We start from the raw sequence: 72,089 nt of genomic DNA, 5'->3' as shown, positions 1-72,089 counted from the left end.
GACCATAGAATCACTGAGTAGGGGAGACAGAGGACTTGCTGACTGCTTGTAGATGAGGATAGGGAGTAAAGAAGGCCGCCGTACTAAAGTTGTGTGATTGGTTACCCTGCCCTTAATCGCAGGAGCAAAAGGAAGCTGCTTTCACATTCACTCTGAAACTTCTTCTATTAGCCCAATCCCTGAATAATGAGACTAGGAGGAAAAGGCCCGGGTTAAACTCACATTCTTGCTTAACCTGTTCTTTCCTGGTTCCACCCAGGAACTCTCAACTTTTCCCAGAGGAAAGTGATAAAACCAGTTCAATGTGGACCAAGGATTACTTGCATTACAGTCTCAAAGGGGTGGAGTCTGGATATCTGCATTTTCACAAGCATCCAAAATCACTTTTATGTCCAGTAAATTTTGGTAATCACTATGGCAAGACTTAACATCTGAGCTCGCCCAGGGTAATTTAAGAGAGGAACACAAAACAAAATAATTCAATTTGATCTGTGTTTATTCAGTATGTTTAATGCATTGCTAAATTCTGTTTGCTCTTCTAGATTATATCCACACACAGGAGAACAGAAGGGAGGGAAGGAAGGGAGGAAGGAGAGAATAAAAGATGGTCTTCAGAGTACATTGCTGTAATTTTCAGTTGAATACCTGAGATCCTGTACAAGGACACAGGTACACGGGAGCTACCTTAACAAGTATTAATTGTCATTGCCACTTTAGTAAAAGCTTTCTGTGCTAGTGTAGAGCCAGCCTGTCCCTATAGTTTGGAAATATTTTCAGGTTGTAATGATGTAAAGAAAGAATATGTTTTATTTCTTCCATCAATTCAATGCCAGAGAGAGCCCTTTGCACAAGATAGGATCAATAAAAAAAAAAATTAAAAAAAACCAAAACTTCCAAAGTAAAAAACTAAGTCCTCAATTCTACACCCTTTCCATGTTAAACACTCTATTTTTTTATTTTTATGAATACCACAAAATTCCTTAATCTAACACGCAATAGCCACAGAGCATTGCCATGGGAACCCCTATGTCCCTTTCTCTCTCCATCTTGATTTCTCATTCCAACAGATTCTCAGGTTGCTTTTCTCTCCCTCTTGACAATCACTGTTATGGTGATGTCACCTCACCCAGCCAAGTTCTCCTTGAGTCAGTCCAGCCCACATCCCTATTCAGGGAGCAGCACTGATAGCTTCAATGTTCTATTTCTTATTGTGTTGGAAGGAACGGGGGTGGGAGGGAGGGCCTGTAGGACAGTGTTTATAAAGGATAGAGTAGTGTACAGTCATGTCCTGGGCCTTCACGTTCACTCACCACTCACTCACTGACTCACCCAGAGCAACTTCCAGTCCTGCAAGCTCCATTCATGGTAAGTGCTCTGCACAGGTGGACCACTTCTTTGTTTTATACTTTTTTTTTACTGCACCTTTCTATATTTAGATATGCTTAGGTACACAAATACTAAGCATTGTGTCACAATTGTGTACAGTAACATGCTGTACAGGTTTGTAGCCTAGGAATAATAGGCTGTATCACACAGCCTAGATGTGTAGTGGGCTATACCATCTAAGTTTGTGTAAATACATTCTGTGATGTTCACACAACAAAATCGCCTAATGAGCATTTCTCAGAACATATCCCAGTAGTTAAGTGACACATGACTATTGTTAGAGCCACAGACTGAGCCGCAATCAGTCCTCCCATAAGCTTTTGCCTTTTTATTTGCAGTTGTAAATAGCTTTTTAATGTTCTAGATATTCTAAACAGAATTGATTTTAACAAGAAATTGGCAATAAAGTTCTTTTCAGAGTCTCTTAGCTTTAAATGGAAATTCATAAACAGAGAACTAAGGAATATGAAAAATTGATTACATTTTATAAACCAATATATGATCTAAAATACAATTCCACATCACAAAACAATTATCTCCCGCGATTTAAAAGGCTAAAGTTAGATGTCTGATTATTTCATTCTTAGCTAGATAGGAAAAAGTTGACCACACAGCACTGTCAGTGTTTAAAACAAAACGTATTCATCTTTTTAAACTCAGTTGGAAGGAGATCTCCTTGAAAGTACTTTTTATGCCTTTTAGATTGCTTCACATTATCGAGGGACTCCATTTCCACTATGTATAACTACCTATTTAAAGTGCTGAACTGTTTTACAGGGGGATAGGGCTGTAGTTGAAAATATAAGAATTTCAATAAATGTGAAAACCTGACTTAGTTTTCATTGCTATTGTAACAGAGTAATGCTAGATCATTTTAGGTTAACAGAGCAAAATATGTTTTAGAAATTACTGGACCTTAAATAGATCCCAAAGCAGTAGAAATAAGATTTGAGAACTTTAAAAAAAAATGGAGAAAGACTTCCATTTATAGCTAGTCATAATGCGAAAGCCTTAGGAGAAATTTTGACTTATTTTGAGTTTTTAAGTAATGAACCCTTTATTGAGTCTAAGATGAGCTTGACAAAAAATAAATAAATAAACTCATTTCAAGAGTAATAGTCGACTTTCTGTAACATTAATATGTGCATTCATGTCTAACTCCCTCCCGCCCAACTGGCTAGTAAAATGGAAATAGAATATAAAAAATGGGGAAAGTTATATCAGGTAGAAATTAGGAGAATGAGATATTCATGCCCAACAACTTTGAGACATTTCTGCAAGGTAAGTGCATACAGGTATGTATCTAAGGAAGGGAAGGGGAATTTGTGAATCCCCACCTGTGAAGCCATAGCTTTTAAGGGAAGCAAGTACAAGAGACTTCAATATTTTCCCACCCCCACCTCCACCCACTGCCACCCAATTACCTCTAATTCATAGGGGCAAATACTAGAAATAGGAGAAATAGAGATTTGCACAGATATAAAAGTTGTAGGTAGGAAGCAAAGATTTCCTATAAGAAGTAAAAAATACAACCTCTGAGAGAGACAAAGAGAGAAAAAAGAGCTGGAGGAAAAGATCATTAATAAAAATCTGAAGGGTGAAGGGAGTAAAAGATTGTAGCCCAAGAGTTCTATACTGTCAGGTTGCTATTTATGAGTAAGGGTAACTAAAATTTACCCATATGTTCATATGCAGAAGGACCTAGAAAATCCCACATGTCTCCTTCCAAAACAACAACAAAAACAAACAAACAAACCTCATATAATTAACCTGCAAATAATTAATTCTTTTCTGTAACTATACCAACATCCTGTCTCCCTTCTTTCACATAACCCATCTATGTGAAAGATAAACCCTCAAATAATTAGTTCTTTAGACTAAGATTTGAATCAAAGTGGAAAACATAGGAACAGGGTAACAAGGATATTAAGAAAATTGTTAGGGAACAATAAAATCAGTAAAACAAAAATAATTGTGATAATTGTGAATCACTACCAACTTAGTTGCTTAAACAATACAAATTTATTATCTTACAATTCTATAGGTCAGAATTCAGGCATATATCTCACTGAGCTAATATCAAGGTGTCAGCAGGGCTGTGTTCCTTTCAGGAGGCTCAAAGGAAGAATCCATTTCTTTGCCTTTTTCAGCTTCTAAAGGCTATCAGCATTGTTCAGTACATGGCCTCCTTCCTCCATTTTAAAGGCCAGCAGGGTTGCATTTCTTTGACCATTCTTCTATAGTCGCATCTCCCTCTGACTCTTCTGCCTCTCTCTTTTTAAGGACTCTTATGATTAGATTGGGCCCACCAGGATAATCCAGGAAAATCTAGTCATTTCAAGTTCCTTGACCTAATTACATCTACAAAGTCCCTTTTACTATGTAAGGTTACATATTCATAGGTTCCAGGAACTAGAACATGGACATTTTGGAGGAGGAGAATTTTCTGTCTATCACATATAGTAATAAAACAATGTAAACATCAAACCTATTCTTAAATAATTATAAAAATTAATATTTTAACTCTTGTTCTAAGATTTTGTGATTATCTGTTTTCCTTATATATTTGTTTTGACTTTGATCTTTTGTGTTCTTGCTATTGATCTTGCAAATTGACTATTCTAAGTTCCTATCTTTGGCTTTGAAATCTGACACTAATTTCAGTATCTTCTTCTGAGTTGGGGTGAGAATAAAACAGCTTTATAAGAGGGCATTGTACTCCTATGTAAAATCTAGAGTTAGAGATGAACGTAAACTGCCTATCACTGTTAGAGGGTTATGTGAAATAAGGGAGACAGGAAGTTGGTATATTTACAGAAAAGTGAAAGAAATTCAGGAGAGTCAAACTGTGGAATATGGAGAGGGTAAATACAAACTCATATATAGTATATAAACTAAATGTAAATTACAAGATTAGTCTTAAACTTTTCAATTGGTTTGATTTGGTCTACATTTAAAGCATTGACTCATTATTTTTAATGCATCTGCAATTTAGAGTGAAACAAAAAGTATCTATGCATATAAAATATAGACATCTACATACATATTAATACATGAGCATATAGACATATATTTATAATGTATATATGCATGTTATCAATGAAGAAATAAGGCTTAGCTCAGAGAAGCTGTTATTTGAAGCAATTTTTCACATGCTATTGCTCAAAGGGTAGAACTAAAAGAAATATAAGTTACACTTGAAAATCTGCTTTGGCTAAAACTCTGAAGTCTTTTTAACTGTTGAAAGAAAAATAGAATTCAAGTAGATGTTTTCAATCCAGTTTTTTTAAAAAGCATGTTAACTTCTGCCTATTAAAGGAGATCATTCTTTATAACCTAAATGTGTTGATGTTTCTGTTGGATATTGATTCATTAAAAGAAAATTCACAGGTAAACCATTCCTGTCATTTATGTCAAAAGCAAATTAAAATAAATTGGCAGGAGGAGGTTTAGGTGGGAATGAGAACTCTGCTTGTCTAATACCTTTCAATATGTGTGGGGGAAAATTTGTGACTTATTTCCAAACTAGAAATTTTGATCAGACTATACTCAGGCTTCTGCATTTTAAAGAAGTAGAGATATAAGTAAAGAATTGTCAAGATTTTTAAACTATTACATATATTTTAATGAAGTATGTAACTGAAACTATTAAATCCAAAGTCCCATTTTAACAGTAATATGTGAATGAACTCCCTGGTAGTTGTGATTGAAGTGGTAGAAACCATACCATAACACAAATGAGGAAACGAATGGGAAAATTTTGTTTGAAGAAAATAAATCTAAGAGGAATGTGGAGCAGACTTATTCTGTGTTACTCTCTGGTCTAGATGTTTCCTAATTGACACTTGACTCATTCTTTCTCTTTCTAGACCCTGGGGCCTACAATTCCTACAATTTCTATACTCTATAATTTCTAGACCAGGATAAGCAAACTTTTTTCTATATAGGTCCGGATAATACATATTTATCCTTTGTGAGCCATATCTCTGTCACAAATACCTCTGCCATTGTAGCACAAAATCAGTTATAGTCCAACTTTATATATATAAAAAAGATTATGGCTAGTTCTAGACGCTAGCCTACAATTCCCTAGAGGAAAGTAAGTCTAGGGGATTATAGACCACTAGTCTTGTGATTGAAGAGCTTAGAAAGTAGGAATCTTAGAATACCAGGAGAAAATATCATGGCAAATAGTACAGATTGAGCTCCCTTTTAAATTATAAGAAAATTATCAGATCTGTGAAGCGACTCAGTTGTCCAAAAAAACAGGGAATCATTCTGAACAATCATTTTTTAAGCCTCTAAGATACAAATGTGTTTGTGGAAAAAAAAAAAGTGAGAGAGAAAATATGATGTAGGGCAGGATCACTAGAAAAAACAGCTCCAATTCCAAGGCCAAGGGATACAAGGCCTGCCTAAGAATGACGTGGGAGCAGGACCACAGAGAAACTCCCTATCACTGCTATAATGTCAGAAAGTCCCAAATAACAAGCAGCAAATATCTGTCCCTGAGAAAGTGGTAAGACAGCTGAGACACCCACTATGAGGTGCAAACACAAAGAAAATACTGAAAGCTGAGCATGGGGCAAGAATATTGAGAAATAAAAAAACTCTCTGGCAACACAGCCCCAAGACTAACACAAGATAACCCTGAAGGAAACAATAGGAACAACAAAGCTCAAATTAGCTCCGACACTGAGTAGATGACTCCACCTCCTGTACTAGTGGTCTCACAGATGAGACATACCTATTTCCAGGCAGAAACAGTACTTGCCTCAGTCCCCACTTGTGCTATATACAATGACTGTCACTCAATAAAAATTGAAAAAAAAAATTAAGAAGAAAGATCCCACTATCAAGAGATAAATCAAGTAACAGAACGAAACTCAGAAATGATCCAAACATTGGAAGTATCAGACAGGGAATTTTAAACACTTACCATTAATAAATAATAAATTATAATTGCTAGTAAAAAACATAGTCAACAGACCTGAACACATATGGAATTTAGCAAAGAGACAAAAGCTACAAGAAAGAGTCAAATAGAAATATAGAAATAGCTTTTAAAAATGAGTCTTGGAGATTCAAGAATACATACATACATACATACATACATACATACATACATACAATAATTTAATATTAGCAGATGTGCACCACAGGACATTTAAAAAACAACAAAATAGGTCTTAATGCAAATGAATATGATACTAAACAGAAACTTGGATCACCACAAATATTAATATATGCAAGTGAAGAACTCTAGGGAAAGTTAAAATGAAGGTAAATATAAAAGACATTTTTTCCTTACTTTTAATTGCTTCAGAAAATAATTGAATGCCTAAAGGAAGATCAAATAGCAATGCATTAGGGGTTTATAACATATGTAAATGTAAATGGATGACATCAATAGACAGAGATGGGATAGAGGAATTGGCAGTGTGCTGATATATGTGTGTGTGTGTGTGCGTGTGTGTTTATACACATACACACACACACACACATATATATATATATATATATATATATATATAATATCATTTGGAGTGATAATAAGCAGCATAATAGTATTTGAAAATACACCATTATTAATGATATACATTGAGAATCCTAGGGCAACAACTACTTTTTTTAAGGAGATATATAATAAGCTAATAGTGGAGATTAAATAGAATCATGTGAATTACTCAATCAAAATTAAGCCAAAAAGAGAAAGCGAGAGAGATAAGAAAGAACAAAGAACAGATGGAACAAACGGAAAACAATTAGCAAGATGATAGATTTTAATTAAACTACATCAATATTTGCATTTTATAAAAATGATTTAAATACATTTATTAAAAGATAGAGATTATCACGTGGGATAATGTCTTAGTCTGTTCAGGCTGCTATAACAAAATATCATAGACTGGGAGGCTTATAAACAACAGAAATTTATTTCTCACAGTTCTGGAGGCTAGATTTTCAAGATCAAGGCACTGGCAGATTCAGTGTCTGATGAGAGACTGCTTCCTGGTTCACAGACAGCCATCTTCTCACTGTGTCTTCACATGACAGAATGGGCAAGTGAGCTGTCTGGGGCCTCTTTTATAAGGGCACTAATCCCATTCATGAGGGCTCTGCTCTCATGACCCAATCACCTCCCAGTGGCCCCACCTCCTAATACCATCACACTGAGGATTTAGGATTTCAAGGTATGAACTGTGGAAGCGGGGCAGGGAGGAGGAAGGGGCCACAAACATTCAGTCTGTAGCAGAGAAAAAAGTAAGACCCAATTTACTCTGCCTAGATGAAACCACTTAAGTATAAAGGAAAATGCAGATTAAAAGCAAAATAATGCAAAATGATATACTATACCATCAATTATGAAAAGAAACCTAGAGTGACAGACAAAATAGACTTCAGGCAAGGAATAGTACCAACAATAAAACGAGACATTACATAATGATAAAGGGTACAATTAAACAATAAGCCATAATGTATACACATTTAAAAACAAAACTTCAAATTCCATGAAGCAAAACAGAGTTAAAAGGAGAAATAGACAAATCCACAATTAATTTTGGAGACTTCGATGCTCCTTTTTCAAAAATCAATAGAACAAGTAGACAACAACAGAAACAAACAAACAAACAAAAAAACAGTAAGTCTACAGAACACTTGAAAAACACTATCAACTAACTTCATCTAATTAACATTTATAGAATGTTCTACCCAACAATAAATAGCAGAATACACATTTTTTTGAATACTCATGGAACATTCACCAGTATAGATCATATTCTGATGAATAAAGCAAATGTTAACAATTTTAAGAGAATTTAAATCATATAATGTGTTCTCCATAACAGAAGTAGACTAGAAACCAGTAATGTAAAGACATTTGCAAAATATCCTAATATCTGGAAATTGGATAACACGCATTTAAAAAATCCATGAGGCAAAGAAGAAGTCATAAGAAAAATCATAAAATATTTTGAATTGAATGAAAATCAAAACACATCATATCAAACTTTGTGGAATATTGATTAAGTCATGCTTAGAGAGAAATCTATACATCAAATGCTTATATTGGGAAAAAAGAAAGGCCTTAAATCTATTGTCTAGGTCTCCACCTTAAGAAATTACTAAAGGAAGATCAAATTAAGCCCAAAGGAAATGGGAGGAAATTTTTAATCAAAAACATAAAAGCAATAGAATCAAGACAAAAGCTTTTTTTTAGCAGATTAATTAAAATGGTAAAATTCTGACCAGGCTGATCAAGAAAAAAAGAAAGAAGACACAAGTGACCAACACCTAGAATGAAGAGGGAACATCACTGTAGAACCTACAGATATTAAAAGGACAGTAACAGACCATCAGTCTTAGCCCTTAAATTTGACAGCTTAGAAGGAATGAACAAATTCCTTGAAAGACACAAACCACCAAAGCACACTGAAGAAGAGCAGATAATCTGAATAGTTTGATATCTATTAAATAAATTAAATTTATAGTTAAGAAGCTTCCAACAAGAGTGTCTCAAGACCTAAGTGCCATCATTTGCAAATTCAAGCATACATTTAAGGAATAAGTTGCGACAGTTCTACAAAACTTGTCAAGCAGTTGAAACACACCTGTCTTGTTTTATGAGACCCTGATATCAAGACCAGATAGAGACAATACAAGAAAACTAGAGATTAGCCTTTATGAATATATTCATGAATATTCTTCAGATAGAATCTATTATTTATCTATCTATCTATTAATCATCTGTCTCAGGACCAAGCAAGATTTATCCCAGGAAGGCAAGGCTGGTTCAACATTTCAGAATGAATCAAAGTGTCAAAGCTATACTGACAGAACACTGACCAGTTGTTGCCTAGCGCTAGGCTGGGGCTTTGGGAAGGAGTTGACTACAAAGGAGCCTGAAAGAATTTTTGTAGTAATGAAACTGTTACATATCTTAATGGTTGTGGTAGTTAGATGACTATATATGCTCATGAAATCTCATAAATCAATATAGTAAAACAGGTGAATGTATCTGTATATAAATATACCTCAGTGAATCTGACCTCAAAAAAATTGTCACCCTATATTCAAGTGAAATAAGTAAAGAACACATTTATTTATTTTCTCAAATATTTACTGAATTTTTGCTATGGAAGTGATACTATTTGAGGGATACTATTTACATATACCTTTTTCTTTTCATTATAATGTGTGTTGTGTGTGACATACTGGTTTTTTCCAATAAACTTTTTCATTGACAAAATACTACCTTAAAATCCCAATTATAGTATCACGTTCTTTAAGAAAGATTTTTCTACTTTTTTATTCTGAATTCTCTTTTCATGACATTTGTAAGCAAGTAAATAAAATCATAAATAAATAATACAATTTTATTTGTTTTAAAAACTATTTCATAAATTCACAGGAAATGATGCTTTTGTTCTTGTTCTATTATTTGGTAAATAAAATTCTTACTCTCATTTTAAAACTAAGATACAGAAAACTTTTTCTGTGCAATGTTTTTGACAGTATATCATAATACGAAAGGACAATTAGAAGTAAAAGAGTATCCTAAGTAACACAGGCACTTTGAATTACTTTTTTTCATGCAGTGCAATGAAAAATCACTTATCTCACACAGTAACCCGCACTGAATATCCTATAAAACTCATTACCATGAATTAGAAAGAAGTCATAAATGTTTATCCTTTAAATCCTAATGCTGATATATTTAGCATAATTTTAACAAGTTGCCTTATGACTTATTCATCATCCAGCTTGAATTGAAAAACTCTCTCTCAGGTAATATTGCACATTGAAATATATCAAGAAGTAGTTTTGGAAATAAAGCAAAACTCTGTATAGAATTTCTTTTTAGACACATATTTGGAATAATAAGTCATTGTATAAATTTAGAGTTAAAAGCATTTCTAAGTGAATGTATGAGTTCTCCTGCCTGAGGCTCTCTCTCTATGCCATATGTTTGGGTTGATACAGGCTGGAATCTGCTCAAAGGCAGGTAAATACATTTAATATTGACTAGTGGTGCATTGGCCATCCCCCTGGATCTGACCATCATATCTGTTTATAGTATTCTTACTTTGCATGTAAGGGAAGGAAAAGTCTCTACAGAGACTTTCATTTATTTTTTATTTCTTATACAAATATTTTAGAAATTATAATTAAACAACAATTAAAAGGATTGCATTTCTTCACAATCCTGTCACATCAACTTTTGAAATTTCCATTACCCTTTTGAATCCTTGATAGTATGTGGATAAAATTTTTAACATAGTAATAAACATATTGACAACATCGTTTGTTTTTCAATTCATTCACCAAATATTAAGTGCCAACGTTGTTTTAGGAGCTTGGGATATATTAAACCAAAAAAATCTCTGCTTTCGTGAAAATTAAATTCTGGGGGATTGAAAACAGACAACAAAAAAGAAGTAAGTTATGTTACTATTAGAAGGTGATGAGTACTTTGGTTAAAAATTAGAGAAAGTATGGGGTGGAAGGTGTCAGGAGTGGTGGGGCTGGAAGAGGGGCATTGAAATTATAAATTGTGTAAACTGTGTAGCTTTCCTTGAGAAGGTGACACCGGAACAAAGACTTAAAGGAGGTGAAGCAGTTAGCCATGTGGATATCAGGAGAAAGAAAGTTTCAGGCAAGTGCCAGAGCTAGGCCTAGACCCCTAGGCACGATCATGGCTGTTGACCAAGTGTTGGAAGGCAGGGAGCAATGGGAATGGTAGGAGATGACGTGAAAGAAGTGAGTGGAGGAGGGGGTCAGGGTGGGGCTTTGTGAATTATTGTAAGGGCTTCAACTCTTAGTTCGCATCATTACCTTGTATTCTTGTTGCTATTGTTTTCCTCCACTTACCATTATATCAGAAGCATTTCCCATGTCATTTTATCCTCTTCTTCGTCAGGTACATGTCATGATAGAGAGAGAATAATTCCCCAGGTGTTGTTAGCCTGCCCAATGGAGCATCACCAACCTTCTGTGAAAAAAGAACACAGGGAAAAATACACACCAGGTAGATTCTATTTTTGGAATCTCTCTTCTTTCTCACAGTGTTATTTCCACTTATTCTTTCCCATCCCCATTACTACATATAGGTGTCCAAAGGTGAGGGGTGGGGAGGAAGAATTAGGGATTTATTTTTTCATTTACACGGTTTTTTTGTGTGTGTGTTTTTTGTTTTTTTGTTTTGGATGTGGAACAGGCAATGTTTAACACAAGGGGGAAATTGTAAAGAAAGAATTTCAGACATTGGAACCTTCTCCCATCGTGTGTTAGGAAGACCCATGTCTGAGAGGCTGCCAGAATATGAACACAATAATGGTTACTGCAACAGATGAGTTCTTAGACAACCACGTGTTTACTTTCCTAGGAAGGTATGTGGTTGGAACTGGAGTTTGGTGCAAAGGTGACTATTTAAAACCATGTCATTCTAGGCACATATTCCTTCCATTATAGCTTTAAGAAAGTCTGTCCTCTTTCCAGGAGATAGTATTAAAATTGATCTGTCTCACACCAGTGTTTCATATCTCTGTGCTAGCTATTCTGAGAGCTTTACTCATTTTTCCAAAACTGTTGTCAGTATCTTTTGTGTACGCAATAAATAGAAACCAGAGCCTGCTCATTACTATGAAATGCTTTCATGATCTTTATTATTTCTTTTTAGATGCAGCCAGCTAAATTGTGTTCTTGAAATGTAGCAATTAAACAACAGATTCAAATTTCCCTTTTCACTTTCAAGTGACTAGTTAATTAGATGATTTACTATTTAAATATTACCCAACCTATGTGACTGTTCATTATATTTATTTCCAGTGTAAATATAAACTTTGGAAAAGCTTAGAATAAATACTAGTTACATAAAATTGAATGCACTCATTTCATTTCATGTTATTTTGCCAATTTCACATTAGATGTGTTTCTATGTGGAAGCACATTGGTCAATCGAATTAATTCTCTCACATCTTCATCATGTATCCTTTGCAGGAATAATCATACCGAAGAATTATAAATGAAACATTTCAGATTTTGTTATACCTGATAGCCATGTTACATTTAGACAATAATTTTCCTTTCAGTGCTGTCAAAGATAACTTGATATACTACCAGTTTGTAAAAGCATACTTCTGGTTTCTATAGGTCCATACTTTATTTCATTGATATAGATGCATGGATTTTAGTAAATGTAAACTCCTATTTATAGGAGGCAGAATTGCTTTTAGTTATATAGTGTATATATATGTATATATATATATATATTTTTTAAATATATATACATATATATATATATATATATGTATATATATTTTTCCCTCCCCTCACTTTTGCTTCTAAACCATTTCTCAGTCAGCAACACATGCTTCTTTGAAGTGCGTTTTATTAGCCTTTCTTCTTCCTTTTTGCTGTCATTTACCAACTCCTGGCAACTGTTCTTCTCACAGGGATCCCATAGTTACCAGTTGCTTTAATATGTGACTCACTGTAATCGTCATTCTAGTGAGTTATTATCCTCAACAATGACCCATCCCACATCTGGCATTTCAATTCCTTGACATGCCTCCCTCAAAAGATCTTTTACTCCTTAACTGCACTGCCTTGGAAAATCTCAGTTTCAAGCATTTCCCTCTCTGACCTCCAATCTTTTCAATTCTGTTGCTTTGTACTTGCATTCTAACAATTGTGACTATGCCAGGACCTCCAGTCCATTCACTCCACTGTTTTTCACTTTCAGCCACCTCCAGGTCCCATGTCCTTCCTTACCCAACTTAGATTCTGGGACTATCAAAATAAGTACAGCCTTTCCCTCAACACTTATGCCTCTCTATAAATCCAGAAGATCCCTTACTCTTTACCTACATCTATGAATCTTAATGGACACTCATACACTGCCAGGTAATTATACTTCACCTCTCTAATAAACTGCCTTCTCTAGTTTCTAAAATGTATACTGCAGGCCTGTTTATCTATCTATCTATCTATCTATCTATCTATCTATCTATCTATCTATCTATCTATCTATCTCTTTGAGTTTCTAATACTTGTCCCCATCCCAGTGTGGCCAATTAATGTCTCATATTTAGAGAGAAAAATCAGTGCTATCAGATGAGAACTGCTTCCTCTTCCCACAGTGAACTTCACCAAGAACCCTACATCTACCCCCACGTTTCTATTGAAGTAGAAGAAATGTCGTCCTTTCCAGTGTTAATCCTTCATTTGTGTTCTGAAATAGCCTTCATTCAGTTCTCTGAGGTAGTACCATGCAGTCACTAAAAGTGGAGACAAATTACTTAACCTATGTGCCTTAGTTTTCTCATCTATAACCTGGGGGTAATAATAGTACCTCACTTAAAGTGAGTGAGGAGTAATTAGTAAAGGCTAAGTAACTAGATCAGAGCTGGGCATAACAAGTACTTACAAATGTTAACCATTTTTATTTTTTGTCAAAGTTTGTTCCTGCAGATTTCCGCATTATCTCCTGCATCAATTTCTCACTCTCACCTAGGTGGTTCCCGTCAATATACAAAGATGACTTAAAAATTTCCTGTAGTTGCCAGGCAGGTCTGTCTCCAGTTAGGCCCTATATATACCCACTGTATATATTCACTGTTTGTACTCAGTGTCTTCACTTCCTCACTTTCAGTTTTCTTTTCAACTCTCTAATCAAATTTTGAACCCACCACTTAAATCTAATCAAGGTCATCGAAGCAGTAGTTGACATGGTTGACTTCTTCAAACTATTTTGTAGGATTTTCTTCAATTACACTCAATAATACTCATTTCTTCTAATTTACTCACTTCTTCTAATTTGCTTCTATTATTTGTTTCCAGTTAGACAACATTCTCTTCCGATTCTGCACACCTTGCAACAGAGGCACTGGCTATCTTGGTTCCATACTATCTTTTCAATTTGGTGTAGCAAAGAGCCGTGGAAGATGAGATGGTGTTTGTCCACAGTATAAAAGATAGGTTTTTTTACGGCCCAGTGTAATAAACTAATTCTCCCTCTGGGCAAAACTACAAAAGTCTTACTGTCTATTAGAAAGATGCAAGTTTACTAAGTTCACAGTTGTCAGTTAGAGCACACATCTACTGCTTGCACAGCATCTACCTGGATCCATCCGAGCCACCCACCATAGAACTTTGTGAGCAAGGGGAGATGATGCAAATATGCTGATATCCATGCTACCTGCTGTGCTTTGAGTAATAAAGTCCTTTATTTCTGACTCCGGAGCCTCATGCCTTCTGCTAGGATTCATGCAACTTCAGCAAGCTACTTTCAGCTTGCAAGAAGGACAAACTCTCAAACCATTCACAATTCCTGCCACTTCTTAGTAGCCAGCTCTTCTTCTGTATATTAAAATGTTTTAAGCTTAACCCTTGTCATTTTCTCTTCTCCATCAACGTGTTCTTCCTTGACAGTCTTATGCAATATCCTGCCTTTAAATAGTGTCCACCCTGATTTCCCAAATGTCTAATTCAAGCCCTAGTCTCTCCGCTAAGTTCTAGATACTTAGATTTAATTCACCGTACTCTTTGACTTTGCTATCTAATAGCTATCTGTAATTTAATACACTAAAAATAAATATTCAGCACTCCCTTTTCTGCCCCAAATCTATTCATCTCCCCAAATTTCTCCTCTCCACTATCTACCCATTTGTTATTTTCAAAAACCCAGATCATGTCGTATTTAGCTCTAAATTATATCATAAATACCATCACTTCTCACCATTCCACCATCTTCTCCCTGCTCTGAGTCTCTAAAAGTTTGTATCTGTACTAGAGCACCAGACTCCTAATTACTTTCTTACCCCTTGATAATTATATGTCAACCAAAGTGTTTTTTAATCATAAATGAAATGGTGCCACTTCCTACTTAAAAATCTTTTTTTAATTCTCAGTAGAATAAAATCCAAATTTCTTACCATGAATTTCAAAATCCAGAGGCAAGCATGTAATAATTATGTTTTCTTTTAATCTTTTTTTGATACATTTGTGCATAAAATATATCATATCACTTACAGATATAATTTTGCATCTCACTTTTTAATTTAACAGCATGTCACAGGAATTACCTCATGTCATTAAAATTCTTTATTATTCAGAGTTTTAATGGCAGCATAATATTCTATCATATGGATAAAGCATAATTTATGTAACTAAGATCCTAGTACTGAATATTTGATTTTCCTAAAGTCAAAGAATAGAATCTCAGTTTGATATGTTGATAGAAGTCTTGTGGCAATTTTGAGAGAATACATTTTTTCACAGAATTAGGGAAGAAAGGCATGGTTCAGCAATAGGCTTTTGCTAGATACTCAGTTACCAGCTGAGGACTATCTAGATAAAATAAAGTTTATCTACTTTATGTATAGTAAGTAAATGTATAGAGTTAATTTTTTTGTTTTGTTTTGGGTTTTCTTGTCATTTAAAATAACTGATCTTAAAAGAGTTAATTTTAAAAAGAGGTAAAGTGATGAGAACATTTCTGAGGCATAACCAGTGTAAGACCTAAAGATCTTTAACTAGGATTAATGTCTAAGATGGCAGGGCCTGCTATTACACTCAAATTGAATCATGTCAAAATTAGAGTGATCTGGAGGAAAACAACCTACCAAATATCTATCCTGCCTATAGGCTTCAAAATAAAGATGCATGGTTTAATAATATTGACAAGAAATAAATGCTTACATTGGTATCGTATTTATCCAGAATTTACCAGTGATCAGTGTTAATAAGCAGCGGTACTGTGTTTTATCTAGAGCGAAGATTGTTACCTTTTGGAAACATGGATTCCTTTCTTGATTTCTGATTTAAAACAAAACCAAAAACAAATCCTTTCCAGGAAATATATATATATATATATATATATATATATATATATATATATATATATATATCATAAAATTTTATATATACATTCAGGAGATTCAGAGATTCTCTGAGACAAATTAATGTTTAATTCTAACTTAAAAATCACAAGCAAGAAGATGAAAATTAATCGAAAGTATTCAAAAACATTCTCACTGACAGTATCAAGAAATGTAGCCTCTTCACAAAGGAAGAATAAAAAGAGAGGGAAAAGAAAAATCTATAAAGATCTCAAAATGCATGGGAATTTATTGCAGTAGCAAACATCTCTGTATATCTCATGCGAGAAGTCCATGATTATTTAATTGGATTTAAACAGAGTATGATAGATGTTCACAGCACATTCCCTGAGTTATCAAGAATGGCTAAATCATCTTTGGAGTTTCTGTCTAAGAGGCACATGAGAAAGGGTTCCACCAAAAATGACGCGGTGTTAGAAATTTAAAAGGTGATAGCTATGCTCAACAATGTCACTGAATATAAGTGAGTTGCTGCCAATGACAGTATCAGTCTTTCAGCATTTTAGTTCTCCCTTCACGTATTTGAAGACTCTTCTTATTTACCATGTCATTTTAATTAAAAAGTACATTTAGGGGATCACTTTCTTATAGTTAAGAAACCTTTACAGTTTTGACAAAATAGATTTTTATAATTAATTGACATAAATGAACAAGACAACCCATCACTTAAGGAAATCCTGTAGTGAAAGATTTCTTTAATGTGATTTTTTTTTTCTTTGAATTCATCTATCTTACAACTTCACATGCAGGATGGCCAGAAGACAGCCAATAAACTAGTTTTGGTGGGGAGGTGGAGAAATGGGAACCTTGGGAATATAAAAATGGTACAGCTGCTTTGAAAAACAATTTGGCAGTTTTCTTCAAAAAGTTAAACAGTTACCATATGACCCAGAAATTCCACTCCTAGGTATATGCCCAAGAGAACTGAAAACATATGTCCACGCAAGAATTTGCACATGAATGTTCCTAGCAGTGCAAACATGTTCATAATAGTCAAAAAATGTCTGGTAGATGAACATCTATCATACAAAAAATGCAAACAACCCAAATGTCCATCAATTTATGGATGCATAAACAAAATATGCTATATCTACACAATGGCATATTTATTATTCAGCCATTAAAAGATTAAAATATTGATTCATGCTACAATATGGATAAAGTTTGAAGACATTATACTAAGTGAATGAAGCCAGACACAAAAGGATAAATATTGTGATTCCATTTATGTGAAATTTCCAAAATAGGCAAATCCATAGAGACAGAAAGTAGGTTAGTGGTTTCCAGAGCCTACCGGTAGTAGGAAGAGGAAATGGGGAGTGACTGCTAATAGGTATAGAGTTTCTTTCTGGAGTGGTGAAAATGTTCTGAAATTAGATAGAGGTGATAGTTGCACGACTTTGTGAATAGAGAAAAAAAATCACTGAAGTTTGCATTTTAAAAGAATGAATATGCATGTGAATTATATCTCAATTAAAAAAGTTATCTTCTTTATAAATTTGGGTAGTTCATGCATCAGCTCTTAAGTGAGCCACACCCTTGATTTACTTTTCCTGGTGTATGACACTTTTGTTACTGAGCCCAGAAGCTTCCAAATAAAGGGATGGCTCTAATAAAGGAAAGTTATAAAATAAAGGGGTAATTATTTTAAGGACAAGTCAGATCAGCAAAATGATGATTAGTAAATTGTTAAATTAAATATCTGAGAAGAGTGACGACCAAATTATATCAGTGCCTCCTTATCTCTCTCCACCCTTAACCCTCCTCCCCGCTTACACCCCAATTACAGACTCCTGAGGGATATTTCTATTGCAAAGTAAATATCTCTGCCAAGAAGTTGCAAGAGGGCGCTGAGCGCTTTCTTTGGTATTCTGTTTCTTTACTGATTTATTTAGTTCAAATTAAGTATTTGATCTTTTAGCTACAAAGCAAATGCAACCCAGCCTGGGGATGCTGAAAATTGTTAATTAGGAAAATGACAGAGGGAAGGAGAAGAAGTTTAGCAAATACACTTAAGCTTTACATGAAGGAAAGTAATAAACCTCTACATAAACATCTGTGGTTTATGAGAACTCTATATACTTTATTATTAAGCAAAAAACATGAGACAGCCGAAAATAGACTAATGATGGCATATATTTGCAAGAACTAGATAAATTGCCTGCGAATAGAAAGGTTACATTTGTTAATAATAACATCGTTAAGATTATTTTATTGTTTTCCCTCGGGGAAGGATTTTTCAGTATTCTACTGAGAATAAAGGATTCCCTCTTTTCAGTCACTGTTTCAAAGACCTTGTATGTTTTTATCTAATGGGAAAATAACACTCTTTAACAGTATAAACTATTGTATAAACTCTGAGCCTTTTTCCTCCTGGGCCTTAGCATGTGGGATTTGTAGCCCTGTTATCTGACTACTGAAATTTCCTCTCTTAATCCTCAACTGACAGGAGTAGACATAGAAAGTTCTGGGTAATTGTTACATTGGAATTTTGCTTGTTTCATATTTTTTGTTATAATGATAATATGCTTGGTTACAATTCCCAACCTATTTATTTCAAGTTTATTCAGGAGACATTTCCTCTTAGAAGAAAATTAATCTTTGTCAATTATTGTATCCACAAAATTTTGATGGTTGCTTATAAGATGGTCAACATGATTCAGCAAGTTATGTAACAGTGTTTAGCTTTGGATTGCCTTTAAGGAATTATAACAATGGTCGACATACTCAAGAGATGAAAATCCCAATGTAGAATTCATTTTAAACAGTAGGAAAAATTTATTCAGAACACTTGCTGAAAAGTTCCACATTCAGCAATTAAGACATATGGTCAGTATTCTTTAAGGAAAGAAGAAAGTATGTTAAATTAAAAAAAAGTGTCACTGCATAGCTGTTTTTGTCAACTACATTTCTGGCTCTAGAGGAAGGAATATAGAGAAATGTGTAAATTCATAGATAAAAAGTGTTTCTAAGTATAGAATGGAAGATTGATGGGATAAAGAGGATCTCTGGAGGGGATCAGTAAAATATCAATATTTCATAATATTAGTTCACACTAGTCATGATCAAATAGAGTAAAATTGAGTTTACCGAATGATTAGGCGTGGTTCTAGAAAAGGACAGGGATTTTATATCATAGCAATAGTGTGGTGGTGACAGATATGGGGACATTTAAGGGTAGATGACCAGTGTATATAGGAAGCATATGGAGGCAACAAAAATATCTATCACTGAAACATGTACAGATTCCAATAGCACTTCCTCCAATTTCTGAAACTATTTCCACCCTGATTTTTTGGTCATTTCTTTTCAGTCTCCCTCTCTTGTTGCTTGACTCATCTCCATTATTAGGATAACTGCCTTCGGCTAGTTCTAACAGCCCAGCCTTACTCTTCATTATAAGAATGTGGCCACAAATCCTTCCAGTGCTGACAGAGAAGAGCAAGCACCACCAGGTCTCATTGCATCAAATCGATGTAATAACCTAAGAAAAATGATGACACTGTAATATGTGTGTCAAATATTTTGTGAGATACAGTCACAGTTCCTTGAGCACCTAGGAAATAAGAGGCTATATGAATTCAAGACATCAATGATATTATTATTTATATCACCATTATTAAATATTAGGTGACTTTCTAAAGTTTTACCTTTTTTAAAAAGGTATGACTGGTTTTATTGTCTTTTGACTTACAATTTTAATACCACATCAGATATGCGATCCTTGAAAATAAGGAAAAATAGGCAAGATCTATTAAAGGAAACTATTCCTAAAAAAGAACAGTATGTTGTATTATGGGAGATTTAAAAACTATATTTCTTAACATTTTCTTACAAAGATATTTAAGTCTATCTAAATTTAAATGTTCATTCTTGGTTTCTTTAATATTTTCTGTTTAGTGCTCCTGTTCTTATTTGCTAATTTGCTTTTAGCCTTAATGGTATATGAGTTTGTTGTTGTTATTTTTTTTTTAATTAAAGTTTATTGGGGTGACAATTGTTAGTAAAGTTCCATAGATTTCGGGTGTACAGTTTTGTAACACATCATCTATATATCACATTGTGTGCTCACCACCCAGAGTCAGTTCTTCTCCATCACCATATATTTGATCCCCTTTAACCTCATCTACCACCTCCTCCCTCCTTACTCTCTTGTAACCACTAAACTATCGTCTGTGTCTATGAGTTTTTGTTTCTTCATTTGTTTGTCTTGTTCTTTTGTTATTTTCAGTTTTATATACCACATACCAGTGAAATCATATGGTCCTCTACTTTTTCTGTCTGATTTATTTCGCTTAGCATTATAATCTCAAGAGTTTGTGTTTTTAAGTTGATCTCAAGTGCAGAGTTGAGTTAATCATACAATTCAATTCTTTGCACATTGTTATCGTCGGTCAATTCAAGTCTTCAAACTTGTCTATTATCCTTCTTCCCAATATCCTCTCCCATTCCCCTCATATTCATGGGCACCACCGTATTTGTGATACAAGTCTTAAATATGCACATATCGCTGTAGTATTATTTTGTGAGAGGGTATTTTTAAATTTATATGTAGGGTTTTTTTTTTCTGTGAAACTTGTCTGTTTCTTACTTTTCATAATTAACACATTTGAAATCTCTCCACTCTGTGATATGTACATCCACTTTCTTATTTTTTTTATAGCTTTTTTTTTCATTATCTTCCTGGTTCATATTATACATATACTTGGTCAGCGACAACCCAGGTTTGTTACAGCTTCCTGCGATCACTAACAATGCTCGATGAACGTTGTTATAGTGTTCCCTTAAGGTGCTGTTTGAGAATTTCTTTGGATATATTTCCAAGCTTGGAATCCATCTGGTCATAAGGCAAATGGATAATTAATTCCGATAAATAAAATACTAGTTTTCTTTCAGAAACATCTGTATTGATTTACATTCCTAACAGCGGTATATGAGAGTTTCTCTTTCTTCTCATCTTTACCAACATTTATTATTGAATGCTTTTCTTATTTTTGCCATTCTGGCTGATGTAAAGTGATATCTTATCATTGTTTAATTTTGCCTTTATCTGATTCATAGTAGGACTGATTGTGTTCAGTACTTTCATATACGTTCTTGTTAGCCATTATGTCTTCTCTTTCTATAAAGTGCTTGTTTATCTATTTTGCCCATCTTTTTCTTTTTGATTTATAAATCTCTTTCTGCCATTTGTCTCTTGACTGTGTCTATATTGTTTTTCATTACATAGAAATCTTTAATTTTTATGTAGTAAACTCTATCTTTCTTCTTTTTGCCTAAGAGTTTATATTGTTTCATTTTAAAAGTTTTATTTTTTTCCTATGGCCAAGTCACATTTTTTTTTTTTACATTTTAAATATCTTTTTTTTTTTAACACATGTTTTTAATCTGTCTACTATCTATGCTACGATAACATGCAAGTTTAGCTTTATTTTTCTTCATGTAGTGAGTCTGTTTTCTGAATGCCACTTGTAAGCCTTTTCTGCATTGTTTTGTGGTGCTATAACTTACTTCTGGTCCGTTGACTTGCTTATCTGTTGCTGAGTTAATACTGTGCTGGTTTTCATCACTACAGCTTTGTTTATGTCTTAATATCTGTTAGGGAAAGTCCTTCCCCTGCACTCCTTCATGCACCTTAAATTTTCTTTGTCAAAGCTGACTTAGGTATTTATGGACTTTTATTCTTCCTTATAAATTTTAGAATGAGTTTTCCACTTTCCTCCAAAATAATCTGCTTTTAAATATGTCTCTTAATGATCTTATATGGCAACATATTGCTAGATTTTGACTTATTTAAAATCAGGGAGCTATTTCCTTAAACCTTTTGAAAATGTTCTTCCTTTCTATTCTTCAAGTGTGCTTTTTTGAAGTCTGATGTCAACACGAATTGTTTTCCTTTGTGGGTGAGTCGTCTGTTCTTCTCTCTAGAAACGTTCACATTTTTCTCTTTGTCTTCAATATCCATACGTTTTACCATAAGGTTTCTAGGTTTAGATTTCTCATTTTATATGCTTTTATACTCTGAAGCTCTTTCAATCTGAAGTTTTCCATCTTGTTTCAGTTGGGGAAATTTTAGATGTCATTTCTTGAAATACTCTCTGTTCCGTGTCTACATACATTTTCCCCCCCTTCTAATGGGACTTTTAAAATATATATTTTGGTATTACTTTTGCTGCTTCTGCTGATTCCATAGCTCATCTTTTTTCCCCCTTTTCTTTCTTCTTCCCAAGTGCTTTTTTGAAAGAATATCCTCACCTATTTTCCAGTACCCTATGTCATTCTTTGGTGTTTCCTTTTATTTATTCAATATATGAATAATTTACTGAAATTCACATATTGTTTACTCCAAGTATGCCTATCTAGTTCTTATTTATAAATGCTGTTTCTGCTTTATATTCCAATTACTCTCTTAATTCTTTGAGAATTTTCATTAGTTTCACTTTGAGTAATAAATAGTCAATAAATAAAGTAAGTAAGTAAATAAACAAGAGCTGTCCCCACCTAGTATTTTTCAGTTGAGTTTGCTGCCTTTTTTTTTGTAGCAGTTATGCCCCTCAGATATCTAGTGAGCTTTGCCTTTGAACTTGTTTTTCTCCAGCTGGTTTGGTAAACATGGAAGCCCAGGTTGTAGCTTGTGATGCTTCTGAGGGCTAAAGGTGGGTGCGAGGAGGATGATCCCAGCAGAGAGCCCACCATGCCACACTCTGGACTTGATAATCCCTCTTTGCTCTCTCCTAACCAGATGAGCCTTACCCCTTGGTTGTAGTTGTTCATACTGGGGATGGGTTTGATGATGCTACGGGGTTTTCTGTAATCACCAGGCTCTCCTGATATGTCTCCTAACTCTTGTCACGCACCTGTGCAGCCGGAATGTTATCTGCTGATCCAGTGGCAATGGATAGGTGGTGCTGTTTGTCTGTCCCTTGAGCTATCATGTGGACAAGACAATGAAAAAAGATACATCTTAAAAGCCCTCTGCATGCTACCTTATTCCCACACCATGCTACCTGATTGCTCGCCATATCCACTCCATTTTCAAGCATTTCTCACAATCTTTGTATACATTTCATTCTTGAAATCCCCTGTGTATTACCTCAGGGACAAGTTCCGAGATGATATGAGAGGAGGATGCCAACATCTAGGCTAATTCTCAGTTTTGTGGAATCCTATCAATATCCATATTTGTTTTTAAATTACGGATATCCAAATAGTGCCAACTTCACCTGAATGCTTTCTATGTGCTAGGTCTGTGCTGTTTTATATGCATTATGTCATCTGATCCTCACACTTTAGAAAATAGGTGCTTTTATGATCTTAATTTTATAGGTGAGAGAATTGAAGTCTCATAAAGTGCTTTGCACAGCCAGTAATGGAACCAAGGTACTAATTTAAGTCAGATTCCAAAGTCTGTTCCCTTTAGTCTATATGTAGTGTTTTGGCTTAAACTGGGTTTGTTCTGGGCAGATAGTCTTCATGATGTCCAATAACCTCCTAAAAGTGTATCCAAAATTTTGTGCATATAAGATATTTTTACCAGTGACTGAGTCTGTTGTTTTCATTAGATTCTCAAAGGCATCCATGAGTTTCCACTAGGTGAAGAGCCACTTGAAGTGAAGTCAGAACTTGCCTGGGGCTTTGGTACTAAAGTCAGCCAGTAATGAAAAAAAAAAAAAAGAAAAAGAAAAGGTGTCTAGTGACTTACCTCCGAAACTTTCTTAAATGACCTTTACATTATCTGCACTGGGCCACTGGAAGCTCAAAAGCCAATAATTAATATATTTGATGTATCTTTGCTTTTGGTGCTAGTATTTCTTTTCCTAGAACAGTGGAGAGCAAGTTACTTTAAAATATGATGGGAGCAGAGAAAGGGGGTACAATAAAGGATTCTCTCTCAAAAGACTTGTTCCATTGTGTTCATTTATTTCAGAGCTCATACAATGGAAGTTAACTGCAAATTGAGGAGAAAAAAAAATTAAGACTCACCATCAACCTGGTATGAAGAATAGATAAACAGCAGTATGTTCAGTGGCTGGTCCCCATGCCCTAGAGCCTGTGCAGTCATGTACCAGCCCCAGGAGTTGTCAATTTGACCCTCTTCGGTACCCAACTGGTGCTCTTCACTCTAGTCATAAGCTGTTGGTTTTTCCATTCATAGGCCCTCAGAAGATGAGTCCTGTTGAAAAGACTTCTGACAATTTTTTACAGCTAATAGAATACTCTGTAATGAGGCTTAGATAACAATCTCTCCAAAGTGTCAGAGGCTCAACTTGGCTCAGTTTCAGAGCTGATCAGAGCTCTCAGGGCTCCTTTTTCCCAGGGGTAGCGCCAGTTGGATTTTTCCAAACCCCTTTTCAGAGCAGCTAGGTGGTCTGTGCTAAGGGAAGTATGAACTGAACTGGCCTCTGGAAACATAAATATACTGGGCAATTAGATTGACCTGTGCTCTTATGAAGTAAGCTCTGAAGTACAAACATATTTCATAAAAAAAAATACTTTTACGATAGGCATGTAGGACTCTTAAAACTGTATTTAATAGCAGAGGAGGGCAGCATGCATGGTCTCTTTAAAGGAAATGGAGTACAGTGTGCTGTCTAAGTAAAATGAGAGATGAGCTAGTTTACATGTCTATTTCAGAAATTGAGAGGGAAGAAAATGTCAAAACTTGCTGTATGCTACTTTCAGAATTCAATCATCCATTCAAAACCATAGTGATGTATAACACTGAAAGAAAAGAGAAAAAGTCTACCAGTTTCAGTCTTGAGATATTTTGTGTTCTCTAGAAAGTGTCAATTTATTGGGTTTTGGTTTCTGGTCCCAGACGGACCTTAAATAAAACTCCTCTGTGAGGTGTTAGCCAGTAGCTTGTAGAAAATGTTTCCCTGCCAGGGGCACAGAAGAACGTGAATCCTGAGTTATCCCACAAGGAGTACTGACTCTGAAGGTGTCAGGAGTAAAATGACTCCATCTTATAATCTCTCCCAGAGGCAAGGAGCTTCTTACTTCCAGAATAAATTGATGGTGAGATCCATTTTCTAGCTGGCAGGGTGATGATCAGCAAAGCTTTCACTCCAGCTTGCTGACAAGGGAAAAGTTCCTGTCCCACTGTGCAAATGTATGTGATTTATGAATCCAAAGACTTTATAACCCAGCATGCACAGTGGTTCCACTGAAAGTCTATGTGTTATAAGCACAACTGTTTGTCCATTGCACTCTCAAATTTGTAAATTGGGAATACTACTCTTCCCTCTGTACGAGTATACATGGGTTTGATTCTTCTTTCTTACAGTTCCCCAGTGTGATACTCTATTTGATAGCCTCTAAGCCTCTCATTCCATTCAAACCCCCCAACCTAGTATTGTCGTGTATAAACCACAGTGCAGCTTTACACAAAATGTGAAAGGCTTTCACATTTGTTTTCTTTATCCATTTAACTCTGAGCAAATACCACCATTTTATTGTATAGCTGAAGACATAGACACACAAGATAGGAGCTACCACGCCACAATCTGGGCTCCCTATTGTTCTGTTGTTTTCACTCTTTTCTTTGGACTGGAGTTCTCATTCTTACTATGTGTGTATAAGACTCATTCAAGTTGCTTACCAAAAGTAATAGGAATGATAGTCATGTAGTATTTAATATGTACCAGGAACTCTTTTGAGTATGTCACATATATCAACTAATATTTCCTTCACAACAACCCTGAGTTAAGTATTATCATTATCCCATTACCCAGGAAAGAAAGTGGAACTACAAAGAGGTTTTATCATTTGCCTAAGGTTTAACACTTAGTAAAGGCTGGAACTAGAATTCAAACTAAGGCAGCTTGGTTCCAGTCTCTGCTGGTCCCTAAGAAGACTCCTGTTCCCTTTCCCAGAGGTTTTGGAGTCAGAGTGTCTGCGTGGGGCCCAGGAATCCAAATTTTCAACATACTCTTCCCCCAGGAATACAAACTTTTAACATACAATTCCCCCCAGCCTCCAGACGATTCTAATGCCAGGGGTTCTCAGACCACGCTTTGAAAAGCACTGACTTTGGGATTCAAAAACATTGTTTGTTCTTCAGTAAGTCAAATTTTGCAATGAAAATTCCCCTATGAGACATTTTAAACTAATATAGGGGGATATGACTTGGGACGGTGCTTGATGGTTAGAAAAAGGTAAAAGCATCAAAGGAGATTGATTGTAAGAAAAGCCACAGGAAAAAACACAGATATCATCTACCTTATAATTTTCCTTGGAGCAAGATTTCCAAAAGACTGCTCAATACCACATTTGAAAATTAGAATGAGGATTTGTCAAGTGGTTTTGAGAAAAGCTGGTGGAATAGTGGCAGAGGCCTTGACTTAGTTGTTTTCTAAATGGTAACAAGTCAAGTTTCTTGACTATAGCTGAACACCCAAAATGGTAACCACTAGCCACATTATTTAAATTCATTAAATTAGATAAAAGTTAAAATTCAGTTTCTCGATCACGCTTTCCACATCTCAAGTGTTCAGTGGTCACATATGTCTAGTGGCTACCATATTGGACAGCACACAGATCTAGAATCTTGCCATCTTTGTAGAAAGTTCTGTAAGACAGTGCTGATCTATAGCCTTTTTGCCAACTAGTTTCATAATTTTTTTCTTACCATTAGCAGAAATCTTCTCTGTTAAAGTAATAAAATGATGGACATTTAGCATTCACTGTTTTGCCTGTTTCAAGAACACCCTAAGGTCTAATTTGCAGTTTTGCAGTGCTAATCATTTAGTATCACATATCAAAAGGGATTTGTTAGTTTCCACTATTTGTTTTATAAGGGGTTATATGGGATTAGAAGGATCGTAGCAATGTGAGAATTATAAACCATGGTAGTCTTCTCTCAAGGATTAGTGGGCTATCTCTCATGCAAATGTACAGGCTAAAGAGGTTCCAGGTGAATAGCTACAGAGGATGAATGCACCAGGAGGTCCAGGAGTCACATGAACACCACAGACACGACCTCTTACACTTCATTTTTAGCTTGGATATGACTTCTCATCTTCCATTATGATTGAAAGTCATGGGTGACCGGTTTTTCAGACTTTCTGCCTTGATACGAATCAGGAGCAATTTCACATATACAACCTGTTGCCACACAAACCGAAGCATCTGCTGAATATACCATCTGGGGGCTCAGTGAGTCTTCAGAAACTCCTGAGCAACAAGTGTTCTCGGTTCCAGCCCTCTTTCTCCCGCAGGATAATGAGCTATTTGCCAAGATTCAGCCTTCCATGGCTGAACTGCCTCGGCCTTCCACGGGAGCCCACGGCCGTGAAATTGTTACAGTACTGGCTTGCCACATCAGGGTCAGATTCCTAGTTATTTTATATACTTTCCTGGAAATGTGGTTCAGCACTGGATATCCATTCCCTGGAGTGAGTTTCACAAGAGATCCAGTTAACTCTAATCCAGTAGACTCTACGTCTAGTAATATAAGCACCAAATAATTGGAACAGACTTTAGTAAAGAGTAGTCCTTAGGTGTTAGCTAAGTCAGTTAAAAATGCTTTTCTCATTCAGCTTCAGATATGAGTGATTATATTATGCACGTAATCATTAGATATTATGAGTCTTACCAAACCTTCCTCTCTCATGTTAAATGGAACCCTAAACAAAGAGTCAAAATCACTGAAACTGAAAGGGAATTTTGAGATTAGCTACTCTAACCTCCTCTTTTCCAAACGAGTAACTGTATCTCAAAAAGGCTAAGAAATGTACCCAAGAACCCCAAACTAGTTAAGATTTGGCTAGTTAAGCCAAAATATGTCTCCTAATTTTTTTATAGGACTGTTTCTACTATGTCATTCTTTTCTGTAGCAGTAAAGATTTGCTCTATCACATAGTGTAGAAATATTTCATTCCTACTGAGGGAAAATGATTGGACTCCAGTTCCAGAAAACAATCTTTTTAACAATCATTAATGCACACATGGTGCTAAGTGTATGGTATACACTGCCCTAAGCACCACAGATATATTATCTCATTTTGTCGTCATGACAACACTATGAGATTCTATTATTATTCCCATTATACAGATGAGTGAGCTGAGTCACAGTGAAGTTAAGGGACTTGCCTGAGAGCAAACAGCTAATACTTGGCAGAATCTTAATTCAAACTCAGCAAATACTGTTCCAGACTCCATGCTCTCCCCACACCATTCTGCTACTTGTAAGGCTCTTATCTGGGGCCACCAACCAGGATGAGCAAATGCATGCAGATAAGTTTGGAAAAACTTCTGTAGAGTGCTCAGTTCTAAGGCCAACTTTTAATAATGATTTCTAGTTAGCAAGTTGGAAAACTAAGGCTGTTATTTCTATTAAACCACTCATTATTGAAGGTTTTTGGAGGATTTTTTGTTTGTCTATTTTTTTTTCTTTTTTTTTAAAAAAATATTTATTTAATTTTATTGGGGAACAGTGTGTTTCTCCAGGGCCCATCAGCTCCAAGTTGTTGTCCTTCAATCTAGCTGTGGAGGGCGCAGCTCAGCTCCAAGTCCAGTCGCCGTTTTCAATCTTTAGTTGCAGGGGCCTCAGCCCACCATCCCATGTGGGAATTGAACCGGTAACCCTGTTGTTAAGAGCTCGCGCTCTAACCAACTGAGCCATCCGGCTGCCCCACAACTTTGCATTCTTATTTTCACTTAGTATATCAAAATTATCATGTTGATTAAAATCTATATTAATGACACTTGATGCAGCATGACATAATGAAAAATAATAATTGTAGTAATAGCGAATGCTTCTATACCTGTTATTGTTTGTCTATTTTTAACTAAAACCTTTCCGTGATCTTCATGAGTCCAATAATCAAACAGGCAGAGCAGTCAAACCTGCTGCTTTGGTGGCAACACTTAGCAGTCATTCTCACCGGGCCGGGCAGCACTGAGAGGCTAATGCCCTTCTCTTCTCTTCGGTACAGCCTTTCAGAACAGAGACCAGCCACATAATCAGGAGGGATTTCCACTTGACTCAGTCTGGGGTTGTAAGTCTGGGAAATACTACTCCAGCTTTCTATGTTACTATCGCATTGAAAAGGGAAAAACTGAGATGAAAAAGGACTCACTTATTTTAATATAAACATGCCGGTTTATATATAGGGTAAGTCCCGTGGGTCTGTCACAAAATAAGTTTTTGAGCTAGAGATTAAGAAAAAGTGATTTCTAGAATGAGCCCTCACCCAGTGTGGGGTATGTCACGTTCATAAGAGTGATAACATGAGTGCTTGACATATTGAATGCAACAAATATAAAATATGGAAAGGACAGCCTGTCCAGATTGTGAGCTCCTTGTCGCTGGGGACATGTGACATGTTTCTGTGCTTTCTGCCTGGAACCCAGTACAGTCTCAGGCTAATGGGAGTGAGAAGGACATGTGATGGAGTGAATGTGATAGGAGTCGAGGACAGAAACCCTATGAGGAGGGGAGTATAGGAATAGTTCTTCCTTGCTAAATTTTGGCTGTTGGTGCAGAAGGAAACTGTTCAGATCATACTTCTCCAAAAAAAAAAAAAAAAAAAAAAAAGACAGCACACATGTTTCGATTTCAACCCACATGCTCGGAGGCATCTTCACATTCCTTTTCTGTGCTCCTAAGTTGTCAGTGTTCCCAAGTCTTTTGATCACACAGTCACATCCATTTTCCCTGTTAACTCTCCCTGATGACTGGCCACAACCAGTCAGAGTGTGCGGATTTTGCTACTTTATCTACCAGAGAACATCATGTCCCTCCCTTCCAAGTCTGTGAAGAGGGGTGCTTCCCTGTGACCCCCACATTCTAACAAGATTCTAGATATTGGAATTCTCTGACATGTGTACGGATTTTAAAAAGATCTTTCACTGACGGAAAATTATCTTGGAATCTAATTGAGCACTCTCATTTTATAAATAATTACTTGGTAAAGGTCTGTGGGATGCTTAAACACACAGATGTGGTGAGTCACGCACAGGGTTTGAATGGAACCTCGCCTCTCTGAGTCGGATTTGCTGCGCTGCTTGCCTCTGGGCGGCTGCCTCTGACTGCTGGTTTCTCTAGGTTTCAGTTACTCCTGCCATATGCCTGAGAGTCTCCCTGATAACGATCTGTCCTTATCCTTTGCTTCCTTTTCCCCTCACACAGGAGAGACTGTCACAGAAGGAAATTACTGAAATGTAAAAGCATTTAGAGGGTTTAGCGATTTTTGGTTTTATTTCATTTCTTATCGGGGGGAAGAACACACTTCTTTGTCAACAAGACAAAGTAGATTCTTTAAGAGGGTTGTGTTCAACAAGGCTGCTCTGTAGTGGATATTGGCCGTGACCTGCTAGAAAATGAATTGAGCCATTCAAACATGTTACTAGTCTAGTACTGAAAATTTATTTTCTCGTTCTAATAAAAGATGATGGCTTCTTCAATCATAAACTTAGTCTGGTTTTATTTAAATGCCGTGTCATCAGAATAAGATCTATTGTTCTGGGCTTCTGTACAGAGAAGTAAAACTGAGCTTGATTTGGCCTGATGTGGTATGACATGCAAGGTAATTTATTCTTGCTTTAAGTCCGATTAAGGGGACACAATCCCCAGGACAGCAGAGGTTTTGATGGCCTAGGTTTATATGGATTACAAAGATGTCTTTCGGAAAGAAATTTTACTTTCAGATGGTCCATTCCACTGTTTGTATCGGATAAAAACAATTTTTCTTAGAAAATGTACTGTTACTGATAAACACTAGAAGTCAGTTTCTATCTCTGAGTTAATCACAGCAACTACAAGGCTGAATGCTTACCTACAGGCACAAAATGTGAGAGGCAAATGCAATATAGCAAAAACAGGGCGAACACAGGCTCTGAGGCCGTACCAGCTGAGATGGAATTCCACCTCCTTCACTTCTTAGCTGTGTGATTTTAGCAATGTACTTTACCTCTCTGTATCTCAATTTCCTCATCTGGAAAGTAGGGATGATGATGAATCACTATGAGAACGATTCTAACAATTGAATATGTTAATACCTGTAATATGTAAGAAGAGTGCCTGTGCTAACAAAACTAAATAAATATTAGCTAACATAATAATTGTTATCCCATGTCACAGGTTGAACAAGGAATATTCAGTCTAAAGTCCAAAATCTGATATCATTCAGGTTGGCCAGATATGAATCATATATCTGCCTTTAATACTATTGAAGGAACTTGTAAAAGTGACTTCAGGTGTTTATTTATATCACCTATTGATTTACATTCGTGTAACCGAAAAATGAGTCTTGGAGTAAGGCTGTCCAGGAGTTAACTCACAGCTCTGCAATCTGCCACTTGAGTAACCAAAGGATCAGCATTCTTGTGTCTTTCATTCCTACGAATGGATGGAGTAATAACACCTATGCATAACTAATATTTATTGAGCGCTTACTACACATCAGGCACTGATTTAAGCACTTTTGATATTAGAATTTGTTTCATCTTCACAACAACCCTGTGAGAGAATAAGCACCTTGCCCCAGCTCATATAGTTAATGATAGCCAAACTGGGATCGAAATCCAGGTAGCTTGATTCCAGAGCTCAAGTTTTTAATCACTGTATATATCATGCATGTATTCATCCCACAGATATTTATTTCATGCCTCACATGTGTCTAGGTGGTTTGGATACAGCAATGAATAAAATAGAGACAATAAACAAATGCCTTCTGACAGATTTTGCTCTCTGTGGTAACATGTGAGTTAATATATAGAACAGTATGGTCCATTTGAAATATAATGGGAACCACAAATGTGAACCACATCTGTAATTTAAAATTTTCTAGTAGCCACAGTATGGACAAAATTAATTTGATAATATGATTTATTTAACCCACATGTCCAAAATAGTTTCACTTCAACATGTAGCCACTAGTATTCATGCGGCCATTTTTTCTATACACGCAATTTTCAAACTCCGATGTGTATTTAACACAGCGCAGCCAGCTTAATTCACATAGCCACATTTTAAGTGTTCCATTGCACAGGTGGCTAGTGGCCACCCTCCTGCAAAGAGCAAATTTCCAGGATAATCACAAGCCCATTAGAAGAGTTCAGCGCAAAGGCTCTGAATGGAGAAGGGGATTTGCATTCCAAAGGCGTTAGTGTAGAATAAGTAAGAGGGTGAATGGGCCAGGTCAGGTTTGTCAAGGAGGCAGGGAACAGATCCTACAGGACCCTGCAGGTCATGAGCTGGGAAAAAGCAGGGAGTTCCTTGCTCTGTTACTTTAAAACACAGCTCCCTTTATCTTTCAAAGTCTGAGTCTGAAACCAATGAATGTATAATGAATAACTAAGCCACACCCAAAGCTGGTTAGCAAAAATTGGTTGTGTTAGTGATCTTTTCATCGTGGCTTGTTTACTCTATGAGAGCAAACTAATGCTTCATGTTATCTGAGATATAAGTGGCTGGAATACGAACTTCCAACACAGCTTTCAGTGTGTAAGCCAATTGAATTTCACCTTTACAAATAGCATATATGAGTATACGGCTTTGAAATGAAGCATTTGCCTTCAAAGCTGGTTTAGTTCATTAAAGCTGGCTTTAATTTGTTATAAATTCCAAGTGATGCTTTTAGCTAGCACAACAATGAAAATGGAATTCAATGATCTGATTCCAAATCTTTATCCCTTTTCTTCAGTAACCTTAGAATCCAGTAGGTATAGGGCATCAGGCCATAAAAACTGTTTGTCAGTATAACAATGGCATGATTCCTGTATTATTCTTGTTTCAAATTCATACAGCATATTTAAATACCCGGGTGACTTTCAAATTTTATAAGCTGAAGAACCTGGACACATTAGCATCCTTAGAATCTTTGAACTCTAACACGAAGCCTTAACTAATTGAGAGACACAATTGCAGGTACCTTTTCATAGATAGGTGAGAAGCTTTTTCGTAAACTGTATACATTTTAAAAGATTCTTACATCTGTCTAGTTAAAACTTTGTGATCTTTGCAGCCTAGTACCAAGGTATGTTACTTTACAAATTTGAAAATACTTCAACATGGAAATATTATTTTTACCTTGGTAGATAAGTTTCATGGTGTTGGATTATATATCGATACCCAAAGGCCTATTCTCTTATCTGAAAATTATGATTTCAGGATTTTCCTGCTTTAACAAAAGCCCACCTACTTGTTCCCCTCCTATTACACAGAGCAGAAGTCATTGTATGTAATTAACAGAAGACTGAGTTCAGGTCTGCACTAAATAAGTGAAACCATTGGAAAATCTAGTTTTTGCAAATTGAAAACTTTCTGTATTTCGTATCCTCTTCCTTGCACTCTCCATGGTTTATTCATTCATTTGAGCATTCATTTGATATACGTGTACATCTATTGGGTTTATTTAAGACATTTAGCTAGGAGTGCGGTGTTTAGGTTTTTTTTTTTTTTGGTGTTTTTTGTTGTTGTTTGTTTGTTTTTAACTGTAAGTGACTCCTTGTTGAGAAGTAACATATGTGATTATAACACAATTTAGAATGTACTAGATATCCCAAAAGATATATACAAAGTGATATGAGAATAGGGGAACTCCTGGTGAGATACAGATACGTAGTATTAAGGTTGCTTTTCAAAAATATGTAGAATTCCAATAGGAAGTTCTTTGAAGGGGTAACCATTTGAGAGAGAGAACCTCTTTGAAAGAGTGATCATTCCAATCTGTTTTAAGTTAAAGTCTCCAAAACAAAAGGCAGTAAGAGGGTGAGAAAAGGAGACTAGGCAGGCTGGGGTCTGGTTCAAGAAAGCCTTGAGTGGCAGGCTGAGTATAAACCTTATTCTGTGGAAAACAGAAAGACTGAGATTTTTCAGCAGAGAAACTGTTATTCTTTAGACTGTTTTTTTTTTTTCTCCCCCTCTGGGAAAACATTTAGGATGGATTGTGATGGAATGGACAGGAAATAGGGAGACCAATTGCAAAGTAATTGTCACAGTCCAGTGGTAAAGTAATAGGGATTAAAGCCACCAATCTTAGTGACATTTTGGAATTTTAATCTCAAGGCCCAGATCTTTGAGACAAGCAAGTAGAAAATGTTGATACTAACTAACACTTAAGTTTCTAATCTGGCGAGTGTGAGGAATAGGAGCTGGTTTGGGGGACAAATTTTGGCCAAATTAAATCTGGCAGTCTTTCCATTATCCTCTCTAGATGGCTGCACTAAAAGCCAAGCTGAAGTGAAAAGGAGAGCCAGGAGGAGGGGTAAAGACATGACCTTCTAGAGATAAGATGTAAAAGATCCATGACATTCAAACTCTTTCTCTTTAGATAAGACGAGGCCATGTTCTCACTAAATTCCGTACAGCCAATTTCAGATGGTAGCTATTGGTTTTCTTCTTTTTGTGATATTGTGATTTGTAATAAGAAATGTATGTTTGGTCTTCATGCTGGCACAGAGCTCCCAAAACCCTTGAAATATCGTAAGTGTTGAGAATGATAAAGATGTCTTTTTTATGTTAATAAGATGACGTTTGGAAAGCACCTAAGGATAGAAGCTAGTTTCCAGGGGAGCCAGCCATGTGAGAAGGGGGAGGGGCTAGGGATGGAGTTCCACCAGCCACGGTGGATGCCGCAATCAGTCATGCCTGTGTTAGGAAGCTTCCCTAAAAACCCAAAAGGACAGAGTTCCAAGAGCTTCTGGGTTAGTGAACATGCGGAGATTGAGGAAGCTCCGTGCCCTTTCTTCATATCTTGCCCTCTGCATCTCTCCCATGTACCTGTTCCTGAGTTATATCCTTTTATAATAAACTAATAATCTAGTAAGTAACATGCTTCTCTGAGTTCTGTGAGCCGCTCTAGCAAAGTATCCAAATCCTAGGAGGGGGTGAAGGGAACCTCTGACTTGTAGGCCGTCGGTCAGAAGTACAGTTACAACCTGCATTTGCAGCTGATGTCTGAAGTCCAAGGAGGGGGTCGTTGGAACCCCCAATCTTTAACTCCTTGGTCAGAAGCACAGATGATAACCTGGCTTGCAACTGGTGTCTGAAGGCTGTTGGCGGTGAGGTGAAAAGGAGCAGTCTTGTGGGACTGAACCCTTACCCTGTGGAATCCGATGCTGTCCCCAGGTCGATAGGGTCAGAACTGAGTTGAATTTGTGGTGTAGAGAAGTGCTTGGTCTTGGGAAGTTTCCCGCCCCCCCCCCCATACGCACTGATTGGAATTAATCTCAGAATACAAAAATCTTCATAAAAAAATCAAATGTATAAACTGCTATTTGTCGAAGATTAGGACATTGAAACTCCTGACCTCAATTTTCTTCTTTAAGAAGAGAGTTTTCTTTTGTGACTAGGAAGACACTCTGTGTGTTTGACCAGAGAATGGACAGTGCACCTACTCTGGAAGAGTGAAGGAGCCTAGATTTTTTGGAAGAGATTTTAAGATTGCCCACTGTTTCATCTACATAGATCAACAAATGACTTCCCATCATTTTTCCTCTTCCTTTTCAAAATCTATCCATTTCTCCAAGTTATGTCTAAACACACCTCAGCCACAAAGCATCTTCTCATCTGCACAATAGATGTTTCCTATTCTTGAAACTCCTTTAGCCATAGATTTATAACCATGATTGACATTGATTTAGTGATGTGCAAGTCTCTTTTTTAGATTCTAACATCTTTGAGAGCATAGACTGTCACTCATTTTCCCTACCTGCAAGTACCTTGCACATAATGAAAGGTGATAAGCTGAGAAATGAATGTATGTGCAATCACCCCACTTTGCGGAGGACCTCTATATGCCAGGCAGTGTTCCAAGGACTTCATACATGCTACCTCATCTAATCTTTGCCACAAACCTGTGAGAGAGGGACCATTGTTTTGCCAAAGGGAAGGTGAGGGTAAGTAATTACATACTAGCCATTTAAGGAGCAGAGCTAGGATCTGAACCCAGGCAGCCTCGCTCCAGAGCCTGTGATCTCAGTTACTGTGTCTGTTGCACCTGACAGATACTAGAACTCATATCCCAATTTTCAAAATAAAGTTTGGAGCAGTACCTTTGTAATTATGGATTGTGTGATTGTGCAAGCCATGAATGAATTGCTTAGGTTCCTCTTATAAAATAGATTAATAGTAGTATTTATTTTACGAAATTATTGTGGAGATTAAATGAGACAGTGCACATCAAATTCACGTAATGAAAACAAAGCTTTGTGATTATGGGGAGGGTATTCCCAAGGTGTGTAACTCACATCACCTTCCAGATTTCAATGTTATCTTCCATCCAAGAGTGACACTTGACATCTGACCTTATATATTTGGTCAACATTATTTTTCCTGAGAGCAATGATTTCTAGCCAGTATGAAGCTATCCAATAGCAGTTTTGAAAAATTCAGAAAATAGTACTCATGCACTTTAGTGAGACTATGCAGTGGATCAAAAAGAAAATTAAAGGTCTTGTGATTTTACAACCAATAATGACTCTCCCTCAAATGTTAAATTGTAGGTGTTTCTTAGTGTCTCATTACTGAGTGATCACCAACCCATTAATACTATACTTTACTCTGTGTGGTAGCAAATTGATGAATTTTTCTTTTTCAAACAGCCTGTTATGTTATGTGTGGTCTGTAGTATTTGGAGTGCATATTTAAATAAGCACATGGGTATGAAAGAAAGGTCATTTTTAAAATATATTGTTTTAGTTTATTTTTAAAAGATCTCTTTCTAGTTCTTTGATATTTTCCTGAAAAAAAAACCCAAAACTTAATCTCAAAATTACAGTAAGAAACAAAAAAAAAGCTAACTCTACTGAAGAAGAAGAGATAAAAGTGGTTGAAGAAGAAATATGTGCTTTAATCTCTTTTATTCCTTAGATACTGTAATGTACCTAATACTAATATATGAGTCAGGCGATGACAAGAGAAAATAACCATTTTATTGCAGTGGATCATTGTGTGCAGAATTTAAAGACAGGACCTATTCTTATCCTTAGAAGAAAAAAAAATTAAGTATCTCATTTACAATATCTCCTTATCTCCTTAGAAGAATGTCTCGTGTAACATTGGTAAGCCTTTGCATAGCATATTAATAACTTGAGAGTCGGGATTTATTAAGAGGTCTGGTTTCATATTAGTTTTTCTTTAACTTTCTTCTTCACCTCTTTTGAATTATGGACATGGGAACAATTTTTTAAACTATTTAGTAAGTCTGTCACTTTTGGCAGTTGCGTTTGCCGTGTATGCCCTGAATTTGAATGTGTATATATGACAGTTACAACCAAATGTCCTAGAAGATATTATTAGTTTCTTAATACAAAATCTGCTAGGATATGATACTTTAAAATTTCACAGTATAAAACATAGACTTTCAAAATATTAATTGAAACTCAATAGGAAGTGAGGTAGCATATAAGAAGTCTGGTTTACTTCTTTGAATTATGGTCTTAATAAATCTCATTATGTTAAAATGATGATTCTTGTATTTTGCCTGCATTAAAATCATTTTAGAAGATAATTAGTTTAAGTTATTGTAATACTGCCTAGTAATATTTCTTTTGCTTTTCAAGCAATGAAAAAGGTATCATTAAATTATTGTTGCATAGGAAAGTCATGTATTACAAATGTTACTGAGTATGGAATATAAAATGGACTTGAGAAAAATAAATACACTTCACACAGGAGACTCACTACAGGTTTCACTGGATTATTTAATCATTCAAATATGTTTCTCCTTGGTGGGCTAGAATTACTTAGTAACTAATTTTAGTTATTTTTATTATTTTAAATTCACTTATTGAAAAATATATACAAATACATAAAGTATTCAAAAGTCAATTTTGAAAAAGTCACCTGGTTTTACATTAGTATTAAATAAGATGTTTTATTGTTTTGAACATTTAAAATATAAGGTATATCTAAATTTAATTTTTGTTGTTGAACCTGAAGTTAGAGAAAATGCCTAAGTTTTTATAACTTTAAGGTAATTTTTTTTAAATTCGAATTCCTGTAACCAGAAAAAATATACTATTTTAAAAATTGGAGGATTCTCAGAGAATTTGAGATTTTGCTCTACAGCATGTTGCCAGTTTGGCTCAAATAAAATCATAAAAATTAAAAAGAAATTAAAACTGGAATATCCTCATAAATTATATAGCTATATAATATACAGAAATATATATGTATATACTTGTGTGTGTGTGTGTGTATGTGTGTGTGTGTGTACACACTGTCTGACAATTAAGTTCCCGAACTTGTTGCAATGATGTTGCTAACCTTTTTTGATATCAGAGGGATTATTCATTATGAATTTGTACCAAGTAGACAAACAGTTAACCAAGTTTATTATTTGGAACTGCTGAAAAGGCTGCATGAAAAAGTTGGACGACCTGAACTTTTCACCAACAATTCATGACTCTTGCGTCACGACAATGCACCAGCTCACATGGCACTGTCTGTGAGAGAGTTTTTAGCCAGTAACTGTATTGGAACATCTTCCCTACTTACTTGATCTGGCCCCAATGACTTCTTTCTTTACACATAAAGAAAATATTGAAAGGAAGACATTTTGATGACAAAATATTGAAAAGAAGACATTCAGGACATCCAGGGTAATACAATGACAGCTCTGACGGCCATTCCAGAAAAAGAGTTCCAAAATTGCTTTGAAGCGTGGACTAGGCACTGGCGTCTGCGCAAAGCTTCCCAAAGGGAGTACTTCGAAGGTGACTGTAGTGATATTCAACAATGAGGTATATATAGCACTTTTTCTAGGATGAGTTCCCGAACTTAACTGTCAGACCTTTGTACACACATAAGTATTTTCCGGTAATGATTTTTTAATGACTTAAAACATAATGCTATTTCACTAAATTGAATATATTTCTAACTAAGTAGATTCACCCAATCAGCTAAACATTTCACTCCATTCAGGTTGAAGGAAAAAAATCAGTAATAGCCCATTTCTTTCCTTCTAGGCAGAGGTGAATTCGCTGAATTGACCAATTCTAAGGGAATGGGTGGTTCCTAAAGTCACAACCCAGGATTCTAAACTTTCCCTGGCATCCAACTTAATGTCAGGTGTACAGTTGTACCCAGTGTTTTTAACAGTGCTAGCATGAGTTTCTCACTTCTTTGGCCTGATGATTTCACCGCAATAGTTAGTCAACTATAGGTTGGTGACCAAAAGCCTTGTGAGCTGTTGGCAAAGTCTCAAATCAGCTGAGTACACACAGTATGTAAATATGTCAGAAAAGAGATAATGGATGTATTAATGGATGCCTCCCCAGGAAGGAAATCAGAGCTGTCATTCAGTCCCATGAAAGAAAGGAATGGAAAGCAGGACTGACTGAGCTTAGCAGGGAAGACAAGAGGTGGTCTAGCTGAAGCAAGGAGAGGGTGGGTAACAATCCTGGAGGTCTTTAGTAGCGGGCTGCTCTACAGCAACCTAGTACATAAATCTAAGCAATTTACCAGATGGAGATGCTTGGGATGGCAAATGAATAAAAGTCACCATACTTTTATTGCAACCTGGGTAAAATGAATGTTTAATTTTGAGAGCTGATAGAAAATTGTTCTCTACCAGCATCTGCTATAATAAAATATATATATATATATATATATATATATATATATATATATATATATATATATATATCATATCCTAGTTTGTTTGTTTGCTTGGTTGATTGGGTTTTGGTTGGTTGGTTGTCAGGTTTTGGAATATGTGGGCTGGGCTTTATGAAATTAAGTGGATTTTAATAATGAAGAAATTAAATATCTTATTACATGGAGATTTCAAAACTAATTCATTTGTGACAAATCACACAGCCAATGCCTCAATCAAGAATAAGGGGAAAATATCCAAAAAGCTGAAATATAAACATGTGAAGCATGTACACAGTATAGAAAGCTTTAAAGGAGTTGGCTATTTCATTTGATAAGACAGAAAGGATTATAGAAGCCAAATCAGCTTAAGGCAAAAAGTTCAAGTACCAATTAAGATAGGGCCTAATAGAAACTATTTGTCAGCTATTAGTAAGTGACTGCAGACATGGAAAGTCTATTTGCTACTGCGATTTGTTCATGGTTTTAACTATAGTTAAGTAAGATTTTAAAATTATTTTCAGATATCAGCTCAACAGATGTGTTAGAAGTTAGGAAAAAAAGAATTACTGTCATTAAATTAATGGATTATTTGGGGCTTTGATTTTTTTTTTATTTCCACACTTTGTGTTTTCCTTCTGCTTTAAGATTCAGTTTTTTATCTCCAGAAATTATTATAGGTGGGAAATTCTAAATTTAATTTTTCTTATCTGCTCTACTGAATGGAAGCAGTGACATCTGTGTAACTGGATTAAAATAATCCAAAAATATTTTATTTTGATATATATTATGTTTTATATTTAGAAAAGTTGCCTGATTTTTTTGCACACATATACTGCATATTTATAGCAAAAATATTTGATTTAATATTGTATTTTTTTTTCCATCTCCACATATGTATAATTAGCTGATTCTGAAAATTGTAAAAAAAAACCAACATGTTTATCCTGACAGTTACACCCTGGACTATTACCGGGTATCCCAACTATTAATAGAACTCCTTTCCTTGCTACACACATGGTCTTGATCAAGACACTTACTACTCTGAGTCTCAATTTCCTCATTCACAGACATAAAGTGAAGACTGTCTTTTTTCCCCCAGTTTTATTGAAAAATAATTGACATTCATCACTTGTAAGTTTCAGGCATACAGCATGTGATGGTTTAATTTACATATATTGTGAAATGATCACCACAGTAGGTTCATCTTCTCATATACATATAATAAAAAGAATGAAAGAAGAAAAGACTAAAGGAAAATAATTTATTCCTCTTTGTAATGAACTCTTAGGATTTACAATCTTAACAGTTTTCTTATATATCACACACAGTGTTAGCTATAGTCATGTTGTATATTACATCCCTAGTACTTATTTATCTTATAACTAGAAGTTCGTACCGTTTGAGAACCTTCCTGCAATTCAGTTCCTCCTCCCCCCACACCCCATCTCTGGTAACCACAAGTCTGATATCTTTTTCTATGACTCTTGTTTTCTTAGAGTCCACATGTAAGTGAGATCAACAGTATTTGTCTCTGTCTGAATTATTTAACTCAGCATAATGCCTTCAAATTCCATCGATGTTGTCACAAATGGTAGAATTTCCTTGTTTTTTATGGCTGAATAATATTCCATATATACCACAACTTCTTCATCCATTATCCATTGGTGGACACTTAGGTTGTTTCCACATGCTGGCTTTTACAAATAATGCTACTATCAACATGAGGTGCAGATAGCTTTGTTTGTTTTCATTACCTTTGGATATATTCCCAGAACTGGAATTGTTGAATCATATGGTAGTTCTATTTTTTATTTTTTGTGGATCTTCCACACTGTTTTCTACAGTGGCGGTACCAATTTGCTATCTCACTTATAGTGCACAAGAGTTCCCTTTTCTCCACATCCACTCCAGCATTTGTTATCTCTTGTAGTTTTGATGATGGCCACAGAGTATCTTTCTTGTGAATCGTGCTATGGGGAACAAGTAAAATAAGGTATGATACTGTACTTTGATAAAAGTATGAATTACAACTCAAGAGGTTACAGACAAATGATCTTGGCTTTCATCTTAAATAGAATCCTAGAATGGAATAGAAATGAAAGTAGAGTTTACTTGGAGAGAGTAAGATGCATCTAATCTCATTTCCTTTTTTCATAGAATTCTTTTATTTCTTGGTCAGGGAAATGTAAAAAGTAATTTTGTATTTAATCTTAAAGACATTGGACAGAATCTCTTTTGACCTCTTTGTGGACAGTTTTATAAATAGAGAGCAAATTTAAAAAGAACTATAATTCAAATTTGCTGAGCATCTCTCTATGTGTCAGTCAAAATAATTATTGTTAACACACATTCTCTTGTTTAGTTCTCCCAACCTTGTAACCGACTTCTGAGGAGCACTGTAAAATGGGTGGATATAAGTCCATGCTCTGGACCTAGAATTCCTGGTTTAACTTTCAGTTCCTTCACTTTCAAGCTATATGACTTCAAATAAGTTATTTAACTTCAATGTGCTTTAGTTTTCTTACCTGAGGCACTTTGAGGTTATAAATAAAATAGTTTGTACCTTCATAGGGCTATCCTGAGGATTAAATAAAGGAATAGAGGCATAAAGATCTGTAAAATCCCTTAGAATACTGTCCAGCACATGACATGTTTAGCATTAATAATTGCTAGCAGTTTTTTAAAAGCTGACTCTGGGTGGTGAACACTCAATGCAATATATAGATGATGTATTGTAGAATTGGATATTTGAAACCTATATAATTTTACTAACCAATGTCACCCCAATAAATTTAGTAAAAACTTAAAAATAAATAGATAAATAAGAGTGATTGTTAAATGTTAACTCAGAAAACTGCAACTCATTAAGAAATTTGCCTAGGGTCCCATAGAAATTGAAAAATGAAACAATGACTCAGGTCTATCTGAACCAGACCCTCCTCCGTTTATGTCTCCAACACTTTATCTTTTAAATACGTCCATAGTAAACTGTATGGACTGTTGGACTCTAGTGAAGGTATCAGGTGATGTAGCAGGTTTATGTTGTATCATTGCAATGAACTAAGAAAGCAGTATTAGATATTTCTTAAATATTAGATATATACTTAAAATTACTTCAGCCTCCCAATCACTGGTTATGATTCTGTGCAACTCTGGCCTTCTGCCATATTCTCTAATATTTCTTCTCTCTCTCTCTTTCTCTCTCTCTCTGTTTCCCTCTCTCTCCCCTATACTTTTACTATAACTCCTCTTCTATGATCTCCCTCACCTTTACATTCCTGATACTTTCTTCTGCAGAGTGGTTTTGTTTCTACTTTGCTTAGTTATCATTTTTCAGGCTGTGTCTTCAGCACCTCATCTGCCTGTTTCAAATAGCTTATCCAAATGTTCACTTATTAAAAAGAAAATAACAGTTTCTTATATGAGAAACTTTGATACCAACTGTTAAGGTATCTTCCTAGCTATTCATCTGACAGTTTTGCTTTCCTTCATTAAAAACCTGGGATATTTTCCTGTGACGTCCAGGATAAAATTTTAACTCTTTCATGTGACATTAAAGATACTTTTTCAATCTGTATCTTAGCTATTTTTCTAGTGTGACCTTTTTTAAAAAAAAAAATAAATGTAAGTGAAGAAAAAATTTTAAAAACCACTCATAATAGTCACTACACAAAAATAAGCTGTGCCACTCTTTCAATGTCTATCCTTACAACTATTTCTTCTGTAAATAGCTACATGTATTTTATTTTATAAAAATTTAAAGTCACTTTATATACTTTCTTATAACCTGTTTTTAAAAAATGAAAAATAAATTATTTTCTAATATCAATAAACCTTTGTCTATAATATCATTCTTAATGGCTGAGAAGCATGTTCATAGAGACCTCCAATATTGTTTTTTTCAATCTATGTAACTAAATATTCAGGTTTCCCTTAATTTTTTGATGCTATATGCAACAATGTTTTGATCTTCTTTGTAACCAAATCATTGCATATCTCTTTATGATTTTTAGCAGAAATTTACAAATGTGGGAATAGTTTATTAGTGTATAGCTATAAAATTGTGTTTCATTCAAACCCTTTTTTTGGTTTGGATTTTTTTTTTTTACAAAAATGTTTGTCAATTTTTTCTTTCTGGTGAAAATTATCTTGTAGCTGTTGTCAATGTTGTATAATTTTTTCCTAGCATCTAGTACATTTGGGTATTTATTCATATATATTTAAGTATTTCATTTTAATTTGATGAAAAATATTTTCTTATATAACTCTTAAGAAATCCAATGATTATACTCTTGAGAGAACAACTTAAAAGTTGACAACTAAATACAGATTTCAGACAGTAAAAAATGATTTTGTTAAAATTTGCCTTTATGACGGGCCCAGAAGCAATTAAAATTCATATGCATGTGTGTGTGCGTGCGTGTGTGTGTGTGTAAAATGTGTGATATTAAGCTAAAAGTAGAGGAATTTTAATGTTGTACTTTGTTTTCATCCTGAGATTAAATTTAGAAAGAATAAGAAAAGAAATACTAAGATACACTTAAGATTCTCATTAGCAGTCACAATCAAAATGTCTCGGGTCATGGCCATTAATTATAAATTAGAAGTGGGTGATGGTCATATAATCATTAGATACTGGTACATTCATTGCCTGGAGTTATAAGTTGGAAATAATATTCTATCGATCTTTGGAGAACCAGTGTTTTCTAAGGTGGAAGCATACCATCTAGCTATGTAGACAGAACGTGGCACTTTGGGCCCTGCAAATGATTTCATCCTGAACTCCCTAGGACGCCTGGAGTACTGGGACTGACCAGTGGGGCTGGGTGAGCCACAGTCCACTGTGGCCTATTGGCCTGTAGGGTGGACACTCTGGAATGGTGTATCTCTCTGAGAGAGTTGGTATGTTGGGACTGTGTGACCCGCCTGTTAGGCAGCTCCAAAGCAGACAGGTTGGGTCTGTCAGTGTGTCTGGACTAGTCACTGTACTCGTGTCCAGACCTGTGCTCCTGAGCTACCAATGTCCAGCGTAGCTCATGTCTTTGGGACTGGTGTATCGCCTCAGTTCCTGTGATGAGACAATTCAGGAGTCCCAGAACAAGCTCTAAGTCACTATAGATAGAGTACGCAGTATGTTCCGGCCACCAAGTTAGGAAAACTCTCCAGGAAGTCAGGATATTATCCATATCTTTATTTTATCCCAAACCTCAGTTTATGTAAAGACCAGTTTCTTCAGTTTGGAATGCAACTGTTATCCAGGGGATGATACTACACGTGGGCTCTTATCCCCTTTCCTGGCGCTTCTATGGGGGCAGGGAGTGAGGCTCCACCCAGAGCCCAGCCAAGGCTAGATGAGTCCTGAAAATGCTACAGAAAATGTTTCCTCACTATGTAATTATATTGCTAATAAGCACTTACAAATTGTGTTGTGATAGACCTCGACCCTTAAATATGGTTTATAAGGACTTTCATTATGTGACCCTGTGTTAAGAGTGGGCTCCCCTAAAGTAGATACAAAAATAAGGATTTGAGCAAGTCGTTTAGTCGATGAGGGAAACACTGGTAGAGAAGTGGGTGTTTATACACAAGCTTTCACAAATCTTTGGTTGAGAGCTGCTCTGGAGGAGAAGAGAAAGTTAATTTCCCAGCACTTCTGGTCTGCTTCAGGGGCAGGCAGCATGGCCTCAGTACTATTTGCCTGAGAAAGATCTAAAGGAGATCTAAAGGAGTTACTAAAGAAAGATCTAAAGCAGCTTTCACCGTATCTGCTACAGGTCTCTTCTTACTTCCCTAGCCTCACTTCCCTTCTATGCCACGTGCTGTAGGAATCCTTACCTGTTTGCTGTCCCTTTCGTTATTCAAGGTATTTACAGAATATATACATGTGCTGAGCATTTTGCTAAGTATTGGGGACTCACTCCCTGAAGACAGAAATGGTCTCTGCCTTCAAGAACATAACATTCTTCCATCTTTCTAAAATACTCTTTTCTCCTTCACCTAATACACTATTTAAAAATGACTCTTTACCTGTCTTTCTTCCCAACAATAATGAAAGCTCCATCAAGGCGGAAACCATTGCTGCCTGGTTTACTGCTGAATTCCAAGCCATGGCACAGGCTTAGCTCTGCATTGATAAAACAGTTCAAGTATGTGTTCAATACATTTCAGCTGACCATGTTGTTCTGTAGATGGCTATAAATATGAAGGTTGGCTTGGCTGCAGTAGGAGCACCTTGAGGGCACTCATTACACCTTTTTCAGCTTTGTATCTCTGACACCTAGCACCTCTCTAACACAGGGTAGATACGTAATACTTTTAAGAGAGTTTAATTAAGTTTAATCAAATTTAATTATTGTTCAAATACATTGAGTCACATATACCAGTAACTTGAAATCATGTTTAATAAAGAATTGTTGAAAGAATTGGAAATATTTCATATGGAAAAGACAAGACTTGAGGAGGAAATGAACTTTTCTTACGATATCAATAGAAACGAGTAAAGAAGAGAGACACTGGGTTTGTTTGGTCTGTCCTGAAGTGAAAGCAATTTTAGCACTGAATGAGAGAGAGCTATTAGAGTTAGTATATTTCTGTCAGGAGCAATGAGTTGCCCATCATTGGAGGTGCCCAAGCAAAGTCTGGGGATGTGGCAGACAAAATTTAACAATGATATGTGTGATTGATGTTAAGTTCCTGAGAACTGGGATTCTATGATATTTCTAGATAAATGTAAAGTAATATATTTCTTCAGTCCGTTATAATTTTACAGAGAGTTTTCTAGAGGAAAATTATCTCCACCTCTCTCACATAGAGGTTGTGTTTTCAACTAACAGTTGGATTGCCTTATACTTTATAAGTTGATATTACATAACCCTTGCAGAGATCCTTTGAATAGGTACACCCAGTTTTATTATTCCCGTTTTATATGAATGAAGACAGATGCTTATAGAGATTAACTCATTTGTCAAAGGTCACACATGTAGTCATTGATATAAATAGAATGTGAACCTAAGTCTTTATGCCTTCTTCTCCAGAGTTGTCTACCATACCGTGCCAATTCTGTTGTTACTGAGATGAGAGAGGAAAAACACAACCTCCTTTTTAAATACTAATGCAGATCCTCTTTTGCAAAAGAACTCTGACAAGCCCTTCATAATTTATAGTTGAGAATGAGTTTAAGTGGTATGATTAAGAGCAATGGACAATGAAAAACAAGATCCAGTTAAGCACACAGGACTCTGGTACCCCATGTTGTTATTTGACCCACAGTGTCTGACTGCTTTTCTTGGGAGGGAACTATAATGATGCTTTTATGTTCCTGGCCAGGAAATGTTTATAAATCATAATATACCATTTGCAAGTGATATTACCTTATGAATATTAAAAGATTAGGAAATGACATTGGCTTTTGTTGAAAACCTTGAGTGACCCTGTAAGCAGACACAATAAATGATTGCTTTTATTGCAGTGCCCTCTAAATATTATTAAAACTCATTATAGTAGGCAATAAATAATAGCAAACAACTGTTTGATTTATATCAATTACAGTACAGATGAGTTAGATTCATCTGCTGCACTATAATGAAGATAATAGCTCAAAATACACCAGAAAGAGTCACTCAGTGAAATATGAGCTGTTTGGCATGATCCATGTCCCTTGAGTAATCTGTAATTGACTATTATGAAATAGACTAAGTATTATTTGATTTGCAAATAAGAGAAGTGATACCAAATTACCATATAATCTATATGAATTTTTTTTTAAATTTCAACACCAAACCATTTTTGTGGCATATAAGATCTGTGCCTTCTTATCTAACATGAGTGAGTGTTCAACAGCTACAGACCATTCTTCTCTAACTCCTTTGAAAATGTTTTCTTTGCAAATTGGTATCACTTCGACTGTATTTACAGGAAACATACAAGATTTCTTCCTTTTACCTTCAGCATGTACTACATTCTTGCATAGTAACCCTTTTAAGAATAAATTTTGAGGATGAGTCTGAAACAGCATGTGAAATTCTTACCCAAACAGATGGATTCAAAGTATACATGTGACATTTTAGTCAGCAATTCAAAGTTAGGTAACTCATATTAATATTTTAGATGTCAGGAAGTTTCTAAAAAAAAACTTGGCTTTCTCAATTTTTTTAATGTTTGCCTAAGTCTCCCTTTAACTCCTCCCATACCAGAACAATAATAATCCGCATGAAACTTGGTTTTTTTTGTGTGTGTGTGTGTGGAATAGCTGCCATTATTAAAAGACAGTAAAGGGAACTCTGCCAAAACAGTGCTTCATGCTAGACCGTCTGCCATGCTACTGAAATCTCATTCTCATTATCGCACAAATAACTCAAGGGACACAGCTAGTCCCACTGGCAAGGGAGATGGATCATCAATGTTTATCCTAAACTACTGTTACAGTGGCCATAATGGGCAAAGATATACCATAATTAAGAGCTATAGCAAACTAATTAAGTCAAATTACATCTAATTATAAATCTAATAATCTATGCCAAAACTAGTTGTTGATACCTAAGAGAGAAATAATACAGTTTTAATTAACCTTCATTATAGATTACTGTTTGAAGATATATTTTTTATTCAAAATATTTTTATGAGATTAAAACCTATGGCCCTCTTCTAATATTTTGGTTTAGGAATAGAGAAGTAAAAAAAATCGACAATTATTTTAGCAAAGCAAATTCTGCCTTTAAAATTCATAAATTAATTACGTTTATTATTAAATATTCCTAGAAAAACTTGAAAGGCAATTATAAGATAATACTAATACTGGATAATTATTCAAAGCACTGTAAAAAAAAAATTCCTAAAACAAATTAGGAAGGATATGTTAAAACTGAAAATGGTCAACTATGGACTTATTAAATAATAAGATGGAAAATAAGGTGTACATAATGAGAAAATTTGAAGCTATGTAATCTCCATGTAAGTTATCTGGGGACACATTAATAACTATCTTCAAATAATTGAAAAGTGGAAATGAGGAACTATAGGACGTGCTGGCAAGCAGTTTTGAGTATTCACCAGGGATTTGAACCAAATTACATTAAAAACAGTTTAACGTAAGAAACTTATTAATTATAAAGGTTGTTAGTGTTATATAATCTGCTGCAGAAAGCTATGAAACTTTTATCTCTGGATATCTTTAAAAAGTGTGTGTGTGTGTGAATCTGGAATATCTAGAGAACCCAAACATGAATAGTAGCTCTAATGTCTCCTTCCCTTCTTGTGTTGCTTGATAGTTTAAAGAAAATAAAAATCCAATTTCAGTTTGTGATGTATTATTTAGGGACAAATCCATTTTGAAATACAAGTGTATGAGCCTACCTTCTTCTAGGCTATATACAACACAACCACGGAAATCCATAAGAAATTGAGATTTCTCAAAATTTGGTGCTTCGTTGCTCCTAGGATATGAAATGGCTATTATCCTAACACCTGGGATTTTGCCACTCAGTTGTTACACCAGTTCATGTCTGAACATAATGACACATTCATGCATTTATTAAGTAAACATTTATTAGCCATTTACTACCTGTCAGCCATTGTGCTACACAGATGTGTAGACTACGAAGTTGAAAAAGACATTGCTCTTGACCTTAAGGAAATTACGCGATAGGAGAGGTAAACCCTGTTCATAAATTACTAAAATAAAAAGAAAATAGAAGTATTATGGCAGTGATACTAACAAAGTGCTGTGGTTTGAAGGGTGAGGTAAGCATTTCTTGGAAATGAGATATTAAGGGATTTTATAACAATTATGCTATTTGGTGATCATGAATAGTAGATAAGATTTAGATAACAGAAGAAGGTTGATGAAGGTAATTTTTGCAAATCATATGAGAATGGTGAATTTAAAAAGCTTTACAATTAATTGTCTTTTTTATTGTTCAATTCAGTCCCTCCCTTTTTTTTTTTTACTATGTGCTGTGCTCTACAGTAGAGACTGGAAGTTTATAGGCAATTTTATCCTTATATAGAACTACTCTTTATTTAATTATAAGCTTTGCACTAGTGAATCTTTCTTCTTGAAGAATCTGGCAATTTTCTGTCTTCACTCTCTCCTCTCTTTTGAGGTGACCCAGTCCATACCTGTTGCTTTAATTAACATCCACATAGCTTGTAAATTTGTTTCTCTAACCTGAGACCATATTTCAGCTACCTACTTGGTGTCTCATGCACCAAACTAAAACTTTCTAAAACGGAATTTATAATCTTTCCTCCAAAGTTGACTTTTCTCCTCTATTTCCTATCTCAGTAGGTTGTACCAATATCCATCTAGTTATGCAAATCCTAAACCCAAGAGTCATCTTGACTGCCTACCTCTCATACATGCCGTAGTAAATTTCCCAATAAATTTCAATAATCCAACTTGACTGTTTAAAAGCTCTTAAGTTCATACAATTTTCCTCATGTTGCCTCATAATACACTGACCTCGTTAGCATTTTCTTTCATATGGACCATTGTAATACATTATTTTCCTGCATTGATATTTGTCCTTCCAATTCATTTCCTATACTGCAACTGGGATGATTTTTATAAACTGAATTTTATCATGTTACTTCCTTGCTTAAGTCTTTCAGATTTAAGGCCATCAGAACTAAGACCATATTTCTAAACAAGTGTCCAAAATCTTTTATGATCTGAGACCTGCCTAGCTCTCCAACCTTATATCAAAGTGGACTCTCCTTGCCGCCTTGGGTGAAGCTTTCATTTAGGTTTCCAAGTGTGCCATTCTCCCTCCTGCTTTGTCGATTCTCCACATATGCTTCTTGCCTGGAGTACTTCCTGCCATGTCCACTGCCTTACTTTCAGTAGATTTAGCTTCTACTCATTTGTCCTATCTCAGCCTAACTATCACTCCATTAATAAAACTGTCCATCACCATCAGTATTTTTCCTTTGTGATCTTTTTCGACTACTTACATATAATTCATAGGTGAGAAATTGAGTTAAATAGTATGAAGATGAATTTTTAGTTTAACATGGTGAAAAACATATTCATTTACCTCTTACCCAGCCCCAAACCTCTTATTCAAAATGTATAAACACACAGGAACAAAGAGAATAAGACATGAATCAGTAGTTGACTAAAGAGTTAAACCAATGGAGTAGAGACTGAAAGTGAACGGAATGTGCAGGATGTCATAGTGGACAAGGGATTACTACCACCTAAAAGATCTTTCAGAGAAATACGAAAGAAGTGTAGGCCAATTTGCACCCATAGGAATCCAGAAAGTCTCAGGAATGGAAACCACCAAGTATCATGGAAGCAGGGTGAAGTGAGGGGCTGAAAAGAGTGGGGTTGTCTGAAAGTCTGTATAAAAAGTTGTTGGTCAACCCAGATACCACTTCTCTACCCCATACACATTGAGCTACTAGATGATGAAGCCTCTCTCTACCTTCAGATGAAACCAGAGACTTAGTGTCTAAAGAAAGTAAACCACTGGGATCAAACATGTGGTGATGGAAGGAGAACTGACTCTGGGTGGTGAACACACAATGTGAGATATAGATGATGTAATACCGAATTGTACACCTGAAATCTGTGTAACTTTACTAACAATTGTCACCCCAATAAACTTTAATTAAAAAAAAAAAAAAAAAGGAAAGTGAACCAGTAAGTATCTTGATTCAGAAACACCAGACACAGCAGCGATCAGCGATGATAATACGAAAAAAAGTAAGAATCCACACATGGATTTGGAGGACCCTGTGCCTCTCTGTTATACTCAGCTCCCAGAGTGCAGGCAGAAATGGATAGGACAGAATACTCACCAGGTAGAAAGAGGGAGTATTCAATTCTATAGAAACTGATCAGCTCTAGATAAATAGCCTACAGATACTGACATTTATGGATTCCTAAATAAAATAACTTTATCTCTACACAATCATGCTACTGAAATCTCACCAGCCAGCAAGTCACATTGATGTATGAATAGTTTCTAATCAGCTTTTTCATGTCTTAGTCTTAAATTTGTTGGATAATCAAGAATAGCCAGATAATTAAGGATGTCTACAACATGAAAGACAAAAAAACAAACAAACCAAGACCTTCATATGAAACAGACACAGAGTAGGCAAAAGAAGAAAATGTTCTAGAAAATCATCTAATTAAGTACTTCAAAGGTAGAATGTGATGTTGCATACAGGAAACAGGAAAATAATTCAGGGAACAATTTGGGAACAATGCATTGGGTAATAAAAAACATGATATCCAAACTGAAAAATTCAATAGAAGGTTTGTAAAATAAAGTCAAAGAAATCTCCCAAGCACTAGAATTAAAAACCAAAAATAAACAAATAAAAAACATGGACATGAGAAAAGATTAAAGAATTAATCCAGAAAGACTAACATCTGGCTAAGAGGAGTTTAAGAAAGACAGTCCAGAGAACTTGGAAGGGTGGACATTATCAAACAAATAATACATGACTATAAATCTGTCTTCCAGAATGAAAGCACATGAGCTTCCAAGTTCAAATGGTCTAACAAATTCTTGGGGGCGGGGTGTATGTTGAGGAATGGGGAAACTTTTAAGACAAAGTGCTTTGTAATTTCACAATGCTAGGGATAAAAGTCATAAGAGCCATATTACAAAGAATTGGTCTAGCTTCAGAGAGATTGGTAAGAATTATTTGAGGTTACCCTGACTTTATTTTTTGAACTAACCAGTAAATAAGCAGTGTAAAAATATATACACAACAAGGATACAAGTTAACAAATATTAATTTCTTAGCTCTTCTCAGAGGTACACTGAAAGTCCTCTGGTCAAGGCACCCATAAGTAGTAAGGACTAACCAGATACAAGGAGCTCAGAAGTACAGGCTCATTGCTGTTGTAACTCTGGGCCAGGATAGGGCCACAGTAACACTCAAGGGTCCAAAATTAATAACTAACACTGCATAATTGAAGTCTCGCTATGCCAGAACCCTACACTTCCATGTTCTGTTTCTTATTTCTCATTAAGTCAACATCTGGATTGGCCAGGGCCTTCCAAACAAATGAAGACATAGGAAATAAAATACCATCAGACATCTCAAAAACACTACTGGAAAGAAAAGGGTATTGAAGCAAAACCTTCAAAATTCTCAGAGAGGCTGATTTCTGACCCACACTTTATAATTGTAGAATAAAGACATTTTACACATGTAAGTCTTCAAAAATTTTACCTGCATGAACCCTTTTCTGGGAAACTGAAGGATATATTCCACCAAGAAAGAACAAGTTTTAGGATCTAGGTAACGGGATCATATATAACAAAGATACAAAAGAATTTTCCAAGATAGGTAAGGGAAAACCCCAGGACAAGAGCAAGAGCTGTGCACAGACTCAAGTGCAAGGACAGAAAGATCCAGCAATGAAACGTAACTGATTGATTACCAAACCAATTAGGTCTTATAGAAAAACTGAAAATAGTAAAAGGCATTACTAATTTTAGGAAAAGTAAAACAAAGTACAGAGGAAATTGTAAGCACGTTAGTTTGCTAAGCAGTCAATATTATTGATGTTCTCATAATATTATGCACACTGTGATAATGGGCAAGAGGATGGAAAGTGTAAGAAGACCAAAATCTACCAGTAAACTGACTACAGAATACAACTATTTGGTCAAATTACCACCCAATCAAAATAGGTGGGACTCACTTCTACATCCAGCTTCTAAATTCTAATCTTTCCTCTTGAGATTTGATCTAGACCTTTCTAGACTGTCTCAGCCTGTTTTAATTTAATTTCACCTGTACAAAAATGATAGTAACTAGCATTTATTCAGTCCTTACTGTGTACCAGACACTGTTCTAAGTGCCAAGAAGGTATTAAGCAACCACTTGAGTAATATTGGGTAGCATTTATATCTCCATTTCACAGATCAGGTAACTGAGACAGAAAAGTTAAGTAACTCACACAAGTCAATAAATTGTAGAACCAACATTCAAACACAGGCATTCTGATCCAGAACTGGCATGTTTAATCAACACTAATACCATGTCTCCCCGAAAATAAGACCTAGCCGGACAGTCAGCTCTAATGTGTCTTTTGTAGCAAAAATCAATATAAGACCCGGTCTTATTTTGCTATAACACCAGGTATATAATATAATATAATATAATATAATATAATATAATATAATATAATATAATATAATATAATATAATATAATATAATATATTGTAATATAATACTAGGTCTTATTTTAATTTTTTCTCCGAAAGACGCATTAGAGCTGATTGTCTGGCTAGGTCTTATTTTGGGGGAACATGGTACAAGCAGTAAGTCTTGATAACTTATGAATTATTATTGCTAAATCTTTAGAATATTCTTCTGTTTTTCTGACACCTAACACATGTTTAAAACAACCACAAATTGAAGCAACTTTAGTAGAATAAATGTAGAATGAAAACCATTTTCTAAAGAGAACAATTAAAAAGAATGTGTATTCTTAAAGTAATATAGGCCATTCCTAAGAGAAAAAACACTGTTTATATGTGGTAATTTACCAATATAAATCCAACTGGTTAATCTCAGAGTTATGCAAGATGACTGGTCAAGGTCCTAAATGATCCATGGAAAATTAGTTTCACATATAAATTTAATTGTGTTGATAATGGTCATTAATCAAAGTCAACAATGGCAATTAAAATAAAAACGGTGACTTCTATTAAAAAGTAAGCAAAATTGGTATTTTCTATTACTAAGCAAAGATTATGTTAAACATTAAATTGCAAAAACTATTTTAGTCATAATATACATAAGGTTTTTATCTTATTAGCCCTGATATATAATGATAAAAGAGCTGATATTTATAACTAAATTGCTGGATGTACTAAATACCTTGCTATAAAAACTTTACAGCACTTATAGCTATGGAAATTATCAAGAGAAATTGTTTAATTGCATGTTAGATATTTTCCTATTTTCAGAAAACCATCTTATGTTTCAATTTTTTTCATAGTGTGTATGCTAAAACCTAAATTACTGATTTGGTTAAACAAAAGACTCAGGAACTTTTGATTTCCTTTTAAATAAAATAAAATGTCATCCTATAATGATGCTTTTAACTCAATCTCAAGAATAATATACTTGAACCGACATTTAACGTGACAATTAAGTAAATTACCTTAGTTTCATGTCCAACTTACATTTTGAAGTTGATGTTTTTAGGTTAACTAAAAACTGGTGTACTCTAGTACATAGTATCACCTTGCTTTCAAATCAGTGTGTTCCCTTGTCTGCTCAAACAAATTATTATGATGCTGATATTTTAAATGGTGGCACATTTCAGAATTGAATGGATTCACTCATGGAAGACTTCTGCTTCAAGCTAGAATAGACTAGCTTAGGGCAGATAGTATGTCTACCAAAAATTCCCAAAATATCCCGATTTATCTATCTATTAGTATATATGTTTGAGACATCATAGGGCTGCTGAGGCAGCCAAGACTTGAAAAACTAAGATCCCCAAGGAAAGAGAACCACAGAAAGGTGAACCAATAGTCTGTGAGTCATTTCTTTAAGCATCTGTATATCCTGGCTTCAGCTGGTACAGAGACTCTAAATTCAGGCAGAAAGCCATGGTGAAGAGGTAAAGACTCCAGCAGAGCATAATCTTACAAGACTAGAGAGACATATGTGGGAAGGTCAGGGTTCTGTGATTAGAGGGGCCGAGATCGAGGTACGATGAGAGGCACAGAGCAACCACTCCAGTTCTCACTGGTTTTCCCCTCTGGACATTTGCGCTATTCTTAAGCTTCTCAGAGAAAGTGGCTAAGAAGCTAAGGAAAAAACTACTGAAAAGCTTAGGAGAAAACTACTGAAGACCACTGGTAGTTTAATAAATATTTGTGTGCACATGCGTACGGGTGCGTGTGCATGTGTGTGTGTCTGAGGTAAAGTGCTCTCTCAAGGACAGGCCAGGACAAGGGCCTCTTGTTTGTGTCTCAGGGTAGTAAGGCCAGAGAATGAGTGTGAAATCTTCCCTCAAAGGGTATACTTTAGGCAGGTATGTGAAAGATTCACCAGGAGTTAACCACGAAAAGAGGTGCAAGAGGTGCGGGGGATGGAGAAGAACAATTTAAACCGGGGAACATCAAATTCTGTGTGGCAGGAGAGCTCCTGGTTTGTTCCACAAACAGAAAGAAGACCGGTGCCTGTGTGCACAGAGAAAGAGGAGGGTACTAAGAGATGGCCCAGTCTTAGCTGTCCAGAGGCAGCTAATGATCACAAAAGTGCTACTGGTCACAACAGATTTTTCAGTTATCTTTCAGCCTAGTATTTATAAAGCAGAACTGAGTAAATATCTATGTTCTTAGACATGTAAAAAAAGGAGAGCAAGGTCTCAAAACAGAGACATAGAATTCCTTCTGATAAAATGGTAGGGCGAAGAGTGAGCAATTGGAAAAATGAAAAGACATATGGCCATCATGATGTCCTGAGCTAATGAAATGATTCACGGTGAGTCCAGAAATTTATTTCAAAGATAACTCTGACAAATCCAGAAAAGGTGCCATATTTGGATATTCAACACAGTTGTTTATAATGTTGATAAACCCAACGACACCCTGGTCCTGCTGGTGGACCGCTCTAGTGACGTCTTGATGGTGCAGGTACCTACACAGGCCTCTCCCACCATGAACCAACTCATCTCCTTGTGCCAATGCTCTGGTTTCTAAATTTGTAACTTTTCACTTACATTTCTTTGGGTTCTCATACATAGTCACTCTCATGGATACCAATTGGCTTTGGGAGCACTAAATAGGGAATTCTAGTATCCCTCATCTCATGGACCTAAAACTATCATCGTTCTGTCTTCCCTTGGAATTTACCTTGGACGAATATCCTCTTAAACCCTGAAGACCCTTAGCCTCTAATGATCACCCCCCTTAGATTTCTCCTAAAGCAAGTGACCTTCAGTAATTCAGGAAGCCCTCTCGTTAACTCTCCGAAAGAGTATTTGCAATGGAGCTAAGATGCTTTGCCTTCTCACAACCCCCAATAAATTTCAGGATATCTAGACCTACACCTCTAAGGAAGAATATGACAGCTACTTGCATTTATTCTAAAGTGTCTCTCTTGCTGGAGAGGAGGAAAAAAAATACATATTTAATTATTAGCAAGGCATTATAAAAAGTATTTCATCAATCATGAAAATAAAATTATATCTTTATTTTTTGTAATATGCATTTCATTTACCTTATTTTGCATTAACCTCATAGGTACATATGTTTATGGAAATTGGTAATACTTGGATTTAAATCTTTCTCAATCCATTCCTGACAAAGCTGGAGGTTCTGCCTGGTTTGACCAGTGATGGACCAAAATTGTTGGGACTCCAAAATTGAAAGTACCAAGATTTGAGCAAGAAACCAAAGAATATAGTAATGTGATCATGTGACTCAAACTGAGATTCTTGGGGCGGGGGAGAAATAAAATCCAAGAAGAGACAAGGGGGCAGGGAGCCAGGGCTGGAAGCAGGAACTGTGGAGACAAGCAGAAAGAGCATTTTGAGGCGCGTTCAGGGCTACCTGTACCATGTGGGTTTTAAATCCTTAGTATGTGCAGGGCAGTGGATGCCCAGCCTCATTCATCATAATCAGGCTAAAACTGTTAAGTTATAACTGTGACTCTTCCTTAGAAAATAAAACAGAGACATTGTGAATGTCTGAAAACCTGAAGCTGAGGACATGCCAACTCCCAAAGTCCTTTCACTTACCTCCCAATAATGAACCGCACTGGGGAAAGATACTTGTGAATATTCAGAAAGATGTGCCAAGGGCATCTTCAGGTAATTAGGGCAACCGTGTGACAACCACATCAGGGTGTTATTTTGTTAGTCTATGGTGGTGATGCTCCCTAGTATCAAATTAGTACCCACGTGACCTAATTCTGAGCAACAAGCTGCAGGGTCTTCAGTAAAAACATTTATGATCCAAGTCTCATGCGAGCCACTATTTTCTGTGAGGCCAGATGTTGACAGGAACATATGCGCAGCGATAGAGGAAAAGAAGATCTCGAAAAGTCAAAAATAAAATCTTTTTCTCTGTCTTCCAGAGCTAAGGATTTTATTTTTTATTTTTAAAGAATTGGTTTTCTTTCTAAATTACAGAAATCTCTACTCCATCACATCCTTTTAAGCTTAATGATGAGGTAGATTGCCTCTCGAATGTGGATCCTTTCATGAGGTTTTTCTATTCAGATTTATGATCTTTCTCAGTAAATTTTGAGATTGTCAGTATCTCTCTGTGTCTTTTAAAGATCTCAGGCCTCTGTCTCTTTGTGCTTGGCCTGCAGGCGTTTGCGATGTTTTATCCCCTGTTACTCTATTGACTGTTGTTTCTGGCAGGGAACTCAGCTACTGGATGACTAATGCTGGAGTTTTCCCTCATTCTCTGTCTACTGGCGCTGATGCTGCCGACAGCATCTCTGTCCTTCATTCTCATCACACACTCCGTAATAGGACAGTCAGTTCCTTCTTTATATTTTCTCTCCTCTCTCTCTCTCTTTCTCCCCCCCACCACGATTTGTAATAGACATCTGAAAGAGTTTCCATCTCAAATCACTAATCCAAACACATTAATTCCTTCTGTTGTCCATAAATTTTCATATTGTTTTGTTGTAACAGTGTACTCTAGTACATGGGTATCACCTGGCTTTCAAAGCAGTGTTTTCCCTTGTCTGCTCAAGCAAATTATTATGCTGCTCTTCACTAACTCATGTCATACAAAAGTAAGCTTTTATGCCCAAGTGTGGGGCAGATTCAATTGACTCTGTTGACAAAAAAAAAAAAGGAAACACACAAAAAATGACATGTATTACTGTGTTTTCTAAAGTGTTTCTTTTCTCATTTTTCTTGGCAATGTATGTAGAACTAATCGGCATTCTGTTTAATGCATGTGCGCTGGAGTGTACAATGTTACACAGGACAAGTGATGTCAGCCCCAATTACACAACCCACGGAAGGTACTCCAGACAGGACATAGCAAAAGAGGAGAGGGATGAAAAACGTTTGACAATTTTAATTATTGTTCCCTGTGGTACTATCTTATTCTCTCCCCCTTCAATCTCTTATATGGTATCTTTTTTTTTTAAAGGCCTTTCTCCCTATAAACACTGCACATACCATAGCATGGCAGAATAATGTATTGACATATTATTACCTGTGTTTGATCCCTCTCACAGTTCTGGAGGCTAGAAAGTCCAAGATCAAGTTGCCAGCATATTCAGTGTCTGGTAATGGTCTACTTCCTGGTTCACAACCGTTTTCATAGTGTGTCCTCACGTGAGTTTGGAGTCACTTGGCAGAGGCAACAAGGATATACAGAAGTGTCACTTGTGCACTGAGGCCAGCTGCCTCTGGTGCCAGGCTTGGGACCCTTTGGTGGTCACTACAATACAAGCTGAGGCCAGTGGCCACTTGTGCTGGACTTTTGGCCACTTAGTTAAAGCTACATTATAGGCTAAGACTGGTTGCTGCTTATGCCAGGTTTGGGGCCACTTGATGGGAGGATCAGTGAAATTTGAGACTGGTTTCCACTTATGCTGGGTTTGGGACCACTTGGTAGGAGCTACAATTCACGCTAAGTATAGCCACTGTTTGTGTAGGATTTGTGGACCTTTGAGAGATTCTGTAGTGGCAGCCTCCACTCGTATGGGGTGAGTGTATCTTTGATTGAGTCTGCAGTGTAAATAGAGACAGGCCGCTCCTGTGCAGCAGCTGCTGGAAGAGGGTTGAGCTGGGTGAGCAAGTTGGGTGGAGTGGGATCTCAGGGAATCACCAGAGCAGGGCAAACAGTATTTGCAGTTAATGGAGAACACAGATTTGGAGCCTGCCTGTACCAGGTGAGGTGGGAGGAGAGCTTAACAAAGGAACAATGGTGCATGCCTGCACTTCAATCCCCAGAGAGAGTCACCCCAACCCCTGCCCCTCTAGCCCTCATCCTGAAGTTAGGCAATTTATTTCCTCCACATATGTCCCCGGCTCTTTTTAAGCTGCTGCCCCAATACTTGAACTCAGAGCAAGTGAGTTTGTGAATGAGTGAGTCTGTGTATGGGCCCTTTAGGAGTAGTACCTTGGTCTTTAGCAGCCCTTTATCTTTCTTGGATACAATCCTTGCTGGTCTTCACAGCCATACATTGTGAGGACTCCTCTTCCTAGTACTGGTACCCCTGGACTGGGGAAACTGGTGTGGGGCTGGGACTCCTCATTCCTCAGGGAAGACCTCCACAGACAAAATATCCCTCCTATTTCTTAATCGCCACACTTTGGGTGTAGGACCTTCCCAGCCAGCATCTCCTCTCCTTCTACCAGTCTCAATGTGGCTTCTTCTGTATATCCTTAGTAATAGGAATTCTGTTCAACTAGTCTTCAGGTGATTCTCAGTGATAGTTGTTGTATAACTTAGTTGTATCAGTGTAATCATGGAAGGAGGTGATCTCAGAGTTTACCTACTCCATCATCCTGACTGGAAGTTACTCCTTTCTGTTTACATATGACTTGTCACAACAAATGTCATCTTCTCTAGGAATCCTTGCCCAATATCCTATGCCAAGGGTGAGTTAGGTGCCAACCTCTTTTCACTCTATGTATATTTCTATAATAGCACTTAATTATACTACAAGATGTGATCAAAACATACACTGAATGTTTAAATAAAAAAAATATTACAGTAAAAGACACTTGCCATTAATCCTCCTCAAAATACTCCCCCGTCACTTCAAACACACTTGTCACATCGTTCTTGCTACTTTCTGAAGCAGTTCTGGAAGTCCTCTTTCATGAGTGTCTTTAGTTGCTCTATTATGGCTGCCTTGATGTCCTGAATCAATTCAAAATGTTTACCTTTCATGGTCATTTTGATTTTGGGGAAGAGCCAAAAGTCACACAGTGCCAGATCCAGTGAATCAAGTGGATGAGGATACACTGTAATGTTTTTATTTGACAGAAATTTCTGTTTCAGAAGTGAACTGTGACACAGAGCATTGTCATGATGGAAGATGATTTATGGCACACTTTAAAATACACCTTCTCTCAACCGTAGCTCACACCTAGCTGACTGCACTGAACAAGTTGAAACTTGTCACACACTGTTATTAAGGTTTGATGTGCCGCTTCCCGTATCGAAGATCCCCGCCTTTCCATTGGATGGCACTCAGCAGCAGCATTCACCATAGTTTTTGATCACACTTCATATGTTACGTTTGTCTTGAAACTTGTCTGTCTTTCTTCAAGATTTAGAGATAATGGGTCTTTATATATCAACACCTCTCCTTAATATGGTTGTAAAGTCTTAATGCATATTGCTACATGACTAAATGAATGATTGAATGAACAAATTAATGAATGAATGTGTAACAGTCCTATTTGCCAATACAAATGTTGGGGATTCAAAATATTACGTAAATTTTGAAGAAGTTTGGGTTTAAATTCTGAAAGGATGTGATCCTGCAGAAGAGTCTGCTATGCACAATATTTGGTTGAAGAGAGTTTTAAACGAAGTTAGAAATTAAAAAAAGAAATAAATGAAACGACCATGAATGAGATTCAGATACATGTTAGTAATACAAAACATGTGGACTAAGACAGTATACAAAGTGTGACAATTAAGTTTGCAGCTTGTTGCAACGATGTTGCTAACCTTTTTTGATATCAGAGGGATTATTCATTCTGAATTTGTACCAATTAGACAAACAGTTAACCAAGTTTACTATTTGGAAGTGCTGAAAAGGCTGTGTGAAAAAGTTAGACGACCTGAATTTTTCACCAACAGTTCAGGGCTCTTGCATCAGGACAGTGCACCAGCTCACACGGCACTGTCTGTGAAGGAGTTTTTAGCCAATAAACAAATAACTGTATTGGAAGTCTCTCCCTACTCACCTGATCTGGCCCCCAATGACGTCTTTCTTTACCCAAAGATAAAAGAAATATTGAAAGGAAAACATTTTTTTTTTTAATTGGGGTATATTGGGGAGCAGGGTGTTTTTCCAGGGCCCATCAGCTCCAAGGCAAGTTGTTTTCCTTCAGTCTAGTTGTGGAGGGCGCAGCTCAGCTCCAAGTCCAGTCGCCATTTTCAATCATAGTTGCAGGGGGCACAGCCCACCATCCCATGTGGGAATTGAACCAGCAACCTTGTTGTTAAGAACTCGCGCTCTAACCAACTGAGTCATCCGGCTGCCCCAAATGTCGTTTTGATGACATTCAGGACATCAAGGGTAATAGGATGACAACTCTGACGGCCATACCAGAAAAAGAGTTCCAAACTTGCATTGAAGGGTAAACTAGGCGCTGGCATCAGTGCATCACTTCCCAAGGGGAGTACTTCAAAGGTGACTGTAGTGATATTCAGCAATGTGGTATGTAGCACTTCTTCTAGGATGAGTTCGTGAACTTAATTGTCTGACTTCGTATGTCTCATTAGAACAAATCAAGAGAAGTGATGTAATGATCCTCTGAGTAGTATGTCATCTTCCCCTGGAGAGATCCCCTTTGTGGTATCATTTTATTCCCTTTACCTGTTCACTCTTTAATCAACTGTCACAGAGCTCCATGTCTCTTTGAAGTGAATATAAAACTATCAAACTAATCCTGGAGCCTGATCCTATCCAAATAGACCGCTTCTTAGCATTGCTGTTAAGATCCAAAACAACAAGGCTTTGCAAATGGCAGTTTGACCCTGAGAGGGGAAAGCCACAGTTAGTACTTAAAGAGAGGTCTCCCTATAAAGTCAGCATGTTATCATGGTAGCAGTTTCATCATAAATGAAGCATTGTTTTAGGTTGTTTCTTATGATTGAAAGGGCATGACGCTTGAAAGAACACCTAGTGGAAATCCTCTCTATTATGAACTACTCATGTATACTACTGTATAGACTACAAACATGGGTGAACAATTCCTGTGTTAAACAGACCCCAAAACTATTTTAATATATTTAAGCCAATTCTATTTATAGTGTCAATATCGCCATAACTTTTACCCCCTCTGCCTCACTGTCCATTTGATGTCTATTTATTTTCTTTGCCACTCACAAGAATTTCAGCTGTATGACATTTTGTTCACTAACTAGGGATAGTAATTTCTCAATAACTACTTGAGCGAATGGCACTGTTTTTATATCACACACACATTAACCTCATCTTTCTCATTATTTCACTTGCTTCATGCCATTCCTTTACATCCCCTACATTACTAAAGTACTAATGTTAATATCTTATTGAAAAAAGACTTAACTGGATCAAGGCTGAGGCGCCCCATTATTTCCTTAAATAGGAAACCAAATTCCCAGTGTTGATTAAGTGAATTAATACTTACATAATACCAATACAATTTGTTTTAAAAAAAAGTGAAGAAAAAATCAAATCATCGTAAGGGAGTAGGCGTGCATGCATATGTGTGCTTACATTGGTACATAATTTTTCTACATACTCGTATACCACATAACCACTTTAATATCTATGTAATTTACTGGTTGTTTGACATTGAGTACACACAATATAGAGAAGTGCCTTATATTTAGATTTTCTTTTTGGTATTAAGTAAAAAAATAAAAAAAATCATGCTTAGAACCATGCTTCTTGTTGGCATGACTGAAAGTTCTGGACATTAAGGAATTGAAAAATTGAATACAGGAAAGTAATGTAGGGGATGTAGAGGGATGGGATGAAGAAAGTGAAATACTGAGAAAGATGAAGTTAATGTGTATTATATAAAAAAAGTGCCATTCGCTCAACAATATGTATTGAGAAATTATTATCCCTAGCTAGTGAACAAAATGTCATACAGCCGAAATTCTTGTGAGTGGCAAAGAAAATAAATAGACATCAAATGGGTAATGTGGCAGAGGGGGATAAAAGTTACGGCTATATTGACACTATAAATAGAATTGGCTTAAAATTTTAAATAACATTAGATTAATATTAAAACAGTTTGGGGGGCCGTTTAACATAGGAATTGTTCACCCATGATTGCAATCCTTATAGAAATGATGGCCTCTCGGACTCTTACTATCATCTAAGTTCAAACAATACAGCACGGTAGGTACTAGTCCTCAAGGACATACTAGGTCCGTGGGCACTTGACAATTTCAACAGTTGACGAGCTGATGGTATTTAAGCAGTTGGCACAAGCTGATCTGAGAACTGCTTAACTTGCAAAGTATCTAGTGGAAAGTTGAAGTCTGCTGAATTGGATATCAGAAATTCAAAGAGCTGAGAATCCTATTTTAGTTTGGTTCACACTGTGACAAGCTGCATAGCCCTAGGCAACTTGGCACCTTTCTTCACCAATAGCAGAAATGATGCCCACTGATCTCAGATGTGTGGTGAGAATTAATATTTTGCAAATATCTTGAGATCTAGACATGTACAATATTTTTCCTACAAAATATTTTTTATGTATTTATCCATCTAGGACTTTCCATCAGAAATAAATTTTCCTTTTTTAATACTTCCCTCTTCCTCTCCTGCATTGCTTCCTCATGTTGCTGATTTACAAAAAACTGAGTTTCCCTTTTATTTCCAACAAGCTTTACGTATTGATAGACATGTTAATTCATTTTTTGGGGGGAGGAGAGGAAGTTAAGAAAATTCCTGAAAGACACTCTAATGAACTTCAGAAACAACTGGCCAGCATATCTTAATCCTAGTTCACTGCAGTTACTTTGTGTCTCGCAAAAGGCCTTAAAATAATTACAAGTTGACCTGGGGTCCGGGAGTGCTTATTCAGAAGATAAGCATTTTACGTTTACAATGAAGAGTATTTGGACAGGCAGATATCCATCAGCTCTTACACAGTGATGGGTCCTTGGGGACTGGAACTGTGCTTGGGTCATCTCTGTATACTATTTGAGACCTAGCATAGAGTTTTGTACTAGGAGATGCGTAAAATGTTTTAACTCACTTGATGTAAATAAGCATACACAGTTTACTTTGCTTTCTTTGATGATCCATTACAGTTTTTCAAATATGGTTTTGAGACATTTAGAAAATCTAGCACATATTATGAATGGATTTGTGTATACACAATGTAGGTGATTGTTCTAACACTGGAACTGATTTATGACTCCTTTATGTCTTTTAAACAATTATAATATGACATGGAAATTTTGTGTTCTACTATGTGTATTGTTTTGCACATCAGACTATTCTTCTCTCCCGTGAATTTCTCAGAGAAATAAGGAGGTCTCCTGTACATGGATGTAGTAAACTGACAGCTGTCCGCTAGAGGTAGGTAATGCTGATTTAGGAGTTCAAAGACAAAGAAAGATTCGGATTAGAGTTACCAGAAATGTAGCATTTTTTATACAAAGTTGAATTTGAATTAAATTCAGTCCAGGAAATTAGTATTGAAAATTCTTATGGATACTTTAATTTTGTTCTAAATCAATCACTCATCCATGAGGATAAAACTCTATTCTACTACAGCTACATAATCAACTTTTTACAAATGTTAATAAATAGAATTAGTATATTTGTCCTAAATCTTCAAAAAAAAAAAAATTCCCCAGTTGCATTAAATTTGATGGCATATCCCAGACTCTGATTTGGGAAATCCTGCCCTATAGGAACTTGGCTGGATTATACAGTTGGAATTCATTAAAGTGTACCATTAAAGACCTCTTAGTCATTCACATGCATTTATACCTTCTCCTCACGAGCCATAGCCAGGTAGAACTCGCCTTGTCGCTTTTCTGTCTCTACCCCTCAGGCCACAAATCTAGCTATGTCAAACTACTTCCACCCCACAGACATGCTAGCCTCTTTCCCAACACTGAACATTCACCTGGCTTTTCCATTTACTTAGAATGCTTTCTATGCTTCCTCACATTTAAGTCCCATTGACCTTTCAAGGACATTGTGCATAACCCTCTTGGAGAATCCTTTCCTGACCCACCTAGTGTGGATTAGGTGCCTTTCTTATCCCAATGCACAACACTTAATACCCTGTATTGTGAAGATTTATTTTCTTGTCTCCTTAAGAGCAGGGACTGTGTCATTTATCTCGCCTTTCCTGGCACATGGTGATTAATCAGTAAATGTTTATTGAATGCCTCTCTGAAAAAATGGATACCTTTTCATTTTAAGGCTGCCCTTGACATCCATTTTATCCAGAATTGATATTATTAACATGAATGGTATAAATAGTTATGGTTACTCCTACCTTTTCACAGCTGGGGCAGTCACTGGGGACATAGACAAATGGTTATAGGTTCTTGTCCCTTGTCCTTCTAATGCTAGCCACTTTATATGACCATGGCAATGTTTATTTCACAAATAAGTACTGAGCCTCTGCTACTAGCCTGGCACTAAGGACACAAATATAAAGATGTCTTTTTTTCTCAAGGAGTTTAGAACTAAGTTGAGTTGAACGTTAAAACAACTAATCAGTGTTCCAATGGAAGTGTGTTTAACAAGAATATGTAATGAAAGAACAGAGCAGGGAGCATTATTCTTTACCTTAGAAAGGTCAGGAGAAACTTCACCTGAAAGGTAACACTTAAGCTGGGTTCTTCCAGCAGAAAGAAGTGGTATTTCCAGTTAAAGAAACCAGCAGGTACAAAGGCATGAAAGAATGAAATTGCTATAGTGCTCATGGTTTGACAACGGTTCAGCCATTTGTTTTTTTCAGCTCAGGCAAATACCTTATAAAGTTAGAACAATAATTTCCTTCTTACAGGAATGGTCTTCCATGGGGCTATTACTTATTTTAAGAAAAAATTGGATTTAGTGAAGATTTAATGTTTTAATATCATGGCTTAGAAATCTGTCTCCACTGCATTCAAAGATAAAATCACTTTTGTGGTGAAGAACTAGTCCACTTATACAGTGAAGCCTCCTGTTTGCCTCTGAGGAGGGAGCTAGTGCTGATGTCTCATCCAACAGTCAGGTGTAGTTGGTATAGGTCACTGGAAGCATAACACCTGTCTTCACCCATCACTCTTCAGTTGTGCCAACAGCAAGGCGTGAGCAAGGAACCCAGCATGGTAGGTAGGAGCTACAAATTTCTGCGTCCTCCCTCTCCATACCCATCCACACCCATTTTATGCCAAAACTTGAAATGGCTTGTAGTCCATGAAGAAGGATTTGGTAGATCTTCGTGACTGTGCTTTCCGTGAAATAGAGCCTTTAAACAAAATGTAGTGTTTTTAGAAGTTAAGGAGGTAGCAAACAATAAAACAAGGTGCCTTGATGTAATGAGAAATGAAATAATATTGTAAATGCACAGTGACCTTGATGAATAATTGATATATCTTTGGAGCATCTGTCCCAAGAAAGCACCCATACCATCGTAGTACTACATAACTTTTTGTTCAATGAGCGTATCAATGGGTTCTGGGATGGAGGGGCTCTGAAGGTAAAATTAGTACAAGATGAAGATTTTGCTTAATAAGAAGTAACTCGGTTGTAGCTTAAAACCAGAAGAGAAACAGAGAGAGGTAGTAAAAAACTGATTCAATATCATCACAAAACTACTTTGTAATTTGTCCTGCAGTGATGAGACTTCCTCAGGACTCAATGAACTCTCTTGGGTGAGGGCAAGAAACATGTGTATGCTTTCCTATATTGGGGGAAAGTGTGTCCAAGAGCACATTATAAAAAGACTCCACATTGCCATATGTATATTCTTTCTCCGTTTTTGATATAACCATGACAAATTTTATGATTCCACAATTGCCCCCAGTTATACGATAATCCCAAACATTGTAATGACAGACATATTCTTTATATTTCTCTCTAGGTCCTTGCATCCCTTACTCTTAACCAGAGTTATTCTAGTCAATCTTACTAGTGCTCTATGAATCAAGTAATGAGAAGAGTCACCATATTGTCCTTGATTTGAAAGCATGAACAGATTTCCCTCTTGATTGATAAATTCTGCAAGTTGTATTTGGAAAAGTGACTGTCAGAGATTAAACTTGAAACGCAAGATTGTCATTTTTATTATTGCTTTTCTAGCCATAAACACATTAATTAGTGTGGTGACAGGTTGCATGTTGACGTGCTGCCAAAAATAGTCTGTGCTGCTTTTGGTGAAAGAAGAGCAATGAGAAACAGGAGGTGTTCGGTGTTTGCGAACAAAGTGTTCTTAATGATTTGTTGGTCCTGAATTCTTTAACATATTCCTTGTGGGCAGAAGAATTGCAGGGATTCAAATTTGTACGAGAGGCAAGAAAGAGATAGTTATGATTTTTCTCTTTTTTTTTTTTTGAAGGATCTGTCCATGTCACCTGAGAAGTGGTTCATTCATTCTGACATTTCACCATTTTGTTCCTGCTATTGCCCCTGTGGAATATTTTCTCCATCTTGCTCTTTTGCTTTCCACTTACTTAAATTCTTTCCAATTACTCAAACACTATTGTTCTCATTGCCTAGTATAAGTCTGTGAGGCTCCCTCTGATTATTCCAGTTTACACTGATTATTGTTTTTCTTTAAGCAGCTATTATACTTCACGCTTATAGCACATAGTATTTAATCTGTACTATATTCTTAATTGGTTTAAGTGTTCTCAAGTCTTTTATAATTGAAAAACACTGAATGGTACAAATTTTATATCGTCCATAGTATCTAATAAGATTCTGTTAATTTCTATACATGGAGTTTAATAAAATGAATCTTTAGAGAACAAAAAGAGCAATACCTCATTTTTGTAAAATTCTTTTTATACTTCAAAACATTTTTACATATATTGTTTTATCTGATTCTTAAAGCAATCTTGTGAGGTAGGCAGACAGACCAGATAATTTTAGTTCTGTGTACAGAATACAGAAGCTAATAGTGATCAGATGAATTGACAAAAGTTCTAAAATTTGTATGTGGTAGAGCCTGGGCTTCTGACACATAATATTCAGGGAGAAATATATCTAGCCCCAATTTGTAGGATGGCTTATTGAACTGATGTTAGAATGCTACCATTAAACTTGACTTTTGACATTTAAAAGGACGTTTCGTGACAATGAAAAATGGGTGAGAAAGTTTTATGTAGCTCTAAAAAGGAAATGCTTATAGAACTTCCTGCTCAGTTCACCCAACTGGAGAAACTTAAAAGCTAATTTGAACATAGTCACAATTTGTCACATTATTATTTTTCCCCAATAAATTAAGGAAGGAACTTTATGTAATTGCCAGGACAAAATAGCACCAGATGTGTGTGACTTAAAACAGCGAATTGTGGCAAGAGCTTTCCAAGTGCCACACATAAGGAAATATGTCTTATTAAATCCATATTACCCAAGACAGATTAGACATACATAGCTCACACTAAAGCTTTTTTTTAAGGAAGAGACAGTTGGGGGGGGAAAGTCTGACTTTTTATAGAGATTAGCTGGGAAATGGCATTTAAGACAGAAAACTATGTTAATTTTAATTGAATTTTAAGAAGTCATTTTAATATTTTGAAATTATTTGAACTCCAATGACATTATAGAAGTTTTTCTGTATAAAAATTCAACAAAATTTTTGTCCATAGTGCTCTAAAGAAAATGTGGACAAATAGATTAATTCTCCATCCCTAATGTTTTTGTATGAGCATGTGTGTCTTTTTTTTTTCTTTTTCTTTTTGCTTTTACATTGAATCTTATTCTCTGAGCTAAGAGGATGGCTTTTATTATGTCATAGCCTAAAGAGGCTAAGGGTACAATAGCTTTAATCTTTCCGCTGGTGATAAGTAGCAAAATTTCCTAATGTAGAATTTATGGCTTCCATTTCCCATAGTGTCACTTAAACATAGGCGGTAATTAGCAGTTATATTAGCAGCCACGAGATAGGGTACAGCAGTGGGTCCTGCAGAAATCTCAAACAATATACTCAAATTTGTAATATTTTAGTTGCACTTATTTAATGAAAAATATATAGATGGAAAACTCACTGCATGTCAATGAGTTTAAACTTCTCATTTTCACATGAGACAGAGGTTAAAAATCTTCCTCAAGGACAACCCTTTGAACGTTGCTTGAATCTCAACTATAAACTTGACTCATTTTTAATCCAGCATTTCACTCTCCTCTCCCCACCAAAAAACAAGTTCCCCTGAAAAATGATTAGTGATCAAATTATGTTTGTAAGTAACATGGACTTTAGCCTCCTTATATGTACTCGTATGAGGTCTGACAGTTAAGTTCAAGAACTTGCCACCGTGTGCTTACATTGGCAGCACTGTATAACAGCTCAGTAAGGTTTCATAACCTTGGTATATCAGTATCTCACAACTGTGTTCGTGTCGACGTGTGGTGGTGTCTTGCTGAATGGCATTCATTATTGTTGTTGCATGTTTTTGTGTGCCATCACGAGAATGTTTAGGCTTGAATTAGAGCAACGGACAAACATTAAATTTCTTGTTGAACTTGACAAGAGTGGAAGTGAAATCAGGGACATGTTCGTTCAAGTTTATGGAGATAATGCCATGAAGAAAACAGTGTACAAATGGATTAAACATTTTTCTGAGGGGAGAGGCATCACTGAGGAAGAGAGGTCAAGGCAGCTAGAAAGGAGCAGAACTGATGAAAACATTGCAAAAATTCATCGAATTGTGCATCAAAATCGTCAGCGGATTGGTGAGAAGCATAGCTGCACAAGTGAACATCAATAGAGAAACAGTCAGGAAAATCTTAACTGAAAATCTTGGCATAAGAAAGGTGTATGCAAAAAACGGTTCTGAATGAACTCACCGATGTACAAAAGCAAAGGAGAGTCGAAGTTTGCGAAGACCTTTTAAAGAGGCAAGATGATGTTTTGGGCCTTATTATCACTGATGATGAAACATGGGTGTATCAATATGACCCTGAAACAAAGCATCAAAGTGCACAATGGAAGTCAGCCAATCCTCTACAACCAAAAATATTTCGTCAGTCCAAATCAAGAGTCAAAACGATGTTGCTAACCTTTTTTGATATCAGACGGATTATTCATCATGAGTTTGTACCAACTGGACAAACATTTAACTAAGTTTACTATTTGGAAGTCCTGTAAAGGCTGCATGAAAAAGTTAGACAACCTGAACTTTTTGCCAATAATTCATAGCTCTTGTATCATGACAATGCACCAGCTCACACAACACTGTCTGTGAGGGAGGTTTTAGCCAGTAAACAAATAACTGTATTGGAACACCCTCCCTACTCACCTGATCTGGCCCCCAGTGACTTCTTTCTTTACCCGAAGATAAAGGAAATATTGAAAGGAAGATATTTTGATTACATTCAGGACATTGGGGGTAATTTGATCATAGCTCTGATGGCCATTCCAGAAAGAGTTCTAACATTGCTTTGAAGGATGGACTAGATGCTGGCATCGCATAGCTTCCCAACGAGGGTACTTCGAAAGTGACCGTAGTGATATTCAGCAGTGAGGTTTATAGCACTTTTTCTAGGATGAGTTCACGAACTTAATTGTCAGAACTCATACACAATTTTCATTAGAAATTTATTACAAACTCTCATGCATTTCTCACATTTGCAAGTTTACATTCATATAACATGATCATCATACAGATGCTGGTCTCCTTTTAATAGGCTGACACATACATGAGGACAAGAATTGTATCTATTTTTGCCCATCATTGGCTCCCTAACATGTAATACATTGATATATTGACACATAACAGTAAATGATCTTGTAGTTGTACATATAAAAGACTGTGAGAAGTTGCACAATAAACAAAAGAATGGTTTAACTCAAAATTTCCCAAAGTTATTTGACCAAATATCCACTTATTTTTAAATTTAACACCTATTACTATCTTGATTTTATCACAAATGAACTCAACACTTTGAGTTATAAGGAAAAACATACGGAACATAAATTTATAGTTCATTTTTATGCTATTTTTTCCTCTTTCCCTACTCTAATTCACACACACTCTGCTTATGCAAAAGCAAGTGAAGTTGAAATGTAAAGTAGAACCCCGTTTAACTGAGTCTGGGAAAGTCGTTAACACCCAAAGTCTTGGTTAATTTGGTATTAAAAATGTTTGTGTACATTAGATGTAGCCGCATAATTGATAAATGTTAAATTGGATATTGTAAATTATTGACCCATTTCATTTTGAGATTCAACAAGAACATAAAGTTTTTATACCAAAGCATACTAACTTAGCCTGGATTACCTAGAAAGCAGGATTGAGGGCTGTTACTTTATTAAAGAGTTCAAATCCAGAGAACAGAAATGAGATACAGAGGTGGTGAAACAGGAAGGAGAGAGAACCAATAGGAGGATGTCTAAATGAGCTGGCTGGACACCCGATCCAGG

The sequence above is a fragment of the Rhinolophus ferrumequinum genome, chromosome 8 (genome assembly GCF_004115265.2).
Source record: "Rhinolophus ferrumequinum isolate MPI-CBG mRhiFer1 chromosome 8, mRhiFer1_v1.p, whole genome shotgun sequence".
NCBI classification, from domain to species: Eukaryota; Metazoa; Chordata; class Mammalia; order Chiroptera; family Rhinolophidae; genus Rhinolophus; species Rhinolophus ferrumequinum.
Note: the sequence above shows the minus strand (reverse complement) of the source record.